At 43.4% G+C, this 72,089-nt stretch overlaps 3 protein-coding genes across 3 annotated transcripts in view; all 3 read left to right on the forward strand.

The window, feature by feature from the left end:
- The first annotated feature begins 7,721 nt into the window (after positions 1-7,721).
- On the forward strand, positions 7,722-40,770 carry LOC138366644 (uncharacterized). Its single transcript, XM_069327832.1, has 20 exons — positions 7,722-7,958; positions 11,407-11,637; positions 14,366-14,476; positions 17,630-17,844; positions 20,555-20,660; positions 23,009-23,179; positions 25,261-25,391; positions 26,409-26,669; positions 31,061-31,141; positions 31,601-31,756; positions 31,895-31,997; positions 32,133-32,246; positions 32,528-32,698; positions 33,573-33,674; positions 35,227-35,366; positions 35,979-36,227; positions 36,385-36,526; positions 37,466-37,626; positions 37,841-38,038; positions 38,468-40,770. Exons 1-20 carry the CDS (start codon positions 7,731-7,733, stop codon positions 38,529-38,531), a joined length of 3,135 nt encoding a protein of 1,044 aa, XP_069183933.1. The 5' UTR covers positions 7,722-7,730; the 3' UTR covers positions 38,532-40,770.
- Positions 40,771-43,578: 2,808 nt separating this feature from the next.
- On the forward strand, positions 43,579-52,911 carry LOC123755561 (uncharacterized). Its single transcript, XM_045738318.2, has 7 exons — positions 43,579-43,722; positions 44,385-44,535; positions 45,886-46,088; positions 46,874-47,068; positions 49,499-49,597; positions 50,957-51,115; positions 51,807-52,911. Exons 1-7 carry the CDS (start codon positions 43,711-43,713, stop codon positions 51,948-51,950), a joined length of 963 nt encoding a protein of 320 aa, XP_045594274.2. The 5' UTR covers positions 43,579-43,710; the 3' UTR covers positions 51,951-52,911.
- Positions 52,912-55,838: 2,927 nt separating this feature from the next.
- The window catches only part of LOC123755245 (uncharacterized), a 19,396-nt gene continuing 3,145 nt past the window's right edge, over positions 55,839-72,089 (forward strand). Inside the window, exons 1-6 of the mRNA XM_045737694.2 lie at positions 55,839-56,739; positions 58,149-58,296; positions 58,652-58,854; positions 62,745-62,939; positions 65,329-65,427; positions 69,452-69,610. Coding sequence (XP_045593650.1) covers positions 58,152-58,296; positions 58,652-58,854; positions 62,745-62,939; positions 65,329-65,427; positions 69,452-69,610 — 801 coding nt within the window. The 5' untranslated portion in view covers positions 55,839-56,739; positions 58,149-58,151. The remainder of the gene's footprint in view (positions 56,740-58,148; positions 58,297-58,651; positions 58,855-62,744; positions 62,940-65,328; positions 65,428-69,451; positions 69,611-72,089) is intronic.

Consider the following 72,089-nt stretch of genomic DNA (forward strand, 5'->3'; position numbering starts at 1 on the left):
ACAATATGCCTTTCGATATATACGGCTTTGAAAACCGAGCTTTGTCGAAACGCCTGTATACGATTTGACCCATATATCCAATTATATATGAGTCCAGTAGCGCATTGGTCACGTGGTAGATCACAACCCAAGGACCCCAGGTTCGATCCCCGTAGTGGGACAGAGACGCTTTAGCGCGTTTCCTTTGATCTGATGCCTCTGTTCCCCTTCCCCCCCCTAGCAGTAAATAAGTACCAGGGATCCAGACAACTGTCGTGACTTGCATCTTAGAAAATGTCATCAGTAGCTGGGCTGGAGGACCCTCTGAGCCTAATTGGTTTTCTCTCCTATCTATGGGATCTCATAAGATGAACCACAAACAAGTTTCCCTTTATAACTATGTGAGATTTAATTCTTATTAGGTTCCTGATTTCGGAAATATTTGTTCAAGTTAAAACGGACGGATTTATAATTAAATTATTATTATTTACACTTTTTTATTAATTAAAAGTTAAGCAACATGCAGCTTTGATTGACTAATCTGTGGCCTTGCCTGAACACCTGCTGCTCCTCTACCCCCTCCCTGCTCCTCTACCTCCCTCCCTGCTCCTCTACCCCCTCCCTGCTCCTCTACCTCCCTCCCTGCTCCTCTACCTCCCTCCCTGTTCCTCTACCTCCCTCCCTGCTTCTCTACCTCCCTTCCTGCTCCTCTACCCCCTCCCTGCTCCTCTACCTCCCTCCCTGCTCCTCTACCTCCCTCCCTGCTCCTCTACCTCCCTCCCTGTTCCTCTACCTCCCTCCCTGCTCCTCTACCTCCCTCCCTGCTCCTCTACCCCCTCCCTGCTCCTCTACCTCCCTCCCTGCTCCTCTACCTCCCTCCCTGTTCCTCTACCTCCCTCCCTGCTTCTCTACCTCCCTTCCTGCTCCTCTACCCCCTCCCTGCTCCTCTACCTTCCTCCCTGCTCCTCTACCTCCCTCCCTGCTCCTCTACCTCCCTCCCTGCTTCTCTACCTCCCTTCCTGCTCCTCTACCCCCTCCCTGCTCCTCTACCTCCCTCCCTGCTCCTCTACCTCCCTCCCTGCTCCTCTACCTCCCTCCCTGCTCCTCTACCGACTTCCCTGCTCCTCTACCTCCCTCCCTGCCTCTCTACATCCCTCCCTGCTCTTCTACCTCCCTCCCTGCTCCTCTACCTCCCTCCCTGCTCCTCTACCTCCCTCCCTGCTCCTCTACCTCCCTCCCTGCTCCTCTACCTCCCTCCCTGCTCCTCTATCTCCCTCCCTGCCCCTCCACCCCCTCAGTACCCCGCTTCTTCCCCCTCCTTGTGCCTCTTCCTCTTCCCACCTGCTCTTCTACCAGTCCTTCTACTCCAGTTGTCCCGCTTCTCCTCCTCCTCTCTGGCACAGTGAATAAAATCGTATTTTTAATCAGTGCCTGGATGAAGACCCGGAGGGGGGGGGGTGAGATATTGGGTAGGGAGAGATGGGGCAGAGGGAGATGGGGTAGGGGGAGAAGGGTAGGGGGAGATGGGGAAGGGGGAGATTGGGAAGGGGGTTGACATATACATTCATACAGGCTACACGTGGAAAGTACTACAGTGAGTTATTGGGGAACCAGGTGGTGGGGAAGAGAAGTAATGGATACCTGCATGTGAGGGGGAAGGGAGATGTGGGGGGGGGGTGAGGGGGAGGGATGAGAGGGGGGGAGATGTGGGGGGAGTGAGGGAGAGGGATGTGAGGGGGGAGGGTTGTTAGGGATGAGGGGGGGGGAAGGTTGACCATGGGTGGGGGAGGAGACGTTTATAATTTTGTGAGGGAGTTATGAGGCTTGACTTTCCACAGGTGATATGATGTTAAGTATTTAGCGAGTAGTCGTGATGTGGTAGTGTATCAGTGTGGTAGTGTATCAGTGTGGTGGTGTATCAGTGTGGTAGTGTATCAGTGTGGTGGTGTATCAGTGTGGTGGTGTATCAGTGTGGTAGTGTATCAGTGTGGTAGTGTATCAGTGTGGTAGTGTACCAGTGTGGTAGTGTATCAGTGTGGTAGTGTACCAGTGTGGTGATGTATCAGTGTGGTGGTGTATCAGTGTGGTGGTGTATCAGTGTGGTGGTGTATCAGTGTGGTAGTGTATCAGTGTGGTAGTGTATCAGTGTGGTGGTGTATCAGTGTGGTAGTGTATCAGTGTGGTAGTGTACCAGTGTGGTGGTGTATCAGTGTGGTAGTGTATCAGTGTGGTAGTGTATCAGTGTGGTGGTGTATCAGTGTGGTGGTGTATCAGTGTGGTAGTGTATCAGTGTGGTAGTGTATCAGTGTGGTAGTGTACCAGTGTGGTAGTGTATCAGTGTGGTAGTGTACCAGTGTGGTGGTGTATCAGTGTGGTGGTGTACCAGTGTGGTGGTGTATCAGTGTGGTAGTGTACCAGTGTGGTGATGTATCAGTGTGGTGGTGTATCAGTGTGGTAGTGTATCAGTGTGGTGGTGTATCAGTGTGGTGGTGTATCAGTGTGGTGATGTATCAGTGTGGTGGTGTATCAGTGTGGTGGTGTATCAGTGTGGTAGTGTACCAGTGTGGTAGTGTATCAGTGTGGTAGTGTATCAGTGTGGTAGTGTACCAGTGTGGTGGTGTATCAGTGTGGTGGTGTACCAGTGTGGTGGTGTATCAGTGTGGTAGTGTACCAGTGTGGTGATGTATCAGTGTGGTGGTGTATCAGTGTGGTGGTGTATCAGTGTGGTGATGTATCAGTGTGGTGGTGTATCAGTGTGGTGGTGTATCAGTGTGGTGGTGTATCAGTGTGGTAGTGTATCAGTGTGGTAGTGTATCAGTGTGGTAGTGTATCAGTGTGGTAGTGTATCAGTGTGGTAGTGTACCAGTGTGGTGGTGTATCAGTGTGGTGGTGTATCAGTGTGGTAGTGTATCAGTGTGGTGGTGTATCAGTGTGGTAGTGTATCAGTGTGGTGGTGTACCATTGTGGTAGTGTACCATTGTGGTAGTGTACCAGTGTGGTAGTGTACCAGTGTGGTAGTGTACCAGTGTGGTAGTGTATCAGTGTGGTAGTGTACCAGTGTGGTAGTGTATCAGTGTGGTAGTGTACCAGTGTGGTGGTGTACCAGTGTGGTAGTGAACCATTGTGGTAGTGTATCAGTGTGGTGGTGTATCAGTGTGGTGGTGTATCAGTGTGGTAGTGTATCAGTGTGGTGGTGTATCAGTGTGGTGGTGTATCAGTGTGGTGGTGTATCAGTGTGGTGGTGTATCAGTGTGGTAGTGTATCAGTGTGGTAGTGTATCAGTGTGGTGGTGTATCAGTGTGGTAGTGTACCAGTGTGGTAGTGTACCAGTGTGGTAGTGTACCAGTGTGGTAGTGTATCAGTGTGGTAGTTTATCAGTGTGGTAGTGTACCAGTGTGGTAGTGTACCAGTGTGGTAGTGTACCAGTGTGGTGGTGTACCAGTGTGGTAGTGAACCATTGTGGTAGTACTCACCTAATTGTTCTCACCTAGTTGTGCTTGCTGGGGTTGAGCTTTGGCTCTTTGGTCCCGCCTCTCAACTGTCAATCAACTGGTGTACAGATTCTGAAGCTTATTGGGCTCTATCATATTTACATTTGAAACTGTGTATGAAGTCAGCCTCCACCACATCATTGCCTAATTCATTCCATCTATTAACTACTCTGACCCTGAAAAAATTCTTTCTATTGTCTCTGTGGCTCCTTTGGGTACTAAGTTTCCACCTGTGCCCCCTTGTTCGTGTTTCACCCATGTTAAATAGTTTGTATTTGTTCATCCTGTTAATTCCCCTGAGAATTTTGTAGGTGGTTATCATGTTTCCCCTGACTCTTCTGTGTTCCAGGGACATGAGGTTCAGCTTCCTTAGCCTTTCCTCGTAGCTCATACCTCTCAGTTCTGGGTCGAGTCTGGTGGCATACCTCTGAATCTTCTCTAATTTTGTCTTGTGTTTAGGTATGGACTCCAGGCTAGAGCTGCATATTTCAGGATTTGTCTGACATAAGTGATATACAAGGTACTGAACAATTCCTTACACAAGTTTTTAAATGTAGTTCTTATGTTGGCCAACCTAGCATATGCCGCTGATGATATCCTTTTGATGTGGGCTTCTGGGGACAGGTTCGGTGTGATATCAATCACCAGATCTTTCTCTCTATTTGACTCTTGCAGGATTTCACCTCCCAGATGGTACATTGTGTTCAACTTCCTGCTCCCTTCGCCTAATTTCCTTACTTTACTCTTTCCTTAGATAAACTTTAGTATCCATTTTCTAGACCATTCCTCCAGTTGTCCAGGTCGTCCTGTAGTCACTGACTATCTTCATCTTCCTTGATTCTTCTCATAATTTTTGCTTCAGCAAACATTGGGAGGAACGAGTCTATACCCTCTGGAAGATCGTTTACATATATCAGAAACAGAATGGGTCTAAGTACAGAGCCTTGTGGGACTGCGCTTGTGACATCTCGCCACTCTTCTTTCCCCTCACAGTTACTCGCTGTTTCCTGTTCCTTACACACTACCTTATCCACTGGAGCCCCTTACATTTTACTCCTTCCTGTTTCTCCAACTTTTGTAACAGCCTTTTATGGGGTACTGTGTCAAAGACATTTTCTTGGATTTCTGACAGTCCAAGAAAATGCAGTCTTTCCACCTTTCTCTTTCTTGCCTAATTTTTGTCACCTGGTCATAGAATTCTATTAAGCTTGTGAGGCACGATTTACCATCCCTAAACTCATGCTGGTGGTGTGTTACAAAGCTATTTTCCTCCAGATGTTCTACGAGCCTTTTTCTCACAATCTTCTCCATCACCTGGCATGGTATACAAGTTAGGGAGATTGGCCTCTTTCCTGTCGTCCTTTTTCCTATATTGGGACTATATAAGCGCTCTTCCAGCTTTCCGGTAGGTCTCCTGTTTCCAGTGACCTGTTATACACCATAGAGAGTGGCACACTTAGTGCTTCTGCACTTTCTTTTAATATCCACGATGAGATTCTGTTAGGCCCAACAGCCTTCGTCACATTCAGCCCCAACAGATTCCTTTTAAACTCATCACTGGTGAGCTCAAATTCCTTCAAGGTTGCTTGGTTTGCCGCCGCCTCTTTTAGTACAGGGGCTTCTCCTTGCTCTTTTGTGAAGACCTCCTGCAATCTCTTGTTGAGTTCTTCACACACCTCCTTGTCGTTCTTTGTGTATCTGTTCTCCCCTTTTTCTCAGTTTCATCACTGCTGTTTTCTTCCTGATGTGGCTGTGGAACAGTTTTGGTTGGGTCTTGGCTTTATTCATAATATCATTTACATACTGTCTCTCTGCTTCTCTCCTCACTCTGAGGTACTCATTCCTGACCCTCTGGTATCTTTCCCTGCTCACTGGTGTGCTGTTATTCCTGTAGTTTATCCATGTTCTTGTACTCAATTGTTTCGCTACCTTACATTCCTGACTGAACTATAGATTCTTCTGTTGCTTTTCATTTTTCTCCTTTTGGCCCCGGATAAACCTGTCTGCAGCTTCCTGGCACTTCTGGATGACATAGTCCATCATATCCTGTACAGTCTTTTCTCTGAGTTCTGTTTCCCATGGTATTCTCATTAGGTCCCTCATCTCGTCATATTTTCCTCTTCGGTAATTTAACCTTTTCCTTTCCGATTCCTTCCTTCGATAGGTTATCCCTACCTCCACAAGATTCTCAAAAGTCAATACACTGTGGTCATTCATTCCCATGGGGGCTGAAAATTTGACCTCCCTTATTTCTGACTCATTCAAGGTGAATATTAGGTCGAGTCTAGCTGGTTCGTCATTGCCTCTCATTCTTGTGGGTCCCTTCACATGTTGACTGAGAAAGATTCTTGTTGCCACTTTAAAGAGTTTAGCTCTCCATGTGTCTGCACCTCCATGTCGTTTCCCATTTTCCCAGTCTATCTTTCCATGGTTGAAGTCGCTAATGATTAAGAGTCTGGATCCATTCCTGCAAGCAACTGAAGCTGCTTTCTCTATTATATTAATAGTTGCCATGTTGTTCTTATCGAACTCCTGTCTGGGTCTTCTGTCATTTAGTGGAAGGTTGTAAATGACTGCTACTATTATATTAGGTCCACCCATTGTCATAGGTCCTGTTATGTAATCTCTTAATCCTTCACAGCCCGGAATTTCCATTTCTTAAAAACTCCAGTCCTTCCTGTAGTGCTGGTATGTTTGTGGATTAGGCCTCTTCCGATATTGAACCCATTTTCTTGCCTTTTCCTCTCTGGCCCTCTCACAATTTCTGTTGAACCAATCCCGTTTTCTGTTCCTGCACCTCTGTATTGGTATGAATGTTTGTGTGCCTTCATCGTGTATTTCTCAAAATTTGGCATACATCTCATTTACTTCCTTGCCTAGCAACAAGTCTGTCCAATTAAACTCATTAAAGAATTTTCTAAGTTCCCCATAGTGTCCTCTGTTGAAATCGAGTTTATCAACTGTTTGAATGTCCCCACTCTTTTCCAGATTATATGGCAAAGCATATTTAATTTCCAACAGGACATGATCACTCTCTTTCCTGGTGAATATTACATCCAGTATTGATGGAACATCTTCCCTCATTCTTGTGGCCTGCTTGACGTGTTGATTCATGAATGTCTCCAGAATGAGGAGTACAAACCTGCCTGTCCAAATGCTCTCCATTCTTGCTTCGTGGGCCTCCCAATCTAATGCTTTCAAGTTGAAGTCCCCCAGTACCAACAATCGTGACTTATCTCTATCAGGCCTTACTACAATCTCTCTCATGACCAGTATGAGTCTCTCTCATTTGTAATCCAGTTCCTCCTTTGTTCACGTGTTGCTTGCTGGTGGGCTGTAGGAATTTACGATTATCAATGTATCATCCTGATTTCAGACCTGCAATGCCAATGTGTCAACTTCTTGAGGGTTTTCAATTATTAACTCTCTTACCTTCAGGTGATATTTCACCAGCACAGCCACTCCTTCCCCCTTTCTTAATTTTCCTGGCACGTCTCCAAACTGAGTAGCCCCTTGGGAATACAACCACATTTAAAATATTTTCTTCAAGTTTCGTCTCTGTTAATGTGACAATATCTGGGACCTTAAACTGAATTATATCTCTTAGTTCCAGTATTTTTTATCTCACTCCATCTATGTTGGTATATATAATTTTTAGGAACATGTTCTCTTTCCCTTTGTCCTTTACTCCCCCTTCCTCTAATGATTTTGTTGCTTTGTTTTGATGTACCATTTCACTAGCTTTCCAGTACCTAACACTTTGTAAAAAAAAAAAATCGTCTTCATTTATATTCCCATTTAGACGTTTTGCTTCAACAAGCTTTGTTTTCAGCTTTTCTCTGTCTTCCTTTGAGAGGTCTTGTCTTATTGACCAAAGTTTGCCATCTTCATTACTCTGTAATTTCATGGCATTTCTAAGTACTTCCGTTATTTGTTTCACTCAATTAAATGTCACCCTTAAGGGGCGGTTCTTGTCTTTCTCATATTTTCCTATCCTCCTAAAATCACCGACATTTTCCTTTAAATTGAGGCCTTCTCCTAATCCTACTATTTTGTCTATGATTTTCCTCTCTTCTGCTGCTCTGTCCACCCTAGATGATATTTCCCTTTCTAAACACCTAAAAATTATTATGGACTTCAATCTGTAGTGTTTCCTCAGTGAGCACCTGAAGAAATAAAACTTAAACAAAAAATAGACCATATTATTCTCCCCCTCCCGTAAAGCCCTTATTTCTGAACATGGCAGAGGCAACAACACCGATGATGAAGGCTGCGGTAACTGTAGGGGCGACGACGGCGGTGGCGGCCCTGCTGGTGAGTGTGGTGGCTGGAGAGGCGGCGGAGGACTGGTACTCCGGCATCCCAGAGCAGTGGGAGCACCGCTACCATCAGGCCGTGGCCGGGGACCTGGTGGTGCGGGAGTATGTGCTCCAGGAGGTCCACCCGCGCACCGCACTCCTCTGTCCTAAAGACTTCGCTATTGCCAAGGTGAGGTCCAGACGAGGGAGGTAGGGAGAAAGGCGGGAGGAAGACAGATGGGAAGAAGGGAAGAGAGGCGGGAGAAAGGGAAGAGAGGCGGGAAGAAGGGAAGAGAGGTGGGAAGAAGGGAAGAGAGGTGGGAGGAAGGGAAGAAAGATGGGAGGAAGGGAAGAGATGCGAGAGGAAGGGAAGAGAAGCGAAAAAAAGGGAAGAAAGGAAGAAAGATTTAGTGAAGAATTATAGTTTTATATATATTCTCTCTTAAATCCTCTCTGCACTTTACTTCCTTCATTAGACGCGTTTCAGAACAACCCGTCTCTTGAATACTACACCGCATTTTGACGTATAATTCCCGTTAAGGCCAAAAAAACTGATGTATACTAAAAATTACAGCAACTTGCTAAATTGACGTGATGTCAATATATGTCAATTGACGTGATGTCAATGATGTCTATGACGTGATGTATTCGTGGGTTCTATGTTAGGTTAGGTTCAGACAATTTAGTACATCAGTCTGTGACGTATTCTAACGATGTAAAGATTCACAGCAATACACACAGTTTTTACAATATTTACATCAATAATTCCAATAATCTAGTACTTAGTAATGTTAATACTGACGCCAGACATGTAACAACATCTCGAACAATATAGCTGTAGTCATAAATTGACATGTTATTCAAGATAAAGAAAATATTGACAAGCTAAGTTTTACTAATGATACGTTGTAATTGGGGTAATCGTAAAACCGATATATTATGGGGGAAGAGAAAATTTTAACGTGTACTTGGAGAAGATAATTGGACATGTAAAAAATATAACAGATTTCAAATTCACATTACAACATTAAATTAAATACATTAAATTACAAATACAATGATAATAAAGTGAAACAAATAAAATCAATGCATTTAAATGCTTGTTATTACAAAATTACAGTTGGAAATACAGTCAAGTGAGTAAGACGTGAGTCCAACAAGGAATATTCAGACAGGTTATTGCGCAATGTGAAAGCTACTGTATGTAACTATTTATCATCAGCTAAATAAGTTTCTATTCCGATATTTCATAATGCAAAAGACGAGGGATATACACCACACATGCCATGTAACTCAATGTAATAATGGTTGCCTTAGCAGCGAGGCTTCGAGGACGACTATAGTCACCTTGCAAAAATTTGATGAGGCTCGCCCCAAGTATCTGCTCCAACCTTAAATAAATATTCTCTTTTATAAGTATACTGTAGATACAATAGGCAGTATTGTTGATACAATAGACACAATAAATAGCTATTGAATGATAATTAAGAGGCAATAAGATCCTATTTAAAGGTATTTTTCCTGATACAGCTTAACTATTAAGCTTAGCCTATTTCACATCACTTGTATTGTGTGTCACGTCTAATAACATTGTATGTTGGCCTTCAGTGACATGCAACACAGAACACTGAAAAATAACGAGGATATATGTGTGTGGTACTTTATTGGCTGCCATGCTAATATACCATGATGGATTATATTAGTACACGATGATGGTAATATATCATGATGATTGATAGTAGTATACCATGACAGGTGATAGTATACCACGATGGGTGATAGTATAACACGATTGTAATATATCATGATGGGTGATAGTAGTACTGTATAACATGATGGTAATGTATCATGATGAATGATAATAGTTTACCACGATAGTGATATATCATGATAAGTGATAGTTTACCACGATGGAAATATATCATGATAAATTATAGTTTACCACGATGATAATATATCATGATAAGTGATAGTTGTTTACCACGATTGTAATAATATATCATGATGAATGATAATAGTTTACCATAATGGTAATGTATCATAATGAATGATAGTAGTTTTTCACTTATGGGAATTAATCCTGATGGATGATGATAGTCTACCAACTCTAGTGAGTTAATAATTTCGAACTTTACCGTCTCGCCTGCCTGGCGGCTGGTCCGCTCACTCCCCCAGCACAGGTGTCCAATGGCCGCCTCCCGTCGCAAGTGTCCAGTCGTCTCCCGTCTCATTACTTGCTCATCTGACCCCTTGTCTGTCCCCCCTCCCCCCTCATCCTCCCCTCCCAGGTTGAAGACCGTGTTCGTTTCTGTAATTTTGCAAAAACCTGGGTCAAAAGTGGCAGTGACATCATTAAAACATAATTCGTGTTTTTTTTAAATATAAATACTACTGCTGCTAATATTTTTAATAATAATGACAATAATAATAATGAACAAATCCACAAGGTTGCAGTAAGTAGATACTATTGTCTACTTTGGGTTGACAGATCCCACGCTCATGGGGGAATTATGTGAAACCCCGGTTAGGCTTCAGTGGAAGCCTCAAGATCCTCGTTGGGACTTTTAGTACTCCAGGTTGCGATTTTTTAATCATGTCGTGGCACAGTTGACTAGAGCGCGTCTCGGAACATCCATCGCATAGGTTCGAACCCTCATCAAGGCCCTTGTGGATTTGTTCATTTAATATATCACGTTATTGTGATTTCTGTGTGTGTGGAATAATAATAATAATAATAATAATAATAATAATAATAATGAATTTTTATAGCTTCAGCTTGAATGTTTATATATTTATATATAGTCAAAGGCTACCTCAATGAGATATCCCAGGTCTCCTGTGCCTGCATATCTCACAATGCAAGAGATAATAATTTATAATTATAAAATGTAAATTATCCTCACCTCTTCCAAGGTGTTGGGGGTGGGAGTTGGTGGTTCGTGTGAGAGGGTAAATGTAGGTTGGGGAGTTGGGGATTTGGTATGTGAAAGTGGGCAGTGGGTGTGAATGGGAAGGTGGGGGACGGGGGTGAAGGTGAGAGTCAGGCGTTCTCAAGATATTCCACGAAAATCTTGTGGAAAAAAAAAAAAGTTATTTACACCTAGGTGCTTCCTACTTCGGTATATATATATATATATATATATATATATATATATATATATATATATATATATATATATATATATATATATATCACCATCCGTACCATGACACCACCACAGCCACAACCACCGTAACACCACCACCACTATCATCATCACCGCAGCTACCATATCACAACCACAGCCAACATAACACCACCACCGTCAGAACGACACCACAACCACCCTCAGAACACCACAACCACCGCCACCGAAACCATAACACCACAACCACCGCCACCGAAACCATAACACCACCACCGCCATTACACAACCACAGCCACCATAACACCACCACCGTCATAACGACACCACCATCGCCACCATAACACCACCACAGCCACCATAACACCACCACCGCCATAACACAATCACAGCCACCATAACACCACCACAGCCACCATAACACCACCACAGCCACCAAAACACAGCTCATTTTGTCTTTACCCCTTATATCGTCTTGTTACTGTCATCCACGTTCTTCCCTGCCTGCCGTAGCTCCGACTGCTGCTCCGGACGGGCGAGGACATCATCAGAGCCCACCCTGAGGCGGCGCTGGACGTGCCCTACGCCCACTGGCTGGTGAAGGTGGAGGATGGTGTAGATAGCGACGAGGAGAAGGGGTCCAGCAAGTGTCCCACCTTAAAGGCCTGCCTTGGCTACCAGGCCTGCTTCTTCAACTATGGTGTCGAGTTCTGTCACATGGACCCCATCCCCGGCCAGCGTAAGGTGAGCAAGATGCCGTAAAATGCTAGGGACAATGGGGTAGCCTTTGACAAGCCACTGACCTCCTGTCCCCCCGACGAGGCCATTAGAGATGGTGGCCCTAAGGTAAATTCAGAGAGAAAAAAGTTACAGAATCTGGAAGTCACCAATTGCTCGACAGTTAATGTATACGTACATTATCAGGGAACAATGTGTTTATCAGGGAATAGGTATTGGGTTGCTATGACTCGATTTATATATATTTTCCGCCATCTAATTCTAATCTTCGCACCCCGCCTCTACCCGACTTACCTGGCAACACAAGAGTGTTCAGACAAGCCACCAAATATCTCTTCTTCTTGATGGTATTTGCCGTTTGTATGAAGGCTTTTTCCTCTCAATGACTGCACCAATACTAATATTGGGAGACGCGTCACCGTGGCGCGTCAGTATTGAGGACACGGTTTGAAGAGTATGTGTTGTGTTGTGAAGGAGACAGAGGAGCGGGGACTAAACAGAGGTGTGTGTGTTAGAGGGAGACTTGCCGCACTGTAGGCCGGGGTGTTGTGTTTATGGCGTCAGCTGATCCTTGGTGCTGCGACGAGGCATTGTTTTCTGTGTTAGGATGCAGGTGGCGCCAGGTACAATGTGACACGGGTCAAATGTGGCCCAATTTGTTGGTCGACTGGAGATATTTAGCCAGTGCTTTAACTATTTGATATTTTACATGTAAAGAGAGGTCAGCTCCTCCAAGCATATGCTCGATAGTAAAAGTTATTTTAAGGGCGATATAAACACTTGTTTGAAGTTCACTCTGGCACTATTATGTCGCAAACAGTGAGGAAGGTAGTGGTCTAATATTTCTGGCACATGACAGTGGATGCAAAGTTCGTTGATGTCTGTTCTGTATTTAGAGGAAATATACTTTAGTCAACACACCCTCCCCAACACCCCTCCACTACCAAGACACCCTCCCCAACACTCCTCCACCACCAACACACCCTCCCCAACACCCCTCCACTACCAAGACACCCTCCCCAACACTCCTCCACCACCAACACACCCTCCCCAACACCTCTCCACCACCAACACACCCTCCCCAACACCCCTCCACCACCAACACACCCTCCCCAACACCCCTCCTCCACCAAGACACCCTCCCCAACACCTCTCCACCACCAACACACCCTCCCCAACACCTCTCCACCACCAACACACCCTCTCCACCACCCCTCCACCACCAAGACACCCTCCCCAACACCTCTCCACCACCAACACACCCTCCCCAACACCTCTCCACCACCAACACACCCTCTCCACCACCCCTCCACCACCAAGACACCATCCCCAACACCTCTCCACCACCAAGACACCCTCCCCAACACCCCTCCACCACCAACACACCCTCCCCAACACCCCTCCACCACCAACACACCCTCCCCAACACCCCTCCACCACCAACACACCCTCCCCAACACCCCTCCACCACCAACACACCCTCCCCAACACCCCTCCACCACCAACACACCCTCCCCAACACCTCTCCACCACCAACACACCCTCCCCAACACCTCTCCACCACCAAGACACCCTCTCCACCACCACCAAGACACCCTCCCCAACACCTCTCCACCACCAAGACACTCTCCCCAACACCCCTCCACCACCAACACACCCTCCCCAACACCTCTCCACCACCAACACACCCTCCCCAACACCTCTCCACCACCAACACACCCTCCCCAACACCCCTCCACCACCAACACACCCTCCCCAACACCTCTCCACCACCAACACACCCTCCCCAACACCCCTCCACCACCAACACACCCTCCCCAACACCTCTCCGTCACCAAGACACCCTCCCCAACACGTCTCCACCACCAACACACCCTCCCCAACACCCCTCCACTACCAACACACCCTCCCCAACACCTCTCCACCACCAACACACCCCTCCATCACCAACACACCCTCCCCAACACCACCACAAACACACCTATTTACGTATGAAGCTGAGCCTAACATTTTAAAAGCACTACGATCACCTTCTGTGGTTGTTCAATAAATCTCTGAACTGTATGTTTGACAAATCTCTCACCCTGTCCATGGAGGACAGAAGAAAATGTATATATGCTGTTTAGCATTGTAAATGTGTGGCCACGTCTGTGGTAGAAAATAATAATAATAATAATAATAATAATAATAATAATAATAATAATAATAATAATAATAATAATAATAATAATAATAAAAAACACCCTCCCAACACCCCTTGCAGCTGCGCCAGTCGTATAGTAATAAGGTTCGTCCACATTAGGTGTCATATATCAGCGGACACGTGTAGCGTGTAGGATATGCGCGTCACTTGCTCATTGAAGTTAAACACCATTTTATCTGGCTAGTTATTGGATTGGAAACCACTTGGAGGGAGCGTCGGCCGCGGCTAGAGGGTGGCGTAGGCAAGCAGTGTACCGGGTGTGTGTTTGCCACAAGGGTCTTGCTTCTACCCATATATATATATTTTTGTAGTTTTTCCGTAGTCATTAATCTCTTACATGCCAAATATTTTATTTAAATCTGATGCACATATTCTAGTTATCATTTGCATTAAGACCTCCAGCATAGATGTTCTTGCCCATCTGTTTGTCTGTACATCAGCCAATCTATTCGTCGTAAGAGTCTAAGAGTCCACCCGCTTATCTATCCACCCATGCAGCTCTTTATCTCTCCACCCGTCCACCTGCCGCAGGTCCTGCAGGTGACAGTTACGTGCTTGCGGGACAAGACGATGAAGGCGGCCCTCGTGAAGGCCAGGGAGGCCGCTGGCCATATTCGAAAAATATGTCGTCGGGCGCATCAGGTTAGTTACCCGTCTCTTCACGCCAGGGAGAAGGGAGGGCAGTGTGAAGTGGATGGTACTTTATTTAACGTGCAGATAATTATTTTTGTAATTTGAAATTCAAATGAGGCTCTCTCATCAATGTTCATTAAATAGCAGTTCTTCACACAGGGTGAGGGTGCTAGGTGGGTGTGCGTATGCATATGCATATGTATATGCGTGTGTATATGCTTGTGTGTACTCATCTAGATGTACTTGCAGGATCCAGGTAGGCAGGCTCCTAGCCCAGCCTTCCGAGCGTACTGAGATTAATGCAATGACTTATTTCTCACGCTTTATCATATTTACAGTTAAAACTTTGAATCGAATTCGCTTTAACGACTTCTACGTCTAACCTACTCCACTTGTTAAAAACATTAACACTAAAAAAGTGTTTCAGTGATTCTCATTTTCGTCAAGAGCTTCATGCATTAAGTCAAGCACATTCATTAGTGTCGCTGGTGCTTTTTGGCGTCTGAAGCCTTATAGGCAAGAACTAAGTAGATTATGTTTAGCTAAGTAGGAGTTAATTAAGCTGTTTACACATTAGTTTTTCGAATATTTTGAACAAGGCGAGCAGAATTGATATTGGCCTAATATCGTTGATTTTCAAAATTCAAATTCAAATGTTTATTCAGGTAAAGTACATACATACAAGAGGTGATACAAAAATTGATAGATTTATAGATAGAGCTAGTACATACAATGCCTAAAGCCACTATTACGCAGAGCGTTTCGGGCAGGAAATTTTAGTGAGATCACCACTTTTGTAGACTGGGATCACTCTAGGAGAACATCAGAAGAGGCTCGGAGTTCAAGTGATTTTTTGCAGAGAACAATGATATTTCCGGGGACAAAAAACATGATTTTTTTTATATAATAGGATTGGTATCTCAGCGAGGCTACTTGATTTAGTTTTAAGTGAGAGGATTTTAGTGTTCCTGTTAGCTTATGAGTGTTCCTGTTAGCTTATGAGTGTTCCTGTTAGCTTATGAGTGTTCTTGTTAGCTTATGAGTGTTCTTGTTAGCTTATGAGTGTTCTTGTTAGCTTATGATTATTCTTGTTAGCTTATGATTGTTCTTGTTAGCTTATGAGTGTTCCTGTTAGCGTATTAGTGTTCCTGTTAGCTTATGAGTGTTCTTGTTAGCTTATGAGTGTTCCTGCTAGCTTATGAGTGTTCCTGTTAGCTTATGAGTGTTCCTGTTAGCTTATGAGTGTTCCTGTTAGCTTATGAGTGTTCCTGTTAGCTTATGAGTGTTCCTGTTAGCTTATGAGTGTTCTTGTTAGCTTATGAGTGTTCCTGTTAGCTTATGAGTGTTCCTGCTAGCTTATGAGTGTTCCTATTAGCTTATGAGTGTTCCTGCTAGCTTATGAGTGTTCCTGTTAGCTTATGAGTGTTCCTGTTAGCTTATGAGCGTTCCTGTTAGCTTATGAGCTTTCCTGTTAGCTTATGAGTGTTCCTGCTAGCTTATGAGTGTTTCTGTTAGCTTATGAGTGTTCCTGCTAGCTTATGAGTGTTCATGTTAGCTTATGAGTGTTCCTGTTAGCTTATGAGTGTTCCTGCTAGCTTATGAGTGTTCCTGTTAGCTTATGAGTGTTCCTGTTAGCTTATGAGTGTTCCTGTTAGCTTATGAGTGTTCCTGTTAGCTTTTGAGTGTTCTTGTTAGCTTATGAGTGTTCCTGCTAGCTTATGAGTGTTACTGTTAGCTTATGAGTGTTCCTGTTTGCTTATGAGCGTTCCTGTTAGCTTATGAATTTTCCTGTTAGCTTATGAGTGTTCCTGCTAACTTATGAGTGTTCCTGCTAGCTTATGAGTGTTCCTGTTAGCTTATGAGTGTTCCTGTTAGCTTATGAGTGTTCCTGTTAGCTTATGAGTGTTTCTGCTAGCTTATGAGTGTTTCTGTTAGCTTATGAGTGTTCCTGTTGCTTATGAATGTTCCTATAAGCTTATGAGTGTTTCTGTTAGCTTATGAGTGTTTCTGTTAGTTTATGAGTGTTCCTGCTAGCTTATGAGTGTTTCTGTTAGCTTATGAGTGTTTCTGCTAGCTTATGAGTGTTTCTGCTAGCTCATGAGTGTTCTTGTTAGCTTATGAGTGTTTCTGTTAGCTTATGAGTGTTTCTTCTAGCTCATGAGTGTTCCTGTTAGCTCATGAGTGTTCCTGGTTGCTTATGAGTGTTCCTGTTAGCTTATGAGTGTTCCTGTTAGCTTATGAGTGTTCCTGTTAGCTTATGAGTGTTCTTGTTAGCTTATGAGTGTTCCTGTTAGCTTATGAGTGTTCTTGTTAGCTTATGAGTGTTCTTGTTAGCTTATGAGTGTTCTTGTTAGCTTATGAGTGTTCTTGTTAGCTTATGAGTGTTCTTGTTAGCTTATGAGTGTTCTTGTTAGCTTATGAGTGTTCTTGTTAGCTTATGAGTGTTCTTGTTAGCTTATGAGTGTTCTTGTTAGCTTATGATTATTCTTGTTAGCTTATGATTGTTCTTGTTAGCTTATGAGTGTTCCTGTTAGCTTATGAGTGTTCCTGTTAGCTTATGAGTGTTCCTGTTAGCTTATGAGTGTTCCTGCTAGCTTATGAGTGTTCCTGTTAGCTTATGAGTTTCTGCTAGCTTATGAGTGTTCCTGTTAGCTTATGAGTTCCTGCTAGCTTATGAGTGTTCCTGTTAGCTTCTGAGTGTTCCTGTTAGCTTATGAGTGTTCCTGTTAGCTTATGAGTGTTCCTGTTAGCTTATGAGTGTTCCTGTTAGCTATGAGTGTTCCTGTTAGCTTATGAGTGTTCCTGTTAGCTATGAGTGTTCCTGTTAGCTATGAGTGTTCCTGTTAGCTTATGAGTGTTCCTGTTAGCTTATGAGTGTTCCTGTTAGCTATGAGTGTTCCTGTTAGCTATGAGTGTTCCTGTTAGCTTATGAGTGTTCCTGTTAGCTATGAGTGTTCCTGTTAGCTATGAGTGTTCCTGTTAGCTTATGAGTGTTCCTGTTAGCTTATGAGTGTTCCTGTTAGCTTATGAGTGTTCCTGTTAGCTTATGAGTGTTTCTGTTAGCTTATGAGTGTTCCTGTTAGCTTATGAGTGTTGCTAAGAGTATACAAACAGCCACCGCAGCAAAAACTATTGCCTTCCACTGCCTCCACTTTGTGACAGGTGGTGCACCTGACCTACACGTCGCGGCTGGAGCAGGGGGTGCAGGATTACAGGCTGACGGAGATCCGGCCGCGGGAGGAGGCCGAGGAGGAGGTGTTCTACGGGTCGTGCCCGGCCCTGCCCTACACCCTGAGGGAGGGATACAGGGGTCAGTGTAACAACTCTCCTCCTGATTCCACCACCGTGAGCGAGGCGTTGTGGTCTCTCCTCGGCAGGTGAGGCGGTCTTGTCTCCTTTACATAGCAGCTCTCTTACCCTGTCAAAGTAGGAGAGACATAAATGTGTGTACATATTATATATATACATATGTATACATATGTATATATATATATATATATATATATATATATATATATATATATATATATATATATATATATATATATATATATATATATATATATATATATATATATATATATATATATATATGTGCTGTTGAATATGACTGAAAGGGTAAGATTAATGATTCTAACTCGAATTTTCTCAATATTTCTTACGTGTTTCTTCACTGTCGGGGGTAATTGAAAAATTAACTCTCCAAAGTTCATTTTTGCATTTTTATTTATGGTCTGATGCCTAGAAGCGTTTCGTAAGAGACTTCTCACATTTTCAAAGACAGATTTTTATGTACTCAGTTTCATACTTATATTTGTTTTTTGGTGAGGTGATAGGACAAATGTTTTTGGGTGAGATGACAAAACACGAACCAATGGGTAATAATGGGGTAAAAATAATTTTACATAGAACACGAAACAATGGGTAATAATGTGGAAAGGATAATTTTACATAGTCAGAACACGAATTATTGCGTATTTTCTCTTCTTGCTTCTATGTTGGTTTGGGGTCTTGAAGTGGGTAGAATATAGTTAGGTGTTAATTAGCTGTTGATTGTTGGTGTTGACTTTTTGATGTGTTGGGTCTTGGTGATGTCGAGTCTCCTGCTATCGCTGTATCTATCGATGATTTCTGTGTTGTTGTTAAGATTTGATTAAGGTCTGGTTGTGTGAGGAGATTATATGTTCTTTGATGGAGCCCTGTTGTTTGTGCATTGTCAATCGCCTAGAAAGAGACGTTGTTGTCTTGCCTATATACTGAGTTCTTTGGGGGTGACAGTATTATAATAATAATAATAAAAAAAGGCATTCTGTTTGGTGTCTGGAGAGTTTTTCATGAGTAGGTTGGCCGTTTTCTTGTTTTTGTAGTAAATTGTCAATTGTATCTTCTGATTTTTGTCTGTAGGGATAACGTTCCTATTAATAATATATTTCAGGACACTTTCCTCCGTTTTATGAGCCGTCGAAAAGAAGTTCCTGTAAAACAGTCTAATAGGTGGCACAAGTGTTGTGTTGACTCTTCAGAGGTTGCATGGCGTTTCACCTTTCTTTTTATGATTTCTTCAACATAACCGTTAGAGAAGCCATTGTTCTAACGAGACATCGACTGTCTTTGAAAATGTGAGAAGTCTCTTACGAAACGCTTCTAGGTGACAGACCATATATAAAAATGCAAAAATGAACTTTGGAGAGTTAATTTTTCAATTACCCCCGACAGAGAAGAAAAACGTAAGAATTATTGAGAAGATTCGTGTTAGAATCATTAATCTTACCCTTTCGGTATCTGCTGTATACACATACACACACATGTGTGTGTATGTGTATACAGGATATGTGTAATGTGGTCAGAATTGCATATTGCATTTCACCTTTGTAAACGCACATTAATGACACTATGTAAAGACACCTCGAACAATGTTTATGTAGGACAGACGTAAATCTGTGTATTTATGTATGAAGGTTAGATTAGCATTTTAAAAGCACTACAATCACCTTCTGTGGTTGATTGTTCAATTAATCACTAAACTATGTGTTTAACAGATTCCTAACCCTGTCCATGGACGATAGAAGAAAATTTATATATGCTGGTTAGCACTGTAAATGTGTGGCCACGTCTGTGGTAAGAAAAATAATACAAAAACACCTGGGGGCGGATAGGGGAGAATTCCCAGCAAACACACAATGTAATCACAACGTTATTTTTACGGCGTACCAACGTAATGTCGTAGTTAGTGTGTTGTGGTTACTTCGGGTGTATGCTGGGGAGGGGGGGGGGGGAGTGTTGGAGGAGAGGTGCTTGCAGGTGTGGCTGGGGATTTGGGTTGTTGCTGATCTATGTAACAAATTTCCGGGTAACACAATAGGCGTGGGATTGTTGATTGTTTCAAGCGTAGGTTAAACATATATATGTATGAGTTTGGTTGAATACGGAAGCTACCCGCATGAGCCAGTAGTTCCTCTGTATTTTCCCCTTATTCTTATATTATCATCAAATCAGACATAAAATGCAGTTGGAGAATGTCCAGAGGTATGCTTCCAGACTAGTTCCAGACCTGAGAGGTATGAGTTACAAGGAATAGCAGCAATAATGAAACTTCACGTCGTTAGAAGACAGATGAGCTGGGGGAGACGTGCTGACCACTGTCACAATTATCAGGGAAATAGACAGGGGGTAGATAATTACAGAGTGTTTAGACTTACCGGTCCATAAGAATAAATAATTGGACAAGTGGGTTACTCAACTGAGTCACTGAGACACTTGAATGAATACAGTGCTACATAGTCTCCCTGGTTTGGTGCGTTCCTTTCATAATTACTTACTGGAATGAATATTTTCAATGTCAGAGTTGTGAAAAAATGGAAGGTACTAGGAAGTAAGGTGGTGAGGGCAGACTCCATACACAATTTCATATGTAGATGTGATAGAGCCCAATAGGCTCTGGAAATTGCACGATTGAAAGTTGAGAGGCGGGACCAAACCGTCAAAACCTAATTCTTGCAAGCATAATTAGGTGAGTATGCTCCTGCCTCCTGCTCCTCGGTACATTCCCTGCCCAATACTGACCAAGACTTTACCCCCCGTCCCCAGAGTACCGTCGAGGGAGTGTAGGGAAGAGATACGACAGATCTACTGTTCCTTCCTCTACCACAACAAAGGTCTCTGTCTTCCGCCCTTCGTCCTCGAGCCTGGACAGGTGAGGACACTTTATATATACATATATATATATATATATATATATATATATATATATATATATATATATATATATATATATATATATATATATATATATATATAAATTATTTGCATTGTAATTATTATTATCGCTGTTTTGAAAAGCTGAAGGCACGGTGTGTTGGATTACTTGTTAGTTGGCATTGATGTCTCCTGCTGTGTGACCAGCACGAAGAACATTTTCACCTTCCTCCCATAAACAAAATACCAGTTATAAAACTGAAATCTCATGATGCAGGGGCCATTCCCTCTCTGGATAAGCCTATGTACTTTTACTGTCAATGTTGACAGTGTCTGTCTGAGGGCGTATTTGGTACGATGCTTTCTTTCCAAATATATAGGTCTTTTGTGTGTAGTGTGAGTTTGTTCGTTAACATCCATGAGTGGTAATTTTTTTAATTGATTGCCGTCCTGATTATGCTCTTAGGTTCCACCACAGAGGTATCGTATGTTAAGGTTCCACCATAGAGGTATCGTATGTTAAGGTTCCACCATAGAGGTATCGTATGTTAAGGTTCCACCATAGAAGTATCGTATGTTAAGGTTCCACCATAGAGGTATCGTATGTTAAGGTTCCACCATAGAGGTATCGTATGTTAAGGTTCCACCATAGAGGTATCGTATGTTAAGGTTCCACCATAGAGGTATCGTATGTTAAGGTTCCACCATAGAGGTATCGTATGTTAAGGTTCCACCATAGAGGTATCTCCCTTTTCCCTCTTATCTACCAGCGTTTTCATGTTTCAGGCCTTAAGTTTTCCCTCATATCTTTTCTTCTTTAGCTATGGAGGCCATTTTGGTTGCTGTCTTTCCAACCTTTATATTTTATTAATGTGGTTTTTCTTTAGATATGGACACCATACAGCTGCTACATACATCAGTTTCGGTCTCACGAATGTCGATAATAATTTATTTTAGTAATTCCCATCGGTGCATTTAAAAGCGACGTCGAAGTTTACAATGCCAGCGTCGTCTCCTCTCACAGTGTCTGTGAAGTGGTCCTCTGGTGACAGTTTACTGTCCAAGAACCTCCCCGAGAGCTCTTTCCGTGTCAGCGTTCCTTAATATCTTTTCACATAATTTGTAGTTTATGCCCGATATATTTTCCTTTATTCGACATTCCATATAAGCGTGGCACCCATCTAAGTCTTTTTATACTCCCTGATAACTTAGTACAATCTGCAAACAAATCCACTATCTCTGAATTAGCTCTGGTAGATTGATTATATAGACAATAAACATTACTGGTACTAGAACCACACCTTGCGGTACTCCGCTAGTGACATTTCTCCAGTCTGACATATCCCCGACCGTCCAAGTGGTTGGGCACCATTCCTCGTCCCATCCCAAACCCTTATCCTGATCCCTTCCCAGTGCTATATAGTCGTAATGGCTTGGCGCTTTCTCCTGATAATTCACTCCAGTCTGACATAATGCTTCTGAATACTGCTCTCATTTGTCTTTCAATTCGAAACAATTTTCTTTCATGTTAGTAGTCTGCTTGTCATCCTTCCTGTGTGGTCTAACTTCTGGAACAACCTCTTTGTGTAGGATTCCGTCAAAGGCCTTTTGTTTTTAAGTCAAGCGGATATAGTCTGCCCATCCCGCTGTTGCTCTATCGTATAAATTGAAGAGATTTGTTACATAAGCTCTTCCCGTTGGAAATCACACTTGTCCGTTATTATGTAATTTCTTTCCAGGTATTGGGTCAGTATGTGAGTGTGTGAGGGAGGGGCAGGGTGGGGGTGTACATGTGTCTCTCCATGTTCAAGTATGTTTACTGAGACAAGAAAGAAATACATCTCAAAGGGATAGAGTAGCTTAGGCTATTTCTACCCCGCTATGTGTCTCTTAACATGAGCCAAGGATCACAAAGATGAGGTCACGGCGAATAGAGGAGGGGGAGGGGGTGCTTGAATCTCGCACGTCCTGGCTTGCGAGGCGCTCTGAGGAGAGGAAAGCGCTATGTATATATGAGAAAATATTATGACAATGTGTGAAATTAAACCCACAACTCTGGAATCTACGGATACACGCACTACCCACTGAGCCATGATGGTCACCAACTACTTACTATACCACCGGGAGCCTTTGTTGACCACGTCATGGTCACCAATTATATAGATGGGCATAAACCTTATTCTTAAATTTGTAACGATCTGCAAAACTTTCTTTAGAGGTAAATTAACGCTATAATTTGCATCATTATTGTGACTCCATTTGACAATTCATTCATTCGTTTACTTTTTAAGTCATATATTATTTTGTATAATCGTTCCCGACCATTGATTCCTCTTACTGGCCAAGGTGAGTGAGGTGGAGCCGGAGCATCTTCGTCTGGTCTTCAACTCGTTCCCGCAGACAGGCACCCGACCGGACCTGGCGGGCTACCAGGACCTGAGGAGAGACCCCCACAAAGCCCTCATACCAGCAAGGATCGGCTTTCTGATACTGGCTCACAAGGACCCCGCAGCCCTGGTACAGTACACGTCTGATGTAGAGACAGATGTCAGGTGTAGGTGGAGGCCGCAGCCCTGGTACAGTACACGTCTGATGTAGAGACAGATGTCAGGTGTAGGTGGAGGCCGCAGCCCTGGTACAGTACACGTCTGAGGTAGAGACAGAGGTCAGGTGTAGGTGGAGGCCGCAGCCCTGGTACAGTACACGTCTGAGGTAGAGACAGAGGTCAGGTGTAGGTGGAGGCCGCAGCTCTGGTACAGTACACGTCTGAGGTAGAGACAGATGTCAGGTGTAGGTGGAGGCCGCAGCCCTGGTACAGTACACGTCTGATATAGAGACAGGTGTAGGTGGAGGCCGCAGCCCTGGTACAGTACACGTCTGATATAGAGACAGATGTCAGGTGTAGGTGGAGGCCGCAGCCCTGGTACAGTACACGTCTGATATAGAGACAGATGTCAGGTGTAGGTGGAGGCCGCAGCTCTGGTACAGTACACGTCTGATATAGAGACAGATGTCAGGTGTAGGTGGAGGCCGCAGCCCTGGTACAGTACACGTCTGATATAGAGTCAGGTGTAGGTCGCAGCCCTGGTACAGTACACGTCTGATATAGAGACTGATGTCAGGTGTAGGTGGAGGCCGCAGCCCTGGTACAGTACACGTCTGAGACAAGTGTAGGTGGAGGCACTGCATGGTGAAATATCGTGTAGGATCTCTCTTGTCCGTCGCACAAGGTGATGCCCGGAAAGGACCGCCACGTCCTTCCCGGGCAAGCACCGCGACCCAAGATACTACAAGGGCTCGGCACCCGTCTGTGACAGCATACTTTCGAGTGTACGAAATCTTTGATGTAGATTTCATACAGTTTGGTCGACCGGGCACCACAAGGGTACCCCATCTAGGCAGTACGTGTATGTAGATCAGGGGTGGTAAACCTATAGCACACGTACCCAACGAGGCACACAAACATATTTTTTAGGAATAAGGACCTGCCCGAAACACTATGCGTGCTAGTGGCTTTACAATAACTCTTGTGTAATATATATATATATATATATATATATATATATATATATATATATATATATATATATATATATATATATATATATATATATATATATATATATATATATATATATATATATGTCGTACCTAGTAGCCAGAACGCACTTCTCAGCCTACTATGCAAGGCCCAATTTGCCTAATAAGCCAAGTTTTCCTGAATTAATTGTTTTTCGACTACCTAACCTACCTAACCTAACCTAACCTAACTTTTTCGGCTACCTAACCTAACCTAACATATAAAGATAGGTTAGGTTAGGTTAGGTAGGGTTGGTTAGGTTCGGTCATATATCTACGTTAATTTTAACTCCACTAAAAAAAAATTGACCTCAGACATAATGAAATGGGTAGCTTTATCATTTCATAAGAAAAAAATTAGAGAAAATATATTAATTCAGGAAAACTTGACTTATTAGGCAAATCGGGCCTTGCATAATAGGCCGAGAAGTGCATTCTGGCTACTAGGTACGACATATATATATATATATATATATATATATATATATATATATATATATATATATATATATATATATATATATATATATATATATCATACACTGAAATAACTATTTAATTCAGTATCACAATGCTTAAGGCTACTAAACAAATTAAATTTGTTCCAAGTACTTTCCCATTTTATGGAATCGTCGAGAAGTTTTCCATGACGATACTGTAAATGGGAGGAAAATTCTGTTTACTCTATCTGTGACAAGTGTTAAATATGACACGCGCAATGCGTCAAAACGACTATTTTTTTTTTTAAACTAAATAATCTTATTCATGACAGAAAGTCCAATTTTCAGAAATTAACTATTTTCCAAGTGTTTTTTTACGTGCAAGAGCTTGAATGTGTGAATAGTTGATAAATGGAAGTTACCAATAGTTACCAATTATCAACAGTCACGTAATTTTCAACTTAATAATACAAACACGAAGACAAATGTTTCCACACGAAACTTTCACCAATATAGAGAAAGAGTGGAGCCATAATTTAACTAGTAGAGGAGTAACTAAGGTGCACATGACGAGGACAGGTACAGCTGCTGAGCATGTTGTACCGTCCGCACCACTACTACGTCTTCCACGTGGACCGGCGCCAGGCAGCGGTGCGCGCCACTCTCACCGCTCTCCTCCACAACCTCATGCCCACCGCCACCAATGTGAGGTAAGTAGTTCATGAACCTACTTGTGTAAAGGAGGAAATGTATATGTTTATCTCTCAGAATGTTCGGTAATACGTTTATTGCTTGTGATGTGTGTCTATGTATGTATTAACACGATGTACTGAACGGGGTGAGAATAGCTTGAGCTACCTCATCCCTTTGTGTGTATTTTACCTCAATAAATTTATTTCAATTTCAATTTCAGTGTGAGCCTTTTCTCACCTACAGCCTCACCCTCTTCGGTATTCTGTCATATAGACACACACGTGGTGGGAGTCTTGCAGTCGTGTATATCTATCTCACTTCACTAAGACGTCTCCGTAGTCCTTATACCATACTTGTTGGCTTATATTGTGTAAAACTATTTTAGTAAGTTTTATCCTTTCGAAGTACAGTTGACTTCGTTCTCGACTCACAATCTGAGATCTATGCAGATTTGTTTCCCGGACTGGAGAAAAATGGTTGGGTCAGTTTCCTGTCACCTAATGACTCAGTTCAGCAAAAAGTAAATAGGTACCCAGGAGGTAGGCAGTTATTGTGGGGTTGCATCTTGGGGTTAGGTTCGACCTTGGGAGACCACGATACAAGCCTAAATTGCATATATGCACAGGCTTCTTGTCCCCAAAGAAAACGAATGATTTATTTATTGAGGTAAGGTAAAGCACTAAGCCCCTACGACTATATAACTTAATGTTAAGAAAGCAGACTAATGTTCAAATGGTTCTGTAGAGTAGAGCATGAGTTTGTGCGCGTCAGTACCATATATATTTGTTTCATGGACGAAAAACCTGCGTGTTTATATACACGCAAACACAATAAGAGTTATACACAATAAGAATTACACATGTGTTTATACACACGCAAGCCTGCGTGTGTATATCCCGCCGGCAAATACGGGATATTAGCGCTAGATATCCGGGATCACTGTACCCAGCTAGGAAGGCCTGCTACATGATATTATAATCCTCCTTGTTCGGTACGTTCTTGTGATAATTATTTGCATGCAACACTCCCTGTAGAATTGTGCCGGAGTCGAGATCGTTCGGGGCGACGTGGGGGTCCTTCAACATCGTGCGCGCCGAGCTGGAGGCCTTCGAGGAGCTGCTCCGAATGGGCGTCTGGGACTTCGCGGTGAAGATGAGCGGCTCGGAGTTGCCACTCAGGGACGTGGACGACTTGAGTGCCACCCTGGCGCCCTACAGAGGCTACAGCTTCCTCCCAGTGTTCGGTCAGAGGAACAAAGACATGAACGCCGACCAGGGGCTGGTGTTGGATGTGTGGTGGGTCTCCGGATGTAGGGGTTCACATGCAGCCTCTGTAGTTGGTTTTTCTTAACTACTTGGTTCTTGTACGTCCTCTTCTCTCTATTGTTTCTGATATTATTCCAAGACGCTATTATTTTTATGTCGTCGTATATATGTGTGTATATGTGTGTGTGTGTACTCACCTAGTTGTACTCACCTAGTTGTGTTTGCGGGGGTTGAGCTCTGGCTCTTTGGTCCCGCCTCTCAACCGTCAATCAACTGATGTACAGATTCCTGAGCCTACTGGGCTCTGTCATATCTACATTTGAAACTGTGTATGGAGTCAGCCTCCACCACATCACTTCCTAGTGCATTCCATTTACTAACTACGCTGACACTGAAAAAGTTCTTTCTAATGTCTCTGTGGCTCATTTGGGTGCTCAGCTTCCACCTGTGTCCCCTTGTTCGCGTCCCTCCAGTGTTGAATAGTTCATCCTTGTTTACCCGGTCGATTCCCCTGAGGATTTTGTAGGTTGTGATCATGTCCCCCCTTACTCTTCTGTCTTCCAGTGTTGTAAGGTGCATTTCCCGCAGCCTTTCCTCATAACTTATGCCTCTTAGTTCTGGGACTAGTCTAGTAGCACTAGACTGTGTGTGTGTGTGTGTGTACTCACCTATATGTACTCACCTATATGTGCTTGCAGGATCGAGCATTGACTCTTGGATCCCGCCTTTCGAGCATCGATTGTTTACAGCAATGACTCCTGTCCCATTTCCCTATCATACCTGGTTTTAAAATTATGAATAGTATTTGCTTCCACAACCTGTTCCTGAAGTGCATTCCATTTCCCCACTACTCTCACGCTAAAAGAAAACTTCCTAACATCTCTGTGACTCATCTGAGTTTCAAGCTTCCATCCATGTCCTCTCGTTCTGTTACTATTCCGTGTGAACATTTCGTCTATGTCCACTCTGTCAATTCCTCTGAGTATCTTATACGTTCCTATCATGTCCCCCCTCTCCCTTCTTCTTTCTAGTGTCGTAAGGCACAGTTCCCTCAGGCGCTCTTCATACCCCATCCCTCGTAGCTCTGGGACGAGTCTCGTTGCAAACCTCTGAACCTTTTCCAGTTTCATTATATGCTTCTTCAGATGGGGACTCCATGATGAGGCGGCATACTCTAAGACTGGCCTTACGTAGGCAGTGTAAAGCGCCCTAAATGCCTCCTTACTTAGGTTTCTGAATGATGTTCTAACTTTTGCCAGTGTAGAGTACGCTGCTGTCGTTATCCTATTAATATGTGCCTCAGGAGATAGATTAGGTGTTACGTCCACCCCCAGGTCTCTTTCACGCGTCGTTACAGGTAGGCTGTTCCCCTTCATTGTGTACTGTCCCTTTGGTCTCCTATCTCCTAGTCCCATTTCCATAACTTTACATTTGCTCGTGTTGAATTCTAGTAGCCATTTCTCTGACCATCTCTGCAATCTGTTCAGGTCCTCTTGGAGGATCCTGCAATCCTCATCTGTCACAACTCTTCTCATCAACTTTGCATCATCCGCAAACATCGACATGTAGGACTCTACGCCTGTAAACATGTCGTTAACATATACAAGAAATAGAATTGGTCCCAGCACCGATCCTTGTGGTACTCCACTTGTTACTGTTCGCCAGTCCGACTTCTCGCCCCTTACCGTAACTCTTTGGCTCCTTCCTGTTAGGTAGTTCCTTATCCATTCTAGGACCTTTCCCCCCACCCCCGCCTGCCTCTCGAGCTTGAACAGCAGTCTCATGTGCGGTACTGTATCAAAGGCTTTTTGGCAGTCCAGAAATATGCAGTCTGCCCAACCATCTCTGTCCTGTCTTATCCTCGTTATTTTATCATAGAATTCCAGAAGGTTTGTTAGGCACGATTTCCCTGTCCAGAACCCATGTTGATGTTTGTTCACAAACCTAATGTTCTCCAGGTGTGCAACCAGTCGTAGCCTAATTATTCTTTCCAGTATTTTACAGGGGATGCTTGTCAGTGATACAGGTCTGTAGTTAAGTGCCTCCTCCCTATCTTCTTTCTTGAAGATCGGCACGACATTTGCCTTCTTCCAGCAACTGGGCAATTCTCCTGACATAAGTGACTCATTAAAGATCATTGCCAGAGGCACGCTGAGGGCCTGTGCTGCTTCTTTTAGTATCCACGGTGATACTTTGTCTGGTCCAACTGCTTTAGTTGCATCTAGAGTTGTCAACTGTTTCATTACCTCCTCTGCTGTCACCTCTATATCTGATAGTCTTTCATCTAGGGTAACCCCTTCCAACAATGGGAGCTGCTCAGGCTCGGTAGTGAACACTCCATGGAAACTGGCATTCAGTGCCTCGCAGATTTCCTTGTCACTTTCAGTATATGCCCCCTCTGTCTTCCTTAGTCTTGTCACTTGGTCGTTCACCGACATTTTTCTTCTTATATGACTGTGTAGTAACTTAGGTTGTTTTTTCGCTTTGATTGCAATATCGTTCTCATAGTCCCTTTCCGATGTTCGTCTTATGTTAATGTAATCGTTCCTAGCTCTGTTGTATCTGCTTCTGTTGTCCTCTGTTCTTTGTCTTCTGTACTTCCTCCACTCCCGCCTGCTGGCCATTTTTGCTTCCTGACACTGTCTATTAAACCATGGGTTATTATATTCCCTCTTATTTTTTCCCTTTACCGTTGGTATAAATCTCTCTTCGGCCTCCTGGCATTTCTGTATGACTAGGTCCATCATATCTTGGACTGTTTTTCCTCTAATTTCTTCCTCCCACTGCACTTCACCCAGATAGTCCCTCATCCTCATATAGTCCCCTTTCCTGTAGTCAGCTCTCCTTTCCCAGATCTCTTGTCCCATGGTCATAAGTTTGAATTCCATCATGTAGTCAAAGACTAGGACACAATGGTCACTGGCCCCTAGAGGTATTTCATGCTCTAAATTCTCGATATCTTCTACGTTCTGGGTGAAAATCAGGTCTAATAGGCTCGGTGCATCTCCTCCTCTTTCCCTTGTGTCTTCCTTCACATGTTGTGTCAGGAAATTCCTGTCTATAACATCTACTAATTTTGCTCCCCACGTTTCGTCCCCTCCATGGGGATTCCTTGATTCCCAATTTATCTCTCCATGATTTAGGTCCCCCATGATCAGCAGCTTCGCTCTCATTCTGTGGGCTAGTGTTGCTGCCTTCTGCAGTTCATCTATACATGCTTTGTTGTTGTCATCATACTCCTGCCTGGGTCTTCTACTGTTTGGTGGGGGATTGTAGATTACCATGATCACAATCTTCCTCCCATCTACTGTCAGAGTTCCATGTATGAAGCTTGTGCACTCATTGGTAACTCGATTTCCCAGGTCTTCAAACTTCCATTTCCGCTTTATTAGGAGTGCTACTCCCCCTCCCTGTCTCTGTGTCCTCTCTTTTCGTATCACCTGGTACCCTTCAGGAAAGATTGCATCTGAGATCATGTCATTAATTTTAGTTTCCACAATTGCAACTATGTCAGGATCTGCTTCACTCACTCTTTCTTTTATCTCTTCTGCTTTATTAGATACCCCATCAGCATTGGTGTACCAAACCTTGAGATTCTTCATGGAAACTCTTGTACCAGAGTTCTCCCTTTCTCTGGGGGTCTGGGGGGATCTGGGGGATGTCTGGGGGGTGACTGGGGGCAGAGGGGATCCGGGGGATCTGGGGGGTGTCTGGGGGATGACTGGGGGCGGGGAGGGTCCGGGGGGATCCGGGGGGTGTCTGGGGGGGTCCGGGGGGTGTATGGGGGGTGAAAGAGTTCAGGAGGGGTGCTTGGGGGGCTACTGGGGGCTGGGCTTCTAGGAAGGTAGGTAGGAGGGTCTGGGGTAGGGCCTGGGTAGGTAGGTCTGGAGTAGGAAGGGCATACTGGGTCTGAAGATTAGGGAGGGCATAGAGGGGTTGGGAGATAGCGTAAGGTTGGGAGACAGATAGAGGTTGAGAGGTTGGGAGGGGGAAGGATAGAGGGGGTGGGGGGGACCTCCCACCTCCCTCGCAAGGGTGGGGGGTCACATGGAAGGAGAGGGGATGAGGAGGGGTGAGGGCAGGGTAGGCTTTGGGTGTTGAGGGGATGAGGTCTGGGTGGGTTCTTGGGGTTGAGGGGATGAGGTCTGGATGGGTTTTGGGGGTTGAGGGTGTGTGTGTGTGTGTGTGTGTGTGTGTGTGTGATTTCCGTTTTGTGGGTGGTGGAGAAGTTTGTGTAGAATATTTTAATAATAGAGCACAGTAATGTATTATTGGTAATTTGTCAGAGACAGCATGGCGGCTTAACCCATTTTTTCCCCGTAATTGCTATTTATTGTTTGTTTGCAATATCGGTAACTTATCGCCAATGAGTTTTAATTAACGTCTTCTGGTTGAGCCCTTAAGAGCTTGGACCTCAACAGGCACGGGTGTGAAGGTTACGTCTACAATGTGACGAGGGCGGGAGGTCAGCCATACCCAGAAGAGATACCCATCCATACAGGGTAGGTTAAAAATGGTCATGAGTCACACTTGGCGATTCCCGAACACTCACCTGGTTTTAAACAGATGATGGAGCACTACTCTGTTTTTGGTTACATTCATTGACAAAGCAATCGTGACAAATCAGCCATCGTTAAATGGCTTTCGTGTGTATATGTTATTTAATAGTATTATAAACACGCTTTCGTTATAAGTATGTTCTCTTTGTGTGTGATGTTGTCCATTACCAGTGCAACTCTCACAGGCTACAGGCCCCCTTCACCTGTACATCATGTCTCATCTCTCTGCCTCTCTCCTCCTGACTCTACATGTCATATGACGCTTCCCTTATGACTTTGCCTCTCTCCCTACTTGATATGACTTCTTGTCCGTATGGTAGTAACTCTATACGTAACTTGGCCCCCATTCTTTCCTTGACACGACCTTATTCCTCATATGACCTGATCGTTGACGTGCCCCAGATCACAGTGGGCGGTGATGAGTCGTGACCTGGTGGACTACTCAGTAACCTGGAGCCGTCGGAATAGTCGTCTGAACCGCTGGCACTTCCACCTGCAGACCTCCATAGTCCCCGACGAGTCCTACTTCCCCACCGTCGCTATGAACTCCCCATATAAGTAAGTACGTGCATGTCCGTGAATCGTATGACCACGGACGTGAAGTGATTGTGCCCAAGTACATAATTCCTTCAACCTGTGATCATATTCCGCCCAGCCCCTGAAGACAGTCCTCCACTACCCATATATCTTTCATAGGAATCGGATCCTTCCTTTGGGGTTCCACTGGTTGAGGCGGTTTGAGGGCCTCAACACCATCTTTCTCTGTCGTCACATGGAAGACGCCGACTTCTGTGGCCAGGTGGGTCTTCGTCTGCCTATACGAATAAATACTTCATTTTCCCAAAAATAAGAATGAATGTATTTAGATATGTAGAATTTGTATTTATCGTAAAGTCAAACTTGAAGGTGAAAGCCTGTGCGTATCTTACACCAGGGCCCGGGACCGATCGAAGAGGAGAACTTGAAGGAAATGTTGGAGGCATCACACAGGTATTTCTTGGCCAGGAAATTCTACACCCACGACATCAACCACTCAACCAGGAAAAAGGTCAGCATTTACCATAGCTAATTCAGGATGCAGAGTGAATCCTCAAATATAGTGATTTGCATCGATTCCTCCCCACACCTATATCATTCTTCTTTCCCCTTCCTAAAACACAACTACGCCTTCCAAGACAACTCCTCCTCCTCCGTCCTCAAACACAACCCCTTCCCACTTTCCTCAAACAGAGCCCGTTCTCTCCTTCGCCCATATACTTCGTTACCGGCTTAGACCCCCACCCTCTCCCACTCCCCCATCACTGAAAGACCTGCAACGCCCTGTCGCAGATAGCGGAACATGTGAGGACCAATTACTACCAGAATCTGAAGAGACACCTGCCGGCGGCCCTCCTGCAGCAGCTGACCCACCTCGCCTTCCCCCTTCTACAGCAGCAGGTGGCTGCCCATCCTCATCTAGCCCACCTCAGCCTCACCCCCGGGGCTGTGCTGGGGCTCCGGGTAAGCTTTGTTTCACAATACGACTCAATAGTGTGAACCACCTGCATCACCCAGCCCAATCTTACCTTCCTTCTGGTTTTAAATTCTTGCTTCTTTTAAATTCTTGATAATATGGACCATGTAGCTAACTTGAAAGTCACCAACTATCTGAATTTTCCTACTTTCATTGACAGATTGTAGTCATGCCTTGGTCCATTGTTCGTCTTACCTTGGTCCTTGTCCATCTTACTTTTGTACATCCATCTAATTTTTAATGATTTCTTTGCCTGTTATAACAGAATAAAGCTTATATGTTATTTCAAGATCTGAATTTTAACTGCTTTAGAGTTTAAATATTTTTAACTCTCAAGATGGTTTACACATGATCCTCTAGTATTTTGCACCCTGAACTTGTTATTAAAACTTGTCTCTTTTGCACTGCGACCTCTCACCTTCCTTCCCTTAGTGAGTTCCTGCAGACTGCCCAGAAAGGATAAATTAGTACGTCAGTACACTTTCCCAAGATCCAGGGTGATATCTCGTCTGATTTAGATCCTTTACTCAGTTAAAGTTTTAAATAATGTCCTTGTGTGTGCGGGAAGGTGATGTCACATTTGAATATTGGATTACTAGGGGAAGTTTGGTACAAGAGTAAGATCTGGGGCACGCAACTAGTATTATATGCAAATTCACGCATATTCATAAATTATATAAAATATGCATCTAATGCCATCTCTTTCACCCCATACTTCTGCTCCACCTACGCCACCTTGTGCTCCACTTGTGCCACCTACGCCACCTTGTGCTCCACTTGTGCCACCTACGCCACCTTGTGCTCCACTTGTGCCACCTACGCCACCTTGTGCTCCACCTGTGCCACCTACGCCACCTACAGGTGATGCCCCGTCTCCACCTGACCAACCCGTGCTGTTCTCTGCCCTTCGAGAGGTCCTTCAAGAGTACGCAGGAGTTCTTCTACTGGGTAGACTTTTCCCTTGTGAGTCTCGTCATGCTGCTCATGGTGGTGATAGTGACGATAATGGTGGTGATAGTGACGATAATGGTGGTGATAGTGACGATAATGGTGGTGATAGTGACGATAATGGTGGTGAAAGTGACGATAATGGTGGTGATAATGGCGGTGAGAGTGACGGTAATGGTGGTGATAGTGACGATAATGGTGATGATAATGACGGTGATAGTGACAATGAACAAATCCATTGTGACAATAATGGAGGTGATAGTGACGATAATGGCGATGATAGTGACGATAATGGCGGTAATAGTGACGATAATGGTGGTGATAGTGACGATATTGGTGATGATAATGACGATAAGGACGGTGATAGTGACAATAATGGAGGTGATAGTGACGATAATTGAGGTGATAGTGACAATAATGGCGATGATAGTGACGATAATGGTGGTGAAAGTGACGATAATGGTGGTGATAGTGACGATAATGGGGGTTATAGTGACGATAATAGTGGTGATAGTGACGATAATGGCGGTGGCAGTGACGATAATGGTGGTGATAGTGACAATAATGGGGGTTATAGTGACGATAATAGTGGTGATAGTGACGATAATGGCGGTGGCAGTGACGATAATGGTGGTGATAGTGACGATAATGGTGGTGATAGTGACGATAATGGCGGTGATAGTGACGATAATAGTGACAATGATAGTGGTAGTGACGATAATGGTGATAATAGGGACACTAATGGTAATATCAAGTGTTAAAAAAAGTAATAATAATAATAGTGATAATGAAACTAAAATCCCCTCTCTTTCCCCTCTATCCCCTTCTTTCCTCCCTTCTACCCTCACCCTGTTCTTACCTCCTGCTCCTCCCCTCACCCCCTGCATCTCTCCTTCCTAGTGGTGACCAACCACTTGGGCTGGACGGTAGAGTGACGGTCTCGCTTCATGCAGGTCGGCGTTCAATCCCCGACCGTACACAAGTGGTTGGGCGCCAATCCCCCCCCCCCCCCCCGTCCCATCACAAATTCTTATCCTGACCCCTTCCCAGTGCTATATGATTGTAATGGCTTGGCGCTTTCCCTGATAGTTCCCTTCCCACTCCGTCCTCCCCTCCCTTTCCCCTCACCCCCTGCTTACGTCCCTCCCCCCCCCTCCCCACACGTTTCCCTCCCTCTTCCACCCTGTTTCCTTGCCCCCTTCTCTCACCCTTATCCCTTCCCTCCCCCCTCCCCTCACCCCATCCCTTTCCCTTCACCCCTGCTTCCCTCCCTCCCTCCTCCCCTCAACCTTTGCTTCCCTACCTCAGCGTCACCCTCCTTCCCTCCTGCCTCCCTCCTCCCCTCTAAGCCAGGTATGAGGAAAAGTTCTAAAAAATAGTAAGCATTATTTTCCTGTCTCCATTGAACGTTGAACCCCACACTCCTCTCACCCCACACTCATCTCACCCCCCACACTCCTCTCACCCCCATACTCCTCTCACCCCCACACTCATCTCACCCCCACACTCATCTCACCCCGACACTCATCTCACCCCCCACTCATGTATGGTGCCCCGCCTCCTGCAGGTGGAGGAGGTGGAGGGGAGAGTGGTTGGCGGGGCTCGAGCAGGGGTGGCCCCAAGGGCGGCGTGCGACTGCTACCCTGACGGGCACCTGAGGGCCCTCAGGTACACCACCTACCACCAGGACCTCGCCGCTACCCCAAGGTCAGTCACCATCACCTCTCTTCGCCACTCTCCAAATACCGTGTGATGATTAGCAATCGTTTTTTAATTCTAGTTCTCGTTATCAGCTCATACATATTACATTGTAATATACACATTACAATATATACTCATAGTATAATATACTCATACACATTACATTATAAACTTAAAGGTAAATTTATAATTATTATTATTATATTTTTATTATTATTATTATTTTTATTGTCTCATACAGTTTTAACAATTACCAAATTATGCCAATAGTATATTGTTTCTTAATTTTTTTAAGTTATGCAGAGAAACGCTCTACGTATTAATGGCTTTAGGCACTGTACTTGTCTTACTCATGACTCCTCCACTGTTCCTGTACCGTGTTTACGTATGTACTCCTGCCTAAATAAATATAATTATTATTATTATCATTATCATCATCTGTATTATTACTATTGTTATTATATGAAAGAAAACATATCCCAAATCCTCACTGTCTATTAGTAGTATTAATGGTTGCGAACATCAACACAACCAGCATCATCACAACTACTAATAACACCACAACTTCAGCCAGCACCGACGCCACAACTGTCACTACATCTCTTACCATTTATCCAGCACGTCATCAGATGAACCCAAGTCAGCGCTCTCCATCAATCTGCCATTGCCGTTCGCGATGCCAGGAGTGGACACGGTGTTCGTGGAGCTGTGGTTCCACGCCGGGGAGCGCAGCCTCACCCCAGACTGCCGCAAGAGGACCAGACCCACGGGCACGCCTATGGAATTCCGCAATCTGAATATTACCGGAGTGACGGGAGATCCACTGGACGTGATTGTGCAGCTAGTCGATCCTAGAGGGAACGTGAGGTGAGAGAAAGAAAGAAAGAGAGAGAGAGAGAGAGAGAGAGAGAGAGAGAGAGAGAGAGAGAGAGAGAGAGAGAGAGAGAGAGAGAGAGAGAGAGAGAGAGAGAGAGACAGACAGACAGAGACAGAGACAGAGATTAAAAAATACCTTATTTTACAGGTGCGAGGAGCACAAAACAGAGTACTGGGACAAGGACCACATCTTCCTCAATGGAGACGGGGAAATGGTTGAGATGGCGTCCTTCTTCCCCATCTCCTGCGGTGTCATGGAACACGGCCCCTGGACAGTCCGTGTCTTTCAGGTAGGTCATGAGGAGGACTCTGGGCTTCGTGCCTTTCAGACAGGTACTGAAGGAAAGCTCGGACCATTTATATCAGCCTGTTGCTGTATGTTAAGAAGAGGGCTTTTGGTCTCGTGAGTCTCCTAAATGACTTCATTTTCCTCGTCTTCTATTTCGGGTCGTGAGGGAGCTCTGAACTTTCTTATCTTCCAGGCAGACCTTGAGCGGTACTCTGAATTCACCATACAACATTCATAGATGATAGATCATACATCAATAGTTCTGGAATGCCTTTCACACCTTTCCACAATAGATTTGAAATAGTTGAAATTGAAATTGAAATAAGTTTATTGAGGTAAAATACACACAAAGGGATGAGGTAGCTCAAGCTATTCTCACCCCATTCAGTACAACGTGTTAATATATACATAGACACACATCACAAATAAACACATTACCAAACATTCTGAGAGGTAAAAATATACATTTCCTCCCTCACAAGTAGTATGGTATCAGACGTACACACAAATACTTTTATGACCTAGGTATACTTTGAAATAGTTAATCCCACACAAAGTAAATAAGTAAGTATTCGAGAGGCTGAATAATGTCTAATCCTGTAGAGCAGTCACAACACATCCCTTGTAGCCTCCCGTTATTAGGAGCAGGAATTCTGAAAGACTTGTCGAGGTCTCTAGCTGAAGACTGGCTACTTATTAGGAAGCAATCCACAACAGTCTACTAGCTCCCTGGCACCTGTTTACTGATGGCTGAACAGAAGTATCGGGTACACGGAAACGTGCCCAAATGTCTGGCCCTGCTGGGAAATTGTGTTTACATCCAATCCAATATTACAGTCTGTAGTCGGTAGTCCTGATACAGATTTTATTCGGCGGTACAGTCATGGAATACCCCTCTTCCCGTCCAGTACCCTACGGATACACTTTCATAATATCACAGGATGGGGTTGAAGATGCCCGGCACTACGAGCTTCCTGTGGTCGTCCTGCCAGGAGTCCAAGACATGCCCCTTGACCCGCACCAGCTGGAGCGCGTTGATCTTCTTCAGGGACTCTGGACTGTAGAGCAGGCAGCGCTCCTCCCTTTCAACGACTACTACGGGTAGGTTACCTTTAAAGCTGGTGTTATTATCAGGGAGGAAGCTCTTGGTGGGTTGTGGGAACTCCCTGATTCATGTGACAATGGCAGAGTTTGTGGGGCGAGTTACGTATGGTAGGCATCGCAGGACTAAACCCTGTCTCTTTACATGCTCTAAAGTAAGGAACATTGACAGATTACAGATTACAATACTGATACTATTCGTTACAAATTTCAGGGACTCTCCCAAGTTGCCAGAAAGAAACCCCAGTCCTCCAGTTTATCGTCCAAAGTCAAAAGATAAAAAGAACGGGGAGGTGAAAGAGAAAACAGGAGAAGCAAAGGCACACACCAAAGACACCATCCATGACCCCAGGAGTTGTGGATCACTGAAAGAGGAACGCCATTTTGGTCTTCACCACTACGACTCCACCAGGTGGGTGGGTCACAAGCATCTCTCCTCGGTATGTGGGTCACTTACACTCTTCAAATGTCCTTCAGAACAATGCACTTAATTTATGTTTCAATGTGCACTCATTATTTAAATAAATGATTATTGTTCGATATCAAATTCTTACGTATAATAACGATTGGACTTTGCCATATATTTAATTCAGTTTATGTGTATATTTTCACCCACAAGTCTGACGTAAACATGAACCTTGTAACATTGATGTATATTAGTGAGATAGGAATAACTGCCTCGTGTGATGAAGCAAACTGCCCGCTGCTAATGTCTCTTCATTCCTTGGTCCAAATAGTCACTCTCGATGACAAGATTACGCTTCAATTGTCATATTTTTGCAAATAAATTAACTTTCCGTGGCTATATCTTAAAGCGTAATTGTGGTGGTGTTTACAACAGACAGCAAGAGGCCTGCAGGCTGCCTGCCGGAGGTGAAGGAGGAGCCGACGGAACTGCTGCATGAGACACACGGCTCATAAATACCCCAAAAGGAGGAAAAGAAGGAAGACAAACTGTAATGACGATGAGGATGAAGAGACCATGGAGTGGACGAAAATGAGCGAAGGTGGACAGCCTGGACAAAAGTGTTTGGCAAAAATAGACACTTTATATTTACTGTCTGTAATAGAAGCAGTAGGAGTGATGGTACTAAACATCGTGACGAAATATTAATAATAGTAGTAGTATTTTCAGTCAGAACAACAGGAATTAGATGGGAAAAAATAGCCGGAATGCAATGACACCAGCCCACACTGCTCGGTCCCACACTATACCAGCCCACACTGCTCGGTCCCACACTATACCAGCCCTCACTACACCAGCCCACACTGCTCGGTCCCACACTATACCAGCCCTCACTACACCAGCCCACACTGCTCTACCTCATACTACACCAGCCCATACTGCTCTACCTCACACTACACCAGCCCACACTGCTCGGTCCCACACTATACCAGCCCTCACTACACCAGCCCACACTGCTCTACCTCATACTACACCAGCCCACACTGCTCTACCTCACACTACACCAGCCCACACTGCTCGGTCCCACACTATACCAGCCCTCACTACACCAGCCCACACTGCTCTACCTCACACTACACCAGCCCACACTGCTCTACCTCACACTACACCAGCCCACACTGCTCTACCTCACACTACACCAGCCCACACTGCTCTACCTCACACTACACCAGCCCACACTGCTCTACCTCACACTATACCTGCACACACTGCTCTACCTCACACTACACCAGCCTACACTGCTCTCCCTCACACTACACTGCAAGACGCCTTCATCCCATACTTGTAACTTGTTCTGGGAGGAAGTGGCCTGTGTGCGTTGACCTTGCTTGCCACAGGTAAGAAGTTCGAATCTTTCTGCAATAATTCGAAAAAGGAATTGTTAGGCTCCCATCTTCGTGGACCTCGGTTTGTGATCAAGGAGAACAGACTAGGATCATATATTGCTTCTTCTATTGCTTCTTAGGAGCTGCCTCGTGTGGGCCAACAGGCCTTCTGCAGTTACCCTTACTCTTATGTTCTTATGTGCTCAACGAACAACTATCGCACTGTCCCATCCAGTCATGTCGGTAGAAGCCTCACAATGACGCGAAATGCAAACATTTTGAGTAAGAGTAAAGTCAGACTGACCTCGCGCTGGGAGCTTCAGGGCGACATACAAGTGAGGATGGGGTAGTGTTGAAAGGTTATCATGAAAATAGTGACAAGAACTGTCACTATATTTAATATGTCATGAATTTCTTGATTCTGTGAGCTTTACTTTTAGTAAAGGCGTTATTTTGTTTCAAAAGATTGTTTGCAGTATCTTTGTTAATCTGTCAATTTACATATGTTCTGGAATTACATACTAATTAATACATTAGATTTGTCATGATTGGTTAATGTGTAAATTATTGTTTTAAGTCTTGAATGTATGTTTGTAATTATCAAAAGAGGGTACCAAGCCGGGTAGGCCATTGAACGCCAAGTCTGAGAGGAATTAGTGGGCAGCTATAGGTAATGAAGATACTGAAATGCCTCCAATTCAATTTCTTTCTTTATTATGCACCCCATACCCATCCCGTGGGTGGTGGTGTAAAAGATTACAGAGGCACATAATCGGTTCAGGAACTGAACCCTCTAGTTCGTTTAGCTAAGCAAATAACAATCTTTTGACGCTAGTTACAAAATTATTAATGTTATATATACATGTACACATACTCATGCATACATGTACATATACACATACATATTTAATCACCCACACAAATACACACATCAATAATCTTTTGTGTCACAAGTGATTCAACAAGTGGCTCACAACAGTCACTATACAAGGCACTTTACATCTATGATGAGTCGCACAGTTACTAGTCTTGCTGCACACCCACCCAACTGGGCGGCAGCTTTACAGTCATGTGCATGCATTACTTACAGTAAGTAAATTTTGGATACTTCGCTAAGATTTCGGGCAGCACATCATTATGAAGGAAGTACTTACACATTTCTTGGACACTATTGATGGTGTTATCTCTAAATTCCGCGATTTTTTCACATTCCATTATATAATGACGCAAAGTATGCGAATGTTGACTATATTATTCCATACATTAATATTCTCTATGTACACCGCTGTAGCCCTGCTCCGAATTATAACTATTTGTATAAGTTGTTACGAATAAAACCTCTGATTCTGACAATAGATTTTTATGTTATAAGTGCATTGTTATTTTGACAGTAATTTCAGTCGATGTGTGACTTGACGAAGGAGGAGGAGCATGTTGGTATTAATATTTCATAAAAAATTACTGGGACTTGACAAGCTATTTAACACATGCTCATAGATAAAAAAAAAACATGTTAAACTGCTTTTACTGTTAACATGAAGAAAGAACTAAGATTATTGTCTGTTTATGAGAGAACATTTCTATTTAATGCTATGTTTTATCTTAAACATTTTCAAATTAATGGTCCCTCCAGCATTATTTAAATTAAACTGAGATCCAACCTTAACAATTCTGACTTATTCCATCAATCCTACAAATAAAAAAGGTTCTCTACCGTATGTGGTTCATTTATAGTGCCAAAAATCTCTTGAAATTGAAAGTGTCTCTTAAAACTGATAACATTACTAACTATATTACCCTTTGGAAAGGTGTGTGAGTCTCGATACAGTATACACCCATCAGTTTAAAGCAAGCATACAGTACCACTCGAACTCTGAGATGAGTAACACTAGAAGCTCCTGCCAATTATCTGAGAAATCTCTAATCAACTGAAGGTTATGCGATTCGTGTCAACGATAATAAATTTTGTATTAAATTTGTTAGGATTCCATCCCATGGTGAAGTTAGAAAGCGGAACTTATACATAGATTAGCCAGTGCAGCTTGCAAGAATTAATATAATTGTGACTCTGGATTAACACAATTATTAAAAACATTCAAATAAAAAATACTTCAAATTTAGAAAAGTAATTGTGCCATTTTATGTGGTGTGGTATAATGGTTGTGGTAATTCGCCTTGGCTAAAGGCACATCCGGCAATTTATTTTCCCTTGTAAATTTATGTAAATGGGATCTTTATATTATATATTATTTAATAAAGAAAAAAATACCAGAATACTCCCCCCTGTAAACTTTCTGACGAGTTAGTTTCGTTCATTTATTATGCACCCCACACCTATTCTGTGGGTGGTAGTGGGAAGGGTTACAGAGGCACATAATGGGCTCAGGGACTAAACCCCACAATTCATTTAGCTAAGCGTTACGATCTTGATGAGCTAGTTACAAAATTCAATGCACATTGTCACATAAACAATGGGCGCGAGACCGACCACAAGTACAGTTTCTAAATTTAGCAACCGACATACGTGGAGAGCTAGTGTCACAATTTATATGTTTATCCTGCACACCGCCCCCCATCCAGTGGGCAGCGGTGGATAAGTTACAATCACTTAGTTACTACCTACAGTTAGCAAACTGGGGATATTTGGCTAAGATTTCTGGCAGCAGATCATTTTGAATGAATCGTTAAAATATTTACTTGAACACCGATATTATTGAATGTGATACTGAAAAAAGTTTTAGACATCTTGTACAATTTACTAAGTAGCTGTTTCCTTCAATCTGGTATATTGGAAGACATCGTAATATTCCATAAAAAAATGATTGTCAATATATTAGTATTTTTAAACTACATCTGCATTTTTAACTGCATGTGTGGCAGTGAACAATAACAATTTATATATTTAAAAATGTGTTTATTAAAAAATAATTGTATGTAGTAGACAGTAGCCGACTGGTATATTACTGTTAAAATCTTTTATTTACACAGAGCTTCCTGAATCTAGGTCCAGGTCTTTATGTGTGACCCACTGTCTAGTGTTGCTGTGAATATGAGCAGCATCTTCACTACAGTAAGAAACTGTATTATTCCGTTTGGGCAAATTTGTTGAAACTTTTTTTCCAATACAGATGTTATAATTAATGAGGACAAAGTGCAAGTTTTGTTTAAATTTAGGGTTAGAGTCGAAACAGAGCCAATCAGCGCCAATTATTTCAAATACTTGTTTACTCAACATGACAATTTGAATGATGTTCCTACTGCTTGGTGTCGACTAGGCTATTTAGAGAGGTTACTTCCTCTTCTGCTGTAGACCTAACCAAATGTAAATTCTTCTAGTAGAAATATTCCAAAACATCACCCACGATAACTTGGTTTCTCACACACAGGATAATAAATGGGGCACAAGGCATTATTGAAGTGTTGGGAGCCTCCAGAATGCAAATCTGCTATCAGAATATGCGTTTCGTATGTCAATATTTGAATTCTACATACTATGAACAAATGAAATTCAGTGGACTTCGTGGCCACTATTTCGTCTCCATCGACTTCATGAAGATCACCATGGAAGCCGACCCCCTTGAAGGAGAGAAATGGGGCTGACCCTCGACCCGCCTATGGCAGTGCCCTAGCCCACACTAGTCACCTTGCAAAGTTGTGTTAGGCTAGCCGCAAGCATCTGGCCTCCAGCTATAGACACATTATCTTTTTATACAGAAATAGATATATGTGTGCTGCATAATGAACGTCAATCACACAATTGTTATATTTTCCAGATTTACACCCAAAATGAAACATATATATTATGAACAGACAATAGATTGTCTTTAAATATACTAAAAATCGTGTATTCCAGCGACGGATGAGACTGGTGTTTATAATATGGTGTAGTTTATCCTGGTGAAAGGGCCGGCGGCGTCCTACCACGTCTACTGACAGTTGCCGACCGCCTCTGTACTAATATTTTTAGGATCTTCATACAAGTTATATGGACGAATTCCCTAATAAACATTTGTATCATATTTCAACATTCATTATTAGCGTGCTATAGGCTAAAGGTAACCCATATTAGGAAACTTATTTGTTATCAATGATCAACCTCCAGGAGGACAATTGCCTGAGGAACACGTATGAGGTCTGGAAGTGATCAGTGGCCTCCATCACTACCAAGGGCTCGGGTGTTCTTTCTCACGCACAACATTCACATTATTTTATATAAATTTCATTAGTGTCTCAACTACGGGCTCGTTTGCACCCTACGACAAGCAATCCAGCATATTTAAATACTCCAGTCACATGGTTAATCTGGTAAGCTTTCATAGTTGTTTCATAGTTTCATCAAAATATACATTTATCATTACGGAGTATTTTATAATAGGCTTACACTCACACATTATAATATTTTTGTATGGTAACAAGATATTTTCGCAGTATTATTCGGTCGAGTTCAGAATCGCATTTGGTGTTATTAAAATTTATTTCATATATATGAATATTAAGCAGAATCCAGTATTTTTGTATTGGAGAACTGTGAGAATTAGATTGCAGGCTGTGCGACATAAAATTAATTGTTCGTTGTTTTAAAGTTTTAAAATAATTCACAAGAAATGGAATAATACATAAGGGAAGGGAACTATTATGGGAAAGCTCCAAGCCATTACTACTATATAGCAGACGCTGTAAACAATTTGGTGTTTCTAAACACCAGTCGTTACATCCTGTCTATATACATTGAGAGTTTACCTTGGTCATAAACCGTTCTGGAAGGACTAAAATATTCCAGTTGGTTAGTCACTAAGCTATTGTGGTGGGCCTAATAACCTCCCCACAGCTTTTTTTTTCATAGGCCTCAAGCCTAACACTATAAAAAAACTGATAATTAGGGCATTACATTTAACACTCAATTGCGACATGTACTTATACAAACCACACAGGGTCGTACAAAGCTATTTATGACCTGTATGACACAGTTGACGAGGTCGATGAGCCATCTGGGGCAGACGGCGTCGTGGGTGGTGCGCAAGTACGTGAGGTTCCTGGTGATCGGGGCGTTCTCCACCTGCGCCTTCCTTAACCTCGCCCTCCACGCTGGCGCCGGACTACAGTACTACTGCCGCGAAGGTGAGAAAGGGGAAGAGGGTGGAAGACTAAAGGAATGGGGGTGAAAACAAGAAGTAGGCAGCAAGAAATGGGGTGAAAAAACGAGGTAGACAGCAAGAAAGGTGGTGAAAAAAGAGGTAGGCAGCAAAAAAGGAGGGGGGCAACATGGGGGTGAGAATGAATAAACAAAAACAAAAGTAGCAACCTTATACAGACCTGAGTGCCTGCGCTAATAAATGGACTGTTCCTACAGTGTGTCTACTCCTAGAGTGCCTGCTCTTACAGAGTACCAACTCCAGAATGCCTACTCTTACAATCTGCTCTTACAGAGTACCAGCTCTCACAGAGTGATTGCTCATGCAGAGTACCTATTCCCATAGTGATTGTTCTTACAGCGTACCAACTCCCATAAAATGCCTACTCTTTCAGAGTACATACTCCCAGTGTGACTTCTTACAGAGTACCAACTCTCACAGTGTACCGACTTACAGAGTAAGCAGTGTAGCTCTTAGCAGTGTAGCTCTTACAGAGTACCGACTCCCAGAGTGACATTACGTCCTATTATTTTCTTAAGTATATGGGTTGAGTTACTGTAGCATGCTGTAGTGTGCCTGTTGGATAATATTTATTTTATTATACAAGTTTATTCATATGTGTGGAGACAGTGGCGTCTAGTGGGGGGGGGGGAATGACCATATATGGATGTCTCCAATGATGCCCGACATTGTATCCAACTTAGCATCGCGATTTAAACCCTTGTACCCTTGTAATTATTCTTATTATAGTTAAAAAAAATTAAATTACCTCTTATTAGAGATTATTGCATATTTTTGTGTTTAATGATGTTTGTAAGTATTGCTCTCGGCTAGCAGAGTATCCGAGAGTAGTCTTGTGGGTATTAGTTGGTAATGTGTAGACGCCCGTGGGACCAGATTCACGAAGCAATTATGCAAGCACTTATGAACCTGAACATCTTTTCTCAATCTTTGGCGGCTTTGTTTACAATTATTAAACATGTAATGAGCTCCGAAGACATTTCTGAAGATACCTAATGCTTGAATTTTATGTTTGTTTCATTGTTACCCCTTCATGAGGTATATTGATGTGTTTGTCAAGCAGTATTTTTCATTTATCCCCTACACACTTGTTATTGGCAAGGCCACAATTACTATTTAATTATTACGTTTGCAAGACACATGAACCTTACCCATATGCAAGGGACCATAACAGTACCAACTCCCAAGGTGACTGCTCTTAAAGAGTACTGACTCTCCAGAGTGACTGATCTTGAGTACCTACTCCCACAGTGACTGCTCTTAGAGTACCGACTCCCACAGAGTGCCTGCTCTTACAGAGTACCAACTCCCACAGAGTGCGTGGAGGGGATAATGCGTAGGCCAGTGCCATCACTGGACTCTGCCGCCGTGGCGCACATCAGGAAGGTGTGGGTGGACGAGCCAGCACCGCCGGGGCTCTACAAGCCAGACTTCACCCTCGACAACCCGCCGTGGTCTGCCTTGAGCAACTGGGGAGAAGCCTACAAGTTTGTCAATAACTATTTCAAAAACTATGAGGTAAGGAGTTTGCTTTAGTGTTTGCTTCTATGTATTGTTAAGTCGTTATTTACTAAAGTGGTGACCAGGCGCTTAATTATAAGTGACGCATGGAGAATGAGAAGGAGTTCCACACCTTCATCAGGCTGTTGTACTTGTCGCATCATTTACATCTCTTGGCAAGTTCTGTGTCTTGTACGTTCTTAGACTTGTGGATGGACGTGACTGCGTCTTCTTTCAATACTTACCTAGTTGTGCTTGTGCTTGCGGGGGTTGAGCTTTGGCTCTTTGGTCCCGCCACTCAACTGTCAATCTGTGTACAGGTTCCTCGGCCTACTGGGCTCTATCATATCTACACTTGAAACTGTGTATGGAGTCAGCCTCCACCACATCACTACCTAATGCATTCCATTTATTAACTACTCTGACACCAAAAAACTCTTTCTAATGGCTCATTAGAAAGATTTGGGCACTCGTTTGGCTCATTTGGGCACTCGTTTTCCACCTGTATTCTCTAGTGCGTGTGTCCCTTGTGTTAAATAAATTGTCTACCCTATCAATTCCTTTGAGAATCTTGTATGTGGTGATCATGTCCCCCCTAACTTCTGTTTTCCAGCAACGTGAGGTGAGGTTTATTAAAAAGTATGAACTTTTCATATTACAGGGCATTCATATTTATAACTGTACCTCTTAAAAAATATACTGTTTCAAATGAGTGATACTGCAGCCTATATTATTTTGTTTTAATCATCCTACACTACATACTTCTTAGAAAATCGAAGCCTTTTCTTCTCTGGTCTTCGTAGAAACCTGGAACCTTCATGGAGATCGGGGCCCAGGACGGAGAGTTCATGTCCCTCACGTTGTTTGTGGAGCAGCAGCTGGGGTTCCGCGGGGTGCTGGTCGAACCCAACCCCTTCGACTACCAGAAGCTGCGGGCCATGCGACGGCCTGCCCTCTCCATCAACGCCTGTGCTACTCCCGCAGGCGGCCACAGAAAGGTTAGTCCATTACACAGGTGTGCCTGTTAACTCTTGCCGTTGTGTGGTTTTCCTGCCTCTTGATGGATCAACTTTCACATACCCTCTTCATGAGCCATAGACAGCATAAGTATCCTACCAAATCCATTAGAGGTCTCATACTAATTCATGCTCGATGAACTCCAACTCTGAACACCAGAAATATTATCTTAATCTTATACCTGATATACTTGATTGGCCAATAGTCATACCTTTAGCACCCGATACTGCCCATGCTTGATACATTATACTGACAGTTCCTACAACAGCTGACTACACCAGACACACCATACCGCCCTAACCCAATACCTCACACAGACCGTACCCGATACTCCACATCAAACATACCTGATACACCATCATATCTATTGTAGAACACAAATCACACATTTCAGACACACTAAACACCTTTGATGTAACATACTAAACACCTTTGATGTAACACACTAAACACCTTTGATGTAACATACTAAACACCTTTGATGTAACACACTAAACACTTTTGATGTAACACTAAACACCTTTGATGTAACACACTAATCACCTTTGATGTAACACACTAAACACTTTTGATGTAACACACTAAACACCTTTGGTGTAACACACTAAACACCTTTGATGTAACACACTAAACACCTTTGATGTAACACACTAAACACCTTTGATGTAACACACTATACACTTTTGATGTAACACACTAAACACCTTTGATGTAACACACTAAACACCTTTGATGTGACACACTAACCACCTTTGATGTAACACACTAAACACTTTTGATGTAACACACTAAACACCTTTGATGTAACACACTAAACACCTTTGATGTGACACACTAACCACCTTTGATGTAACACACTAAACACCTTCGATGTAACACACTAAACACCTTCGATGTAACACACTAAACACCTTTGATGTAACACACTAAACACCTTTGATGTAACGCACTACTCACCATAATCAATACATTCATCGCACCAAACTTAGCCCATAAGTCACACCTGACACCACATGAAGCACCCTTGACACGCACGTTCGGATCTTAGGGAGTTTTGTGAGTGCTTTCCTATCAGACCTGAATATTTGGAGTAATATAGTCTTAACAACTCAGATCGGTATTTGTAGGTTTAGTTCAACTTTTTTGTTAATCTATTTTCATTTTATTTTCATTTAACTTCATCTATGTTGCATGCTAATTTGGCTGCTTTCTGTATTAAAATAATCTGTTATATTTTTTGGGAAGTGGTATCCATACAAAAGAGATTCTAAACCCGTTATTCTGTGCAGCGAATACGTTTATAAGAGGAGTGTCTTCCTGTCTATCGTGCAGGAGAAGTTTTAAGGTGCGTGAAGAGCAGAATTTACATCGCAGAAATTTACCTCTCATCTTATGTTTACCAGTGTACTGGTCGCTAGTTGTAGAGTTGAGCCAGTAGATAACCTCACAAAGATAGTCTATGTACAAATAATGTCTGTAAATCCTACAGACTGCTGATAGGCTTCCTATTGACGATTGGACTGAGCCATTAGGGTGAACTTAATGCTCGTGAGATCTTAGATTATTTGTAAAGAATAGACAATTGTTCAATCTTGTCTGGTGTTAGAAGATTCTCATGACCATTTACTATACAAGGAGTAAGCTGGTGTAATGAGGGAACAAAATTGTGGGTCTCAGAGAACAATGCTGCAGATGTCGGGTCTTTCGTGACTTTAATGCAAAAAGTCATGTTGACTTTTATGATTCTTTTTAGAATTGTTGGAAGATTCAGGTCTTCCCTGAAGTTAAAGTTTTTGTGCGTATTGTGAATTACCCCTCGTGGCTTCTTTCATTATTACTTCTAATGTGGTTAAAGTGGAAGTGAGAAAGTTAATTAGGTGCAAGACATGGTGATTAACTAAGGATTTAATAAAAATCATATGAAATAATTTGTATATTTAACATTGATACCATATTCTTACCTAATGTCACAGAACACTGTTACTTGGGTGACTAAACAGGTGGCAGATCAAGCAGCCTCACCTGCTTGGTCTGCCACAAGGTACACAATACAAAGTTCTACCCCTAACCAGAAACACAAACCCAGCAACCCACCTAACCTAACCTAATCTTCCTATACAGAGAAAATATGGATATTTGTGGGCCGCCACTTTTCATAGTAGTTTGTAATTTGTACGTTGGAGACTATAACGTATAAAATAAGACACTATCTTGTTGCATTATAATATAAATACCGGCGCCTAGCACTGGCACACCACTCATACACACTTTCCTCTCACACATATGAAGCTCGAAAGATAATTACTCTCAGTTATAAACGTAATGACAATTAATAACATTATATATAATAATACATGTAAAATGTGAGTGATTACAACGCAGTACATTAATGACCCCTGCCCCCCCCCCAGGACAAGCTGTGGCTGCGGTACACTCCAGAGAACCTGCCTTCACTACTGCGTCGGGTCCAGGAGGGAAGCAACAGACTTGTGCAGTATGTTTCTCCTGAGGTAAGGCAGGCGGAGATGGACGATGGTGGTGGTGGTGGGGTGGGGTAAGAAAGAGAGTGCGTGTGTGTGTGTCTTTACCCTTTCTTCACACCTAAGTTTGTTCTACATCCTCATTAAGTTATGCTGAAGAAGTGTCTCCTAATTTCCCTGCCACTCATTACGGTACTTAGTTTCCATCTGTGTGTCTTCGTTATAGTCAAGTATCCTTAGTCTGGCTGGGTATTTTAGAAATCATTATTATATCTCACCAATTTCTTGTCCAGTGCTGTGGTTGTTCATAACCACTTGTCTAACAAAAAGCTCATGTCTTTCGATTCCAGTTCCCGGTCTCATAAAGTTGTATGAAGTTCAGCAGCCATCATTAAAACCATCAACGAAGAGTGCCTAGGTCCTGCTAACTTCCTCCTCTCCTTCCTGTTCTCATTTTCTCATATATAAGTTTATCATCATCTGCAAACATGAATATCTGTTGTTTTCCTCATTATGAGTGAAGATCAAGTCCAGTCTGGCTGGATGTTCATCTCTTTTTTTTTCTCGTATCCTCACTAATATGCTGATTATGGATGTTTCTTTCTGTTGTCTCTACTAAATTTAACTTCCATGTTTCTTCTCCCCCAGAGGTTCATTGTTTCCAGTTTAAGTCCCAAAATGCCTTCTTATAACCCAGTGCAGCGTCTTTATGTACTCAAGCGATATTGAAGTGCCTCGTTATGAAGTCACACGTGAAGTTGACACCTGCTCTACCCCAGATGACCTCAGTTGACCCCTGCTAACCTCAGATAACGTTAATTGACCTCCCTGCTGTACCCCCAGATAACCTCGGTTGACCCATCTTCTACCCCAGATGACATCAGTTGACTCCTATTGTACCCCAGATGATCTCAGGTGACACCTGCTGTACCCCAGGTTACCTCGATTGACCCTTATTGTACCCCAAATGACATCAGTTGGCCTCTGCTGTACTCGAAATGATCTCAATTGGCTCCTGCTATACCGCTAGATGTCCTCAGCTGACTCCTGAAGGGCCTAGATGACCTCATTTGACTTTTGTAAGATCCCAGCTGGCCTCAGTTGAATTCTGCAGGAGGCCAGATGGCCTTAGTTGAATCCTGCAGAACCCAGATGACCTCAGTGACTCCTGCTGTACTCGAGATAATTTAGTTAACTCTTGCTGTTTCTCAGATGACCTCAGTTGACTCCTATTGTACCCTAGATGACCTCACATGAGTCCTACTGTACCCCAACTGATCTCAGTTGGTCCCTGGAGGACTCAGGTGACCTCAGTCGACTCCTACAAGACCCCAAATAACCTCAGTTGACTCCTACTGTACTCCAGATAACATGTTTTGACTTCTGCAGGACCAGGACCTGGGGAAGACCGTAGACGTGCAGTGTTTCAATGCCGGGGCAATGGCCCTGGCCGCCCTCCGCACGGCAGTCGTCGACCTGCTCGTCATCTCCACCCACGGCGGCGAACTCGACATTCTTTACAGCATTTCTCTCCGTGTCCACTTCAGGGTGAGTGCCAGGGTAATGTATAGGAGGGTCAGGGGTGCCACGTTAAGGACCAGTATGATGGATGGGAGGATCAAGGAGTGCCACAATAAAGACCAACATGATGTGTTGGAGGGTCAGAGTCCAGAGACAGTGCCAAGATGTAGGAACGCAAAGAGTAAAGAATATTCCAGAAATGCCAATGTGATGAAGTTTATTAGAGTGGGCCAGGGTGATGAAGAGTCAATAGACACTGACTGTAATTGGCTGAGTCGAGAGACCCTGACTGACTGGTTGAGTCGAGATACCCTGACTGTGATTGGTTGAGTCGTGATACCCTGACTGATTGGTTGAATCGAGAGACGTTGATTGTGATTGGCTGAGTCGAGAAACTCTGACTGTGATTGGCTGAGTCGAGTGTCCATGACTGGCTTGTTTGCAAACAGCTTATTACACATGAAACTCCACGTTTTACTAAAGTAATGCTAAAATTATTAAAAACTTACAAAAGACAATAAAATAAGGATAAATACATAAAAAGATGGGCGTGCACTGTATGTAATACTATCTTGAATTGTTGATCAGTTAGACTCATCAACAAATTCATGTATGAGTTGGGTTCTGCTCCCCATGGACCACTATATTGTTGTGTTGTTGTTGTTGTTGCTGGTGACTGAGGTGAGTGGCTCACCTGTCCGCCTTCTCCCTCCCGCAGATGGTGGTCCTGATGGTTCCTCTGGCCACGCAGGAAGAGATTGAGGAGCTGAAAAAAGTAGCAAAATCTCGAGGCCTGACGCCCGCCTTCGACAAGCACAGCATCCACATCCTTATTCCCGAACATGAAGTCAAATATGTCTAGGAGTTTTGACTTCTTATAGCTCTACCCCCATCCCCCAATTTTCCTTACCTAGTCCTCCCACTTTATCCCCCCCTCCCCCGATTTACCACCTTTCTTTCTCTAATTGTCAACCCCCTGTCCTCCCATGAACGCCCCCAACCCCGTCCTCCCATGAACGCCCCCAACCCCGTCCTCCCATGAACGTCCCCAACCCCGTCCTCCCATGAACGCCCCCAACCCCGTCCTCCCATGAAGGCTCCCCCCCCCCATCCTCCCATGAACTTCAGCTGTTCTGCGCCATACTGACTTGCCAGTTTTAAGACCCCTTATGTCGGGAGAATCTATGTCGTGTCGTCCTCTCTACTATCACTGTCAAACTATACTAAAATAACTGGGGCCAACGCAAACGAACTCAGAAAATACCCACTTGAGCGGAAATAAAAGATGCATCACATCTATATTTATACAAGAGAATGACTGTTTGTTTGTCTCTGTCCAATTCAAAGGAGTTCCATGCCCGCGTCATATAAATTATCATCCACACTTCCGTGGACATAAACATTCCATTCACCTGGGCTCTAGGAGACTCGAACCGTGGACCCTAGGCGTGTGAGGCAGAAGCTCTATCCATTCAGCTGTGAGTTGCCTTAATAAGGAAATATTCCAGAAGCAACTACTGCTGTTATGCTCCTAAAGTTCAGGTGAATGAAATGTTTATTTCCACGGAAGTGTAGATGACAATTTATTATTATTATTATTATTATTATTATTATTATTATTATTATTATTATTATTAAGTAATGGCAATGTCTGCTCACAGACATAATAACATAGGATAAAAACCCATATTTATGTATTTGAAGTGTAATTCCTTACGTAAATTTCACAAATATATAAGTGCGGGTTTTGATCCTAATATTATTATTATTATTATTATTATTATTATTATTATTATTATTGTATACAGTATTGTGATGACAAATAAAATACTTAAAATAAATGCCATTGATACTGTTTATATTTTCCAAACAATAAATTATTTTATTTTGTCAAGGGACCAAATCTATTCACACATTACATAAGCCTATAATACACATTACATAAGCCTATATATACACATTACATAAACCTATATATACACATTCCATTAGCCTATCAACACTGTCTTCTGCAGTGGCACTTGCAAGTGTGTTACATCGACGGCCCCACTTTATTGGTGGTACATGACCTGCCTCTAGTTGTTTTATGGAATATAAGGTGAAGCATTTATAAAATTGTGGTTCGAACAGGAAAGTATCATGAATCATTTCAGCCATCTTGTGGAGTTGCATCCTGGGGAGGGTCAGTAATTTGTCCTCCGTGAAGGGGAGGGGAGGGAGAGGCTTCAATATAACCATAACATTTATAATACACTGGCTGCCTGTCCCTCGACACAATGAATTATTACTATTATTTCGTTCACCTGGACTCTAGGAGACTCGAACCGGGGACTAGATGCGTGTGAGGCCGAATTAGGCACTATTGTTTTTTCTCTTTTTGCAGAGATATTCATGCGCGGGCCATAAGCCTCTGACTGGCCCACTATAAGCACTATCGACTGGGCTCTTGAGTTTGAATGAAATTATTATTTTTACGGAAGTGTGGATGACAATTTATTATTATTATTATTTTTATTTAGATATGGCTGGATATGCATGTGAATATGACGAGTATGCTGATGAATATAACGAGTATGCTGGTGAATATGATGAGCATGCTGGTGAATATAACGAGTATGCTGGTGAATATAACGAGTATGCTGGTGAATGATGAGTATGCTAGTGAATATGACTAGTATACTGATGAATATGATGAGAGCTGGTGATGTGGAAAATTTCACCAACTATATCAATAATATTATCTAAGGAACGAAATATTTCCATAGCTTATCAATACATCAGAATCATATCTCTACTGATGATTTAAGCATCATCAGTATCTACATTAGCAGCCTACATGACCATTTGGTCAAGTACACCATTGGGGTCAATGCCTATATAACATTGTATATGTGATCATAAGAATCTAGAAGCTTCCAGCAGGAACCAGCGATAATCAAAAATATTATTGGAACACAGTTATAGCTTCATGTGATGTAATTTCAAAATCCTTAATAAAGGACAAATTTTAAAATATAAATAAATAAATAAATTTTTATTCAGGAAAAGTACATACATAGTTGATTTACAAACATAATGTTGGCTTTATAGATAGAGCTAGTACATACAATACCTAAAGCCACTAATACGCATAGCGTTTTGGGCAAACGCTATGACCGCGTTAAAATAAACGCGTTAATTATGAAATAATAAATTTATTATTAAGTACTGTCAATAATCTTTAAATCCACTAGGTGTTTATCTTATGATATAACGTTATCACAATAATTTTATAATCATTGTCGGCTCGTCCAGTACCTGTGATCACGTGTTGACATCCAAACGGTACACGTGTGAAGTGCTAGAAGACAATTTTCAGCAAGACATTTACACATAAACCATTTGTAATCCTCAATAGTGGTTCCCTGGATACTGGGGGGAGTTATTGAACTGTAAGTTCCTCCTATGAGGAGGAATTCCTAGTATATTTGTCCAAAGCAAGTGTGGTGGACCACCGGTTGGTGAGGCTCCCCCACCACCACCACATCAATCAAGCAAATCGCCACAACGTGCACTCCATATTTGAACAAGCTACTAGAATCCTGTACACACTCCAGACGGCACTGTTCCTGTGCCAGGTAAGTCCACTACGGGCTCACTATAGCCTGTGCTATTTGCCCCGCTCCTGTGCTAGGTAAGTTACCGGCTCACCATAGCCCGTGCTACTTGGAACTTGTTTCGAGTAGCTGAATCTATAACAACAACAACAACAATCCTGTACAGCATCGCTGTGACATCAAAATCAACATCAAGATGCTATTTCATAATTAAAATACAGAGTTTGGTCTCAGCATGACATCATTTGGCTACTTTTAAATAGGCTCCGGTTCTCACTTCGAGATACGTTATTAATTGTTTTTGAGAGTAGATCGGCCAATTGAATGCTAAGACATTAATATACATCCATATATATAAATTGAGAGTCGTTAAACAGCGAAGCAACGCTTCATCTAGTAAGTTCTGTCTTAACCTATTTAGTGACTGAATCCTTCATATAAATCTATATTTGAATATATAGTTATCATGTGTATATAATGTTCTCCTTGTTCATTATATATATATATTATTCTTGTGTAATTATACCTTGTTGTGTGTACTAGCACATTCTCATTATTGACTGCTACAATATTGCCAGAGTTAGGCTAGACTGGATATTGTTCAGATCCTTGATCATGAACCTTACCAGTGTTTGCAGTCATAGAACTGTTTATCAATTCATCCTTGTAATATATATACAAGCTGATGTATTAAAATGCCCGCAGGTATATTGTGTTCTGCTATCAATACTAGCTCAGCCTTAAGGAACCTTCCTGCTACAGCCTGTTGTTAGCTAAGACTTAGCCTTTTTCATTTTAGTATTCAAATGTAGTATTTACAGTACTTAATTTTCATGTCCTATGCATTTCCTCTGTATCAACATTATCCCGGTATTTTTCCCACAGGTGAATATGACGAGTATGATGATAAATATATTGAGTGCTGGTGAATATGACGAGTATGCTGGTGAATAGGGCGAGTATGCTGGTAAATATGACAATCTGCAGGTGAATATTAGAGTATGCTGGTGAATATGAGAGTATGCTTGTGAATATGACAAGTATGGTAGTGAAGATGATGAATATACTGGTGAATATGACGAGTATACTGGTGAACATGACGAGTATGCTGGTGAATATGGTGAATAAGCTGGTGAATATGACGAATATGCTGGTGAATATGACGAGTAAGCTGGTGAATATGGTGAATAAGCTGGTGAATATGACGAATATGCTGGTGAATATAAGAGTATGCTGGTGAATATGACAAGTATGGTAGTAAAGATAATAAATGTACTGGTGAATATGAGTATGCTGGTGAATATGAGAGTAAGCTGGTGAAGATGACGAGTATGCTGGTGAAGATGAGTATGCTGGTAAAGATGACGCGTATGCTAGTAAAGATGGCGGATATGAGGATATTCAACCCAATCAGAGGATGTCACGTGTCGCCCTCTCTCTCTTACAGACTGGAAATCACGCGATAAAATCCAGAAAGGTTCAGAAGGTATACAGTTTGGGCGACCAACGACCCACTCGAACCACTGTCAGGTTTTTGTTTGATTTAATTCTATGAAAAAATTATTGTTGTACTATTTTGTGTAGCCAATGGCCGCGGCTGCCGCATCAACAATATCCTCTTCAATTTCCTTGTTTCTTCTTCAGACCCACAGCGCCTCCCAGCCCTGATACTCTCGTGTCACCATAAACCTGGTCAAATGTGCTTCTGAAAGAAAACCATGTATAACAGTTGTACGTTTATATCATAACTAATATCACCTCTTTCAAGAACAGATAATATAATTCAGAAGACAGGTGTTTGTGTGTGTTGCGTGGTGTGGCTGGCAGCGGTGTTGCGTGATGTGGCTGGCGTCGGAGACAGCACCCAGGGGCTTGCCCGAGCCGGGTCAGTGGTAACCCAGCTGGCAAGGGGGGAAGGTGACTACGTGTCGCATAATTATCACTAACAGATGTGAATAGCCTATTCCAGCAGATACACTGCCGTGTCTGTTTGGATATAGAAACACCGGACGCTGCGATATTCGCATACAGACGCTGAAAGGCCATAAATAAGAGGTACATATAATTCGTTTTCGTGGAGAGAGGAACCCTGTGTACATATATAGTTTAAACTCATATCGAGGTGCTCCCCAAGGTGGAAATACTGACCCACCCCAGGATGCATACCCACAACAGCCGCCTAACTTCCGGGTATATATTTACTACTAGGCGAACAATTTTTTGTATTACCAAATTTAGGTATATCATCTCTGCAGATGGCCTAGACTATATGAAAGGGAGAACAGGGTGTGTCAAAAAGCTAGCTACGTGATGCTAAAATCCCCATCACACAGGATGGTTAATCATATAAAGGCATGTGAACAGTAGTCTGCACTGGCAAACTCTAGGTGCATTATGAGGATATCATCAACACAGTGAATAAGGTAACAGTGATACTAAAAGTCCCCATATCGCAGGATGGTTAGTCATACAGGGCCATATGTTCAGTAGCCTGCACTGGCAAATTTTGGGTGCAACATGAGGATATCCTCAAGAACACGAGAGTGAATAAAGTAATTGCAAAGCTCTAGGTACCTCATGCCAACTAGTCTGAAAGGTCTAATAACTGGGCATTCGGTGATGTGGTGTGGGAGATCATGCCGCAGTTCCTCCTCACAGAGTTTGCACCTGGAGTGCTCAGGATTGGAAGATCCGTCACCTGCAGCCACCTGCCACAGGTAACGGTAACCCAACCTGATCCTTGCAACCACTGTCGCACAGTCTGGTCTACGTTTTGTGCTGCCCATAATCAGTTGTTTCAGATTTGAACAAATCATGAAGGTGTCAACACTCACGATACACAATATAGTACAAAGAGCCAACGCTCAACCCCCGCAAGCACAACTAGGTGAGTACAAGACCTCCTTCAGGTGTCAAGACTGACTGGGTAAAGATCTTCATTATACACGGTTTTCTCCCAAGCATAGTGGCGGGCAAGTTCCTCTTTGTACTCCTACTTAACTCGGGCAAACCCTAGACCAATGTTTTCTAACTTTTGCTAACAATAGGCTCCTCCAACCCCTCGCCGCCCTCCACCATCATTCCATCACCAACACACCGGAGTTCATGCGTTATCAAGGCCTTTGGGGTTTTACCGGAACCCAATTTTCGTATTAATTTTGAGGGTCCTTCGTGATCGGTGGTTTGATTGTTTATAGCCTGTTGTCTCTTCATGAACCTCATCTACCATCATGCCAAGTTTGATCGAATTATGTTTGACAGAGTCTGAAGGCACACCGAACACATACACAAAACTTTCAGAGACTCATTTGGCTGTAGGGCAACGTTCTAGTTGTAACCAGAATAATAATCCTAGTCCATATTCAAGAAAAGTTCTTATAACAAATATGGGTGGAATAAAATCCAGTACCACACTTACAATGTTTTAGTTTAAATCGAATACTGAACATATTTAGTTAATGTAGGTGATGGCCGTGTGGGAGAGGAAGCAGAAGGTGTCAAGGGTGGTGCGTGAGTACGTGAGGTTCCTGGTGATCGGGGCGTTCTCCACCTGCGCCTTCCTTAACCTCGCCCTCCAGGCTGGCGCCGGACTACAGTACTACTGCCAAGAAGGTAAGATAAGCAGACATATAAACACCTAACGGAAAGTGTGGTATGGACACTAGTACTGACGTCGTATTCCTACAACTTGTTTGTTTACTAAGGCTGTATGAGGCATCCTAAGTTGTCTCCATATTAAGTCGTTTTTAGAGCTACTGATAATTTGATATAATAGCCACTGATAATTTGATATAATATCCATTGATAATTTATATAATAGCCACTGATAATTGATATAATAGCCACTGATAATTTGATATAATAGCCACAGATAATTTCATCAGTAGCTATTATATCTCATATCCCAGCTCCTTGTCCTCATATATCAGCCAAGTGTTTTCTCTTGATAATGAGTTCTCACCCTTAGAGTGCCTCATCAAAATTCTGAAGGCGCCAATTTCATCTATGGACACGGACGTGATACTGCACATGAGGAAGTACTGGGTGGAGGAGCCAGCGCCCCGCGGGTCCTACAAGCCAGTCTTCGCCCTTGATAACCCGCCCTGGGCTCTGATGAACAACTGGATGGAGGCTTACAAGGTCGTTAATGATTACTTCAAACAGTACAAGGTGAGCAGGCCAGTTGACTCTCTCGTGTATAACATATACAAGAATAACAAAATGTGTGATGAACGCATAGCACCACAGATACACTGAACTCTTGCGGTTACCTTGCGATAGTTTCGGGATTCAACGTCCTCGCGGCCCGGTCCCCGACCAGGCCTCCTGGTTGAATTCTAGACTACATGCCTGGCTGCTTTCTGATCATGTATTAAAGAACATAAAACACTCAGGCGTATATCATTACACACATACACACACACACACAGCCTCGCTGTGCCTAGCGGGCCACGCGGCTGAGTGGACAGAGTTCGGGAGTCGTAGTCCTAAAGGCCCGGATTCGATTCCCGGCTGAGGTGGAAACAAGTGGAAAGAGTTTCTTTCACCCTGATGCACCTGTTCACCTAGCTGTAAATAGGTGCCTGGGAGTTAGACAGCTGTTACGGGCTGCTTCCTGGGGATGTGTATATGTGCGCATGTGTTAGAGAGAAGATAGTAGATACAGTAGTAGATATAACAAAGGAAACATAGATGGTTAGAAAGATGTTACAGGAGGACCTTGACAAACTCCAGGAGTGGACAAACTAATGGTTGCTGGCGTTCAATCTTAATAAATGTAAGGTATTGTGGATGGGGAAGAGGGAGAGGGAAATCAGAAAGTGCCTTCACCATGAATGGGAAGTAGCTATTGGACTTTGACAAAGAACGCGAATAAGGAGTGGATATAATTATGATCAGAGGCACACATAGGTAGGATGACATCAGCAGCATATGGGACGCTGGCGAACATTAGAACACCATTTAGAAACTTAAATCGGGAATGTTTCAAAACAATCAAGAGTGCTTTTGTTAGACCAATACTGGAATATGGAGCTCCAGCCTGGAATCCACACCTCGTGAAGCATAAAATGAAATTGAAAAACTGCAGAGGTTTGCGACTAGTGCTAATCCCGGACTAGTCCCAGAGCTAAGAAGGTTAAGTTATTAGGATAGTTTGAAGGAACTGGGCCTCACAACCCTGGAGGACAAAACAGAGGAGATATGATTACAACATACAAGATATTGAGGGAAATAGACAAAGCGGACAGGGATATCCTATTTAAATAAAGAGAAAGTAGGACACGAGGACACAAATGGAAGTTGGAAGTGCAAAGAATAAAAGAAATGTACAGGGTACAAGGAAGTACTTGTACCCAGTACGGGTGGTTAACAAGTAGAGTGCACTAGGAAGAGAAGTTGTGGAAGTCACCTCCACCCACAACTCTAAGGACAGATTAGACAGAATTTGAGTGTCAGAATAGTTAAGGTATAAAACAACACGTACAACAAGGTCAGTAGGCGGGGCATAAAGAACTGGACCTCACCGTACTCATTAACAGGTGAGTACTGATCGGTAAGGAGTCGCGCCTCTCCACAGTACCGAAAGGGAAGAATACCGAAGGGGAAACTATGAAGAGATTAGAACATTTCTAACAGGAATACCATGAAAGACAAAACTCAGTGGAAAGTCTGTAGAAGGCATGATGGACTACATCACCCAGAAGGGTCAGGAGGCAGAAAACAGGGGCCAGATTCACGAAAGAACTTACGCAAGCACTTACGAACGTGTACATCTTTTCTCAAACTTTGGCGGCTTTGTTTCCAATTATTAAACAGTTAATGAGCTCGAAGCACCAGGAGGCTGTTTATAACAATAACAACAATTGAATGGGAAGTTTTCATGCTTGTAAACTGTTTTATAAATGTAACCAAAGCCGTCAAAGATTGAGGAAAGATGTACACGTTCGTACGTTCTTGAGTAAGTGCTTTCGTGAATCTGGCCCATGGTTTATCCCGGCAAAGAAGAAAAATACAGAAAAGCACAAGGGGAATCCGTGGTTCAATCAGCATGTAAGAAAGCAAGACAGCTAAGCACAAGGGCATGGAAAAACTACGTAAATAACAGGACACCAGAGAGCAGAGAGAGAGAGAGAGAGAGACCAGAGGGCCAGAACTGGGTACCTCAGTGTGAGGAGAGAAGCAGAGAGGCAGTTTGAAAATGGGAGCAAATAATGCCAAGAACCAGCCAAAACTGCTATACAGCCACATCAGGAGGAAAACAACAGTGAAATAACAAGTGATGAAACTGAAAAAGGGAGAGGATGGGTACACAGAGAATGACAAAGAAGTGTGTGAAGAACTCAACAAGAGATTCCAGGAGGTCTTCACAGTAGAGCAAGGAGAAGTCCCTGAACTAAGAGGGGTGGCGATAAACCAAGCAGACTTGGAAAATACTGAAATTACCAGAGATGAGGTTAGGAGGTATCTGCTTGATCTAGAAATGACTAAGGCTGTTGGACCTGATGGAATCACCATGGATGCTAAAAGAGGGGGCAGAAGCACTTTGTATGCCATTATCTATGGTGTATAACAAGGCACTGGAAATGGGAGACCTAACAGAGAGTTGGAAGACAGCTAACGTAGTCCCAATCTACAAAAAGGGGGAATAGGCAGGAGGCCCTAAACTGCAGGCCGTTGTTCTTAACTTGTATACCTTGCAAAGTGTTAGAGAAGATCGTGAGAAAAAGCTTATGTGGCACATCTGGAGAGAAGGGACTTTGCAACACACCAACAGCATGGGCTCAGGGAAGGCAAGTCGTGTCTCACAGGTTTATTAGAATTTTATGACTAAGCACCAAGCATTAGGCAAGAAAGAGAAGGATGGGCAAACTGCATTTTCTTGGATTGTCAGAAAGCTTTTGACACAGTACTCCATAAAAGACTTTTGCATAAGTTGGAGAAACAAGCTGGAGTAAGTGGTAGGGTGGTCCAATGGACAAGGGAGTACCTAAACAACAGGAAGCAGAGAGTTACTGTGAGGGGTGAGACCTCAGACTGACGAGATGTCACCAATGGATTCCCACAGGGCTCTGTATTCGGACCTATTCTGTTTCTAATATACGTGAATGATCTTCCAGAAGGTATAGACTCATTCCTCTCAATGTTTGCTGTTGATGCTAAAATTATGAGAAGGATTAAGACAGAGGAGGACAGCAAGAGGATACAGGATGACCTGGACAAACTGAAGGAATGGTCCAACAACTGGCTACTAGGGTTTAGCTCGAGCAAGTGCAAACTGATGAAGATAGGCGTAGGGAGCAGGAGGCCAAACAAAAGGTTCCAGTTGGGAGAGGAAATCCTTCAGGAGTGAGGACGAGAGAAAGATCTGGGAGCTGATATCACAACAGACCTGTCCTCTGAAGCCCACATCAAAAGGTTAACGTCAGCGGCGTATGCAAGGCTTGCGAACATAAGAACTGCCTTCAGAAACTTGTGTAAGGAATCTTTCAGAACCTTGTATACCTCATATATTAGACCAATACTGGAATATGGGGCTCCAGCGTGGCGTCCACATCTAGGCAAACACAAAACGAAGTTAGAAAAGGTTTAGAGGTATGTCACCAGTCTAGTCCCCGAGCTGAGAGGAATGAGGTATGAGTAAAGATTACTGGAACTGAACCTCACGACACTGGAAGACAGAAGAGTTAGGAGAGACATGATTACTACCTACAAAATTCTCAGGAATTGACAGGATAGATACAGATCAACTCTTTAACACTAATGATATGCGAACAAGAGGGCACAGGTGGAAGCTGAGTACCCAAATGAGCCACAGGGACGTTAGAAAGAACTTTTTCAGTGTCAGAGTAGTTAACAGATGGAATGCATTAGGCAATGATGTGGTGGAGGCTGACTCCATACACAGTTTCAAATGTAGATATGATAGAGCCCAGTAGGCTCAGGAATCTGTACACCAGTTGGTTGACAGTTGAGAGGCGGGACCAAAGAGCCAGAGCTCCACCCCCGCAAGCACAACTAGATGAGTACAGTAATCGCGAGTCTCTCCTTGTCTCTTGCAGGTTCCAGGAACGTTTATGGAAATCGGTGCCAACGACGGTGAATTCCAGTCGATGAGCCTGTACGTAGAGCAGCAGCTAGGGTTCCGCGGGGTGCTGGTGGAGCCCGACCTGCGGGCCTACACCAGGCTCCGGCTCCTGCGCAGGTCAGCCTACACAATCAACGCCTGCGCAACTCCAGATTATGGTCACAGAATGGTGGGATTTAGTTGTTTATTTGGATGTGGTAGGGAATGTGTGTGTGGTAGTGATAGGGAAGGTGTGGTAGTGGTAAGGAAGATGTGCGGTAGGAGATAGTGTCAAGCGGGTAGTTGTGTTGTGTTTGGAAGGTGTGGTAGTGATGGTTGCGGGTGTGGTAGCTGGTAGGGAGGTGTGCTAGTAGTGGTGGTGAGAGTGGGAGTTGTGTTAGTACAGGGTGTAGGTAGTGCTGAATTAGTGGTCAGTGTGGGAAGTGTGGTAGTGTTGGTGGTGGGTGTGAGAGGTGTGGTTGTGGTGTAGGTGTTGTAATGGTGGTGGTGGTTGTGTCAGAAGTGTGGTAATAGTGGTAGTGGGTGTGTAGTGGGAATGAGAGGTGTGGCGGTTCTATATGGTAGGGGAACTTTCAGCGGTGTGGGCGTTTGGGTAAGTGGTGTAGTGGGGGGGACAGTTAGTGTAGGCTTCCTTGTACTGTTGTAGGTGGTGCATCTCAGGGGTGGGAGCAGCAAAACAACAGAAGTACACTTACATCGCATCAGGCTTGGATACCCATGTGCATGGGAAATAGGCTTACAGGTTCCGGAAGATGAGAGGAAATGTCAGCACTGTGGAGAAATGCCCGACAGACCACTGGAACATTATCTAACACAGTGCACAGTTACAAACCCATTAAGATTTCAACTTAGATTCAACAGAGCAGAAGTTGTTGAACACATATGGCAAAATCTTACCGAAGCGACCATACGAGTAATAAATACTCATACTCCGCCCAAGTAAAACAGAAACAAGCAACATTTATGGGCCAGCCAGAGGCTTAGGGCCCGCGCAGGAATATCCCTGAAAAAAAATCCCAGGAGTTGTGCTGGAGGTGTGTCTCAGGGGTGATACGGTTGCAAGTGCATCTCAGGGAGTGATGCTGTTGCAACTGTATCTTAGGGAGTGATGCTGGTGGAGGTGTATCTCAGGGAGTGATGCTGTTACAGGTGTACAGCCATTATGATGGTCGTGAAGTGGTGGCTGGCTCAGTGTTGATGTCGATGGGAAAGCGCCTTTCCCTGACACCTGTTGCTAGCGAGACCAACGCTGCCCGCCCAGTAGACCCCTGGCCTGTGTTGTCTGGCATGACACTGTTGATATGCTTGCTAAGACAGCCTGTAGAAAACCAGTGGTAGAAATTGATATGGGTGTTTCATTAGCAGTGACAAAGAGAATACTTAAACAAATATCTAATGAAGATCTCACCGACCTAACAAATTCACAAAGACCTGAAAGTTGTGGCATTAAATATTATGATATCGTGAGGAGACATTCATATATGGGACTAATAGAACAAGAACCCGGCAATGTGATGTTATAGTGGCCAGAATTCGCCTGGGATATAGACGTATCTGGCAGCTTTCTCAAAACCCAAATGTCGAGTACACCATGTGTCAACTTTGTGAAAGAGAAAACATGCACTCTCTTGAACATTATATTGTAGAATGTCCCATATTGTCTGACTTTCGCCCTCCTGGGCTGAGGTATGCTGAACTGTGTAATTACTATATGAGCACTGGAACACTTGATATATTGGACTTGTATCCAAGATTGACCACGTAATGTATCATTTATACAATGTATGTATGTGATGTAACTATATAACCTGAGCTTGTAAAAGCACCTTAAACACCTTCAGTGATTAAGTGCTTAATTGCACACTAGTTTCTCTGTCAGCTATCTCACCCTGTCAGAGTAAAAGAGACAAATGTATGTGAATGCATGTGTGTGTATATATGCATGTATATGTGTATATGTACGTATATATGTGTGTGTATGTATATGTATGTGTATAAAGTACATATGGAAGCTGATCAGAATTGCATTTCACCTTTGTAAATGCACATTAATGGCACTTCGAACACTTTATGTAGGGCATACGTAAATCTGTGTATCTATGTATTTACGTATGTAGGTTAGCATAGCATTTTAAAAATACCGAATCACCTTCTGTGGTTGATTGTTCAATAAATCCCTGAACTATATGTTTAACTGATCTCTAACCCTGTCTATGGAGGACAGAAGAAAATGTATATATGCTGGTTAGCATTGTAAATGTGTGGCCACGTTTGTGGTAAAAAAAAAAAAAAAAAAAGACCCCTGTCCTCACAGCTGTAGATCACAGTAGGGCTAAACAGTAACTGGGGCACTGCGATATACTAATAACATATATCTGGAACTGAGACCTAGTTCCTGATGACTGTCCCTCCTTCCTGATGTTATATAAAAGCAGCAGAAAAAATATATTTCAGTTTACTTCTGCATTTCTGCACATAATTTTGTTTTTAGTATGTGGATCGTTTTTTGGTATTTTTGGTGGTGATAAATAATTCTTGGGGGTGTGTTGGCCTTCTAGGATCAGCTGTGGATCCGGAGGACTCCTGCCAACCTTCCGCCTCTCCTCTACAGACTACAGAAGAGCAACAACAAACTCCTTCAGTACGTCTCATTGGACGTAGGTGCGCCTGTCTCTTTACTCTCCTGTAATTACTCTCTTTATTTCTCTTATTATCTATACATTTAAAACTGTATGGAGTTAGTTTCAACCATTCCTAACATATTACATTTATTTACAGGTACATCTCTTGCGCTGTATATGTTCTTTGTAACTTTTCTGAGGCCTATGTGCGCTTGTGTAGGCTCGCTCTGTTGCTCCTCAGTGTGACCACAGCTTCTCTGTGTGTATTTACACGCACAGATTTATCCAACCCACACAACTGAAAATGAGAATTAACAACGTTTCGTTCCGTCCTGTACCATTATCAAATCGTGTGAAGAAAGTGTGATTGATGAAGATTAAGCCACCCAAAAGGTGGCACGGGCATTAGTAGCCCGTAAGTGGTAGATTTTTTGGAGTGAATGTGAACTTTGGTCGTGAATTGATATATACTGTGTGCTGAGTACGCATTAAAACCCGTCAGTCCTCATTGATTGATTGATAAAGATTAGGCCACCTAAGAGGTCGAACGAGCATGAATAGCCCGTAAATGATAGATTTTTTGGAGTGAATGTATATAGTGTGCTAAGGTCGCATTTAATCGTCAGGCTGCTATCGAAGGGGAGGATACTGCTTGACAGTATTTATGCGAGTGTCCAGCTGCTGGACACCTTTTTTGACCAGAAGAGTGGCAGTGTTGATGGCTTCAGGGTGGTTACTGCAAGATTCAGGGACTCTTAAAGCTCTTTTAAGGTCATTGGTTACTTCACATTCCAGGAGATAGTGAAGTAGTGACTTTTCTGAGATTGTTTGGTAGAAGATGCATTCCCCCTGTCGGGGTTCACCAATCTCCCAGTTGCATCTGTAACCTAGACGGAGTCTATATAACCGAACTGCTATTTCCCTGGGGATTCCTTTTGAGATATTTAACCTTTTTTAACTTGGTAGCCTGAAGATACTATATTGCAGGGGGCGAACCTTCTGCTACTCTCTGGTGTAGATGGTCTTTGTTGAGGTGTGAGAGTTTTTTGGTGATGATTTTGTTATGTACTCTAGGCTGTAAAGAGCGTGGTTGTTGTTGTTGTTGTTTAAGATTCGCTGCTTGGAACAAAAAATTCCAAATAGGACGGGCTATGGTCAGCCCGGAGTGGACTTACCTGGCACAGGAGCGGGGCTGTAACTTGTGATGGGAAGGGGAGGTGTAGCTCAGCGGTAGAGCATTCGACTGCAGTGTGGTTGTTTTGTTGTTTCAGATTTAGCTACTCAGAACTAAGTGTCCATGTAGCACGGGCTATGGTGAGCCCGTGTGCAGTGTGATTGATTGATGAAGATTAAGCCACCCAAAAGGTGGCACGGGCATGAATAGGCCGTAAGTGGTGGCCCTTTTGAGCCATTACCAGTATCAAAAGATGATACTGGAGATCTGTGGAGGCGTAACTGCACCCTGCGTGACGGGAGATGTCTCCCGGACCAAATGGTGTGTGCTATTCGATTGATTGATTGATAAAGATTAAGCCACCCAAGAGGTGGCAGTGCAGTGTGGTTGAGAAGGTCAATATATACGGTGAGGATGTGAGGTGAGGTGCCAGAAGGTTGAAGTATACTCTCCAGTAAACTCTTACACGTCGCTGTACATGTCACCTCTATTCCCTCTTTCCTCCAGTGTCATCAACTTTAGCTCTCTTAGTTCCTCCTCGTAGCTCAGTCCCTTCAGCTGAAGAAAGATATTTTCTCATTTTATTTTGGGGTTCATGATGGAAGCTGCATATTTACTAGTAGGTTTGTCATTACTTGTACATGGAATTTGGATGGCTTCTTTGTCTTAAGTTGCTGAGCTTATTTATGAGTTTGAAGTATTGGGCAGCAGGTCTTCCTGGGACCTGTCTCTCTCTGGCAGCTGGCGGGGGATGCTCGCTAGTGAGGCTGGTGTGTCCTGCAACCACACTACTTTAATCCTTTATTATATACTAGCTGGGTTACCCCGCTGCGCCCGGGTCTCCCTCTCCTCCCCCCCCCCCCTCTCACGCCCCTCTCTTCTCTCAATCACTTGGGCTGGACGGTTGAGCGACGGTCTCGCTTCATGCAGGTCGTCGTTCAATCCCCGACCGTCCAAGGGGTTGGGCACCATTCCTTTCCCCCCTTACCATCCCAAATCCTTATTCTGATCCCTTCCCAGTGCTATATAGTCGTAATGGCTTGGTGATTTCTCCTAATCATTTAATTCTATTCCTACGCTCTTCACCTTTTTCTCCTCTTCCCCAGCATTCCCTTCTCTTCCCCTCACCTTACCTCTCCACCCTATCCCCCACCCTCCCGCATCTCCTTTCCTCTCTACATCCCCCTTCACTTCCCCTCTCTTCTTCCCTCTCCCCCAGCACGCTCCCACTCCTCCACTCCTCTTCACCTCCATGTTCCCAACCCGAATGAATTAACGTTCATCATTTTCGAGACTTGATTTTTATTTATTATCATATTTCGGTACATCAGCGTGTATACTGCTGCCCTAGACTATGGGAAGGGTTACATAGTGTGTCAAGAACTAGTATGTAATGCTAAAATCCCCATCAAACAGGTTGGTTAGTCATACAGGGCCATGTGATCAGTAGTCTGCACTGACAGACTCTGGGTGCATTGTGAGGATATCATCAACACAAGAGTGAATAAGGTAGTAGTGATACTGAAAGTCCCCATCTCGCAGGATAGATCACGAAAGCAAACATCTAAATCTACGGACATCACCTGCCCGATTTTATTTCAGACCATGAAACTGTCTGACTCATGTCTGAGTCATGAAAATAACTCACCCTTCTATCTTCCTCGTTCAGTCTTATCATATGAACGTTTATACACACCTTCGTCTGTATGTGGTTGTTTGACAGTTTCAGTTGCTGGTTATTTTGGACTCTGTGTCAAGGTCATGTTGTCTCTCAGCTTACCTTTTCACTCATGTTCTTGCTTGTGTGTGAGTACTCAACTAGTTGTATTTGTGAGTAGTGAGCTGTTTGTGCCTGCTGGATCGAGCTTTTAACTTTTGGGCCCCGCCTTTCTAGCAGCCGGATGTTTAATGCAATGACTCCAGACCTATTTATTCTTTCATATCTACTAGGCCAACTACTGACCATCACCACCATTCAACCCATAACAGTTGTTTAGCTCCCAGGTACTTATTTACTGCTAAGTGAACAGAGGCGAGAGAAAAGGTTGTCCAAACGTTTCCAGCCTTCCGAAGGGATCAAAGCCGGGATCCTCGATTGTGAGCCCACTGCGCTTCATCACCCTATGTGTGCGTAGTTAGCTATCAGTACTTACTTACTAACGACTACGGACAAGTAAAGTCTAGCTTTACACACAGAGATCACACTAACGTGATGCATCAAATGAAAAAATCCACAATGATTTGTTGTGTAGCTCAGTCGATTAAGGCAGTGTCTGGGATGCTCCCGGACGCAGGTTCGAATCCTCGTCACGGCCCTTGTGGATTTGTTCATTAAAGTCTAGCTCTTTGCGCCCCGCCTGCTAACCTTGTTGTATCTATTGTGTTATTATTCAACTATTCTGATTTTTGAATTCTTTGTCGAATCTGGCCTTAAAAAGAGTATAAAGAGTCTGGCCCCATGGATTTTGTCGCATGTAGTTCCTCTATTTTTTTTTACCAACTGTAGTACAGTACAGTATGATATAGTAGTATTTTTTTGTTTTTGTTTTTTTTACCAACTGTAGTAGATGACATCTATGTGTAGTAGATGACATAGTACATGACACAGTAGTACAGTGACTACTATGTCATCCATTGTTTCTTCTGGCCTTTCAATTTGCTTTATTTTAACCTGAGGGCGGAGAGAACCGTAAAAAATAAAGAACTCTATTATGTGCTTTATTGACCAACGACTCTGCTGTTAGGCCTCATACAGAAATCGGCCCCAGGATTCGGTTCTCTATTCCTCTAGTGTAAATTTCTATGGCCTATCTTGCTCAACGCTGATCCATTAATTAAAATTTTCTTGACCAGATGACCCCTGATATGTTCTCTCTGGGCCGGTAGGACCGTGACCTGGGCAGGACAGTGCCCGTACAGTGCTTCAACGCTGGAGCCATGGCCGTGGCGGCCCTCAAGACCAAGGTTCTCGACCTCTTGGTCATCTCTACACACGGGGGAGAGATAGATATTCTTCACACCATCCCAGCGTCTGTTAGCTTCAAGGTGAGTAGATTTTGATTTTATTGTTGCCGCCGAAGGCGGCTAGTTTATTGTGCACCCCATACTCATCCTGTGAGCGGTAGCGCAAAAGCATTACAGAGGGCACAAAAGGTCTTTATCAGACCTCATCTTAGATTATTACATAAACAATTTCTTCAATCCTTCACACCTTATAGATACAATATCAGCTAGTTACAGAGAAAGTGCTATTACAAGAGCTACATATTTACAGTAAGTCATCATACATTAATGGTAGGTCTTGTCGTTAATACTTTTATGAGATTCAGAGGCCGCCATTGTTCTTTTGTACTTTATCAGTCTGCAGTTTCAGGAAAGCAAGTATGTCTACATACCGGTTGTAGTGCTTTATTACAGCTTCTTTTTCCTCTTCAGTCAGCACATCACCTGTCACCATTTCTTTAAAAGTGTCACGGCGGAACCATCTGGGATGTGGCGTGCGCGGCCCGAGGCGGGCATCCACGTCCAGTTGAACTTCGTCACTATCACTACAAGCGTCACTGGTTTCACTTTGTTCTTTACCACAATCACTTTCAACATTTCCACTACTGTATTCCTTCAAACAGAGTTTATTAGACCCGGTATCAACATCTTGATCGTCATCACCATTAAAGTTCTCACCCTCAGTGTCACTACGTTCATCATCAGGATCAGTTGACCCATAATACTCATCGACAGCACTATGCGTTTCTACGTGGAATAGTTTACCTCTGTTCATAGCGCACTGCGTTGATGAGGCTGGGGTGTGGGGAGCCGTGGTGGGAGAGCCCAGCTGGTGTGAGGCCTGGGACACCCCCTGCTGGGGTCTGCCCTGGGGTACTGGCCGCTTGGGAGCACATGGTGGTACCCCAGGTTGGTGTGGCCTGCACTCAGTTATTAATACTCTCACAGTGTCCTGAAGAGTGGTTATCATCGTCTTTTGGTGCATGATTTCCTTGTTTTGTTCGGTCATCTGCTTGGTCAGGTTTTCCACAATTTTGTTTTGTTTTTCTACTGTATGCATAAGCTCACTAATTTTCTGTGCCTGATCCAGGCCTCCCGACCAACATGAATTGGTAGGGCCTACAACTGTGTCACTCGAGCTACTAGCCGTGGCGTTGGAGTGGTTGGGTAAGGGAGGGGAGTGTGACGGAGTGACCGGTGGGGGCACAGCAGATGAGCCAGGGTGGTTACTGGCGCCCCCAGCTGGTGTACCCCGGGCAGCCCGTCTCGGCGGGAGTGAGGCACAGTCCCCATGCCAGGCGGGAACTCCCTCCACGTGACAGTTTGCACACCTCAGTTTTAGTGCACCACCCTTTTTAGCATCACACACAGACGTTGCATGCTTTCCGGCACAGTGGCCACACCGCTCATCATTCCAACAGTTCCTTGCAACATGATTCCACCGTTGGCACTTGTAACACCTGCCCCTGGGAGGGGTGTAAATCTTCATTGTTAGTTGCCGATAAGCACATGGAACAGTAAATCTTTCCGGCGGAGTCTCTTCGCTGGTCCAGTTGGCGAGAATAGTCTCTCTGCCCTTAGTTCTTTTCGCATTGAAAATATATTCATGCTGCTCTACCAGTGTGTGATCCTGGTAGAGGTCCAGACCAAAAATGATGACAGGTGTCCTGTGGGTATGAGCAGGCGGTGGTGGTTTCCTCATTGTTATACCAGCAAGCTCTTGAGTACAGAAATATTGCACATCTCATCAGTACTGTTCATACGAACATGGTTTGCATGTCTATTCGCCAACCAATACCCACCACCAGGGTGTTTTTTGGCTGCCTCAGCCAACCATGCATATTTTGCTGCAGTTCCCGTGCCCGAGGGAAACTGCAGGTTGGTTCTTTTCTTCTCATGGTTACGATTTATGATATTTTTGACTCCTTGTGTCTTCCTCCGGGACGATACAGTTGTCCAAGGAGTTTCGTCACTATCAGGCTCCTCCTGTCCAGCATTTGAGTTCACTGTGAAAGATACCATGCTTGTATCTTCCTCGTGTAGACCACTTGATGTACTAGCACTCTGGTGTGAGGCCACTGAGGCAGCACCTGCCTTAGAGGCAGCAGTCGCCATGCCTCGAGTGTCGCCTGGGCAGGTTCACAGCTGCACACAGCACGAGCCACAGAGTTACACATCAACCACACAGCAAAGGGACTCCAATCATATCGCACGATCAGAAGGAAAGATTCACACACTGTTTATGCATGCAGAAGCACTGCTAAGAGGCGGGGCACGAGGAGTTAGGCCTCTCTGCTCCACATAGGCGCGCTTGTCTTCAAGGTCACTCAGTCCGAGCTAAGATTCTTGCCAAATGTATCATTTTGTCACATGTGTAGCTCCTTAGTGTGCACAAACACCTTCTGCATACAGTGTAATAAAACTAACCACTGAAAAATTATATATAACACAAAATATATGAATCAGCAAAATTATAAATTAAATATGCAATCTGGTATGCACATGACTTGAAACTGGAGTT

Source organism: Procambarus clarkii, chromosome 20 (genome assembly GCF_040958095.1).
Source record: "Procambarus clarkii isolate CNS0578487 chromosome 20, FALCON_Pclarkii_2.0, whole genome shotgun sequence".
NCBI lineage: Eukaryota > Metazoa > Arthropoda > Malacostraca > Decapoda > Cambaridae > Procambarus > Procambarus clarkii.

Bases quoted from the DNA above. Each gene is read 5' to 3' on its own strand.
- LOC138366644 (XM_069327832.1), top strand. From the start codon at position 7,731: ATGATGAAGGCTGCGGTAACTGTAGGGGCGACGACGGCGGTGGCGGCC. The intron at 26,670-31,060 runs GTGGGTCTCCGG...GGACCTCAACAG, and splicing joins GGGCTGGTGTTGGATGTGTG to GCACGGGTGTGAAGGTTACG. The intron at 33,675-35,226 runs GTGAGTCTCGTC...CGCCTCCTGCAG, and splicing joins ACTGGGTAGACTTTTCCCTT to GTGGAGGAGGTGGAGGGGAG.
- LOC123755561 (XM_045738318.2), top strand. The intron at 46,089-46,873 runs GTAAGGAGTTTG...TGGTCTTCGTAG, and splicing joins ACTATTTCAAAAACTATGAG to AAACCTGGAACCTTCATGGA. The intron at 47,069-49,498 runs GTTAGTCCATTA...CCCCCCCCCCAG, and splicing joins CCGCAGGCGGCCACAGAAAG to GACAAGCTGTGGCTGCGGTA.